The sequence below is a fragment of the Dipteris shenzhenensis genome, chromosome 11 (genome assembly GCF_047967505.1).
Source record: "Dipteris shenzhenensis isolate YYH24624 ecotype China chromosome 11, Dip_SZ_1.0, whole genome shotgun sequence".
Classification (NCBI taxonomy): Eukaryota; Viridiplantae; Streptophyta; class Polypodiopsida; order Gleicheniales; family Dipteridaceae; genus Dipteris; species Dipteris shenzhenensis.
In genome coordinates, this window is record NC_141606.1 from 1,923,778 (window position 1) to 1,995,866 (window position 72,089).

General features: G+C 40.6%; 1 protein-coding gene across 1 annotated transcript; it reads left to right on the forward strand.

Annotated features, from left to right (window-relative positions):
• Positions 1 to 31,767: 31,767 nt before the first annotated feature.
• Positions 31,768 to 51,092, forward strand: LOC147896472 (uncharacterized). Its single transcript, XM_087381634.1, has 5 exons — positions 31,768 to 32,637; positions 32,788 to 32,846; positions 32,994 to 33,122; positions 33,289 to 33,424; positions 50,638 to 51,092. Exons 1-5 carry the CDS (start codon positions 31,936 to 31,938, stop codon positions 50,809 to 50,811), a joined length of 1,200 nt encoding a protein of 399 aa, XP_087237760.1. The 5' UTR covers positions 31,768 to 31,935; the 3' UTR covers positions 50,812 to 51,092.
• The last annotated feature ends 20,997 nt before the right edge of the window (positions 51,093 to 72,089 follow it).

Consider the following 72,089-nt stretch of genomic DNA (forward strand, 5'->3'; position numbering starts at 1 on the left):
TCTGCCTTTCTGCCTGCTTTAGATTCAGCCCATTTTGTAAAGTAATCAGTGGCCACAATGATGCAGTGTGCCTGTGTCCCTTTTGCTGCTAGATGTATGGGACCCACATAGTCAATCCCCCATTTTTCAAATGGCTTTTATGCAACAACTGTTGTTAGGGGATTGAAGTCTTTGTGTTGTGGTTTAGTAGTGCGTTGGAATACATCACAACCTTTTACATATTCATAGGCATCTGCCCATAGTGTTGGCCACCAGTAGCCTGCGAGGAGAACTTTTCTTGCTGTGGCTTCTCCTTGGAAGTGTCCTCCTACAATGCCTTCATGGACTTCACTCAGGATTGGCATGATCTCATGAGGCATTACACATCTTCTTAATATCTGGTCCTTGCCCATCTTGTATAGTTGTCCTACAATGAGTTAATAGGGTGCAGCCTTTAGAATCAATTTTCTGGCATCTACTACTTTCATTTTAGGGGGTGGTCTTCTTGCCATCAAGTACCTAATCATGTCTCAACACCACTCTAGAACAACATCTATTTAAAATAGTGTGGCATATGGTAAGTCGTCTTCAACTCCAGTGGCTTCTTCTCCTGACTTGACTTGAGACATGTGATCAGCAATGTAGTGTTGGGTACCTTTGTGGACCACTATTTTGAAGTTGAATTCTTGAAGCAAGAGGAGCCACCTAGTTATTCTTCCTGTTGTACAGTGACAGTTCACAAGATAAAGCAATGCTTGATGATCACTGTAGAAGACAAAATCATTTGCCAGTAGATAGTGCCGAAATTTCTTTATACTATACACCATTGCTAGGGCTTCTCTTTTTGTGGTGGTATAGTTTATCTCTGCATCATTGAGTTGTCGACTGGTGAAGTAAAATGGATAGTCTTTCTTATGTTCACCAGGTTGACAAAGCACACTCCCAATTGCATACTTGAATCCATCAATATGAACATGAAAATCGATATCCCAATTGAGAGATATAAGGATGGGTGCTGTGATTAGGCGCCACTTTAAAAGCTCAAAAGCTTAGTCGCACTCTTCAATCCATAAATATTCCACTAATAATTTGTAAAGTGGTCTAGCTATCATGGCATACTGCAAGATAAATATTCTATAATAGCTGGCATGTCCCATAAAGACCTGTACACCTTTGGAATTTGTAGGAGGAGGCAATTCCATGATGATTTTGATTTTGTCCATGTCAGTTGCAATCCCATGTTAAGAGACGATGTGTCCCAAAACAACTCCGTGGGTGACCATGAACTGGCATTTTGTTGGATTTAGGGAGATGCCATACTCCTTGCATTTGATTAGTTCTTCTTCAAGACATTTGAAGTGGTCTTGTTTGTTTGAATGGATGCACAAATCATCCAAGAACACCTGTAAAAACTTATTCAGAAATGACTTAAAATCTATGAACATGGCTCGCTGGAATGTGGTTGGGGCATTACAAAGGCCGAATGGCATGACTCTATATGCAAAAATACCCTATTCTATAGTAAATGTTGTTTTTGATTGGTCTTGAAGAGCAATTTGCACTTGGTTATAGCCACTGAAGCCATCTAAGAAGCTATATATTTTTGAACCTACCACCTTTTCCAACACTATTTCTATTAAGGGTAGGGGATAGTGATCCCTAATTGTGGCGACATTCACATTTTTTAAGTTTACGTATATCTGAGCTTCTTGTTGCGTTTAGGCACAATGACAATGGGTGAAACCCAATCAATGTGCTCTATCTCATAGATGAAATTGGCATCTAGGAGTTTTTCTAGCTCCTCATAAACCATGGTGCCATATTTAGGATTTGTGCGATAAGGTCCACATACCTTAGGGTGAGCACCTTCCCTTATAGGTATCGTGTGTACTGCCACTTCTTGTGAAATTCCTTTCATCTCTTTATATGACCATGCTAGGCAGTCGTGGTATTCCATTAGGAGTGCTTTCAGTTTGGTTTCATCTTCTTGTCGAAGCTGTTTCCCAATGAAAACCAGTTTTTCTTCCTCCCCTTTAAGGGCGAGGTTTATTGTGCATGTTTTCGCCGGTCCCTCATAGATTGGAGTCTCTCTAATGCTATCGGTTTCCTAGACTTCATATTCCCTTAGTGGTCTTGGCATTGCTATTGGCACTACCACTTGTGTAATTCTTGAAGTATTCCGGCACTTGTCAAAGATCGGCCTCTGATGGTGTTGAACTAGCCTAACATGTGTAATGTGTACTGGGTGGCATAGTTGCATTTACTAATTTGTTAGGCTCATTTTGACTTTCTTTTTTTGAAGTCTCTTGATCAAGCTTCACTCGTGCATGTGGCTTATATTTCTGAAACTTCTTATGTTGGAAACTGTGGGGTAACTTTTCCGCTAGTAAGGTGTTTCCAAGTAAGGGTTCATTTGTTGCGCATACTCCTTTTAGTCCCTCAGGGAACCATTCAAGTGGCGATGGTTCTAATTTTGAGGGAGTTGACTTGGCAAGGTACAATTTGACGATCCTTGTTTGGACTCATTCGAATTCATTGAAGTGCTCGGCCTTGGCTTTTCTGCGATTTCCACCTTTAGCTTTCTTGTGGGATCTTCTGCTGTTATTCAACTTTGGAGGTTTAACTTTTGGGAGCTCGACTACCATTAGGGCATGCAGAATGGCTAAGTCATTATCAAAGATTTGACCTTCAATTTCAGCATTCTCAGCCTATGTTTCAAGGTCCCAAGGAAAATTTGAGTCATTGTTGGTATGGGTACCATCTTCAGGTTCATTATCCCACTCGAGGTCAGCCATAAAGAATGGCATCTCTAGATCGATTGGTTCTACATGTGGGAGTGGAGGATCTACCTATAGCGCCTTAATATCTATCTGTGAGAAGATGGGGTCTAATGAATGGCAGTTGTCGATGGCTACCAAGGTCTGTATCCAGTTATTGACATTGCTTTGTGAGCCACCTGCTATGGCATGCTGTTGCAAGGGAGCTGATTTGCTTGAGATTGTTGTTGAACATGTGTCATCCAATGCTCTAGGCACAATTGGTTTAATAGCTCCTGTCCCCACATTCACCCTGACTGCAGTGTTACGATTTTGGATTGTCAGTCTATTAGTTCCCCAGTCATGGAGGACTGATGCTTCCCGTAACCAAGGACGTCCCAATAAGATTTGATAGGATTTTTTGGGGAGATCCAAGATTGTGAATTGAAGGGAAAAGTGGACTCCTGTGATCTTTGTGGACACGCCCTTTACTATTCCCAAGGGTTTAGCTCATGAATCATCGACAAGGTGTATGTTGAAATTAGCCTTTTGCATTGGTGGGAGACCCCATTCTTCGTAGAGCTCCTTTGATAGGACATTTACACCTGCTCCACCATCCACTATGGCTTGGACTGAGAAAACATGAGTGCCTCAGGATCTGTGGAGCGCTCTAAGGTGGATGGAACCTGTGTGGAAACATGATGAAGAGAGTGCTCATGACATGTACCTCAAGTCAATTAGGTTCCAAGATAGATTAGCTTGGACTCATAAATTGAATCTTGAGTGAATGTGCATTTCTCCACTTATACTCAACAATACATGATAGGCCTCTTATATAGAGAGTGCCCTTTGAATAGTCAAACCATGTGGGATCCTCTCATCCACATCTCTCCTTGTGGATATCCTCAATCCACATCTCCACATCATGTAGTCCACATCTTAGGGTGGCTACTTTAATTCTTTCCTATACCATACCTTAGCCCTTTAATCTATGTGCTCATGGCATCATATCTCTCAACACCTCCCCTTGGTGCCATGATCCTTTGGCTACTGCAAGGTGGTCAGATGTAAGTTACATTCCATCACCTTCCCTTAGTGCATGCATTGCTACTTAAGGTGGTCAAGTGTGGCTTTTACATGTCAATACCTCCCCTGGGTGCTTTCATAGCTACTCTCAGGTGGTCAAGTTTGATTACAAACATATAGGCAAGGTTGGCAAGGTTTTTGTTTCTCAATACATTCCATTGATGTCACCTTTTGGCTCATGGCTTGATGACGATGGCGTTTGCTTCTTTGCTTGGTGTAGCTTCATGCATGATGCTTTGTTCTTCCATGTGCCTTCATGCTTTATGTGTGGATGCCATGCTTCATGCTATGGTCATCTCATGCACTTGTGCTTTTGGCATGCTTATTGCATTCATGCGTCACTTTTCCATTTGTTGCAAAGGTCTTACCAATTGATTTCTTTCAATATTGGCAGTGTCTAATTGCTGACAATGAATTTGACTTGACAGGCGTGTAGAGCTTGAAAAAATGATCACTTTTCCTTTTTCGAGTGTGTTCAAATTCCTCCTGGATTGCAAGTTACGCCTTGTCGAAGTTTTTGTGAAGAAGAGGGGGCCTTGATGATGTGGCAGAGGCTGTTCATATGGAGCTTGCAGGGCTGTGCTTGGCAAGGGGGCACTGCTTAGCTGGCACTATGCCATGTGGTAGAAACTTGACCAATCCTCAATAACCTAACCATGGTAATTTTAATCTAATTTTTAAAAAAAACTTAACCCAAGGTAGCAAATTTAACCATGGTCTACATTGATCTAACCATAGAGCTAACCCAAGGTCAATCTTGACCTAGCTTATCTGCCACATGTCATTTGTGGAGAAACCTTAGGAGACTTTGTAGAAAACTATGCAATCAGGATGGGCTTCCCCTGTTCTGTCAGTGCGTCGACGGAGATGCGGCGGGTTCGGTGGAGCTCGATGCGCTTGGGCGAATAGTCTACTAGGAGTGGATTGCTTTGCTATTGCATTGAGGCCTTGCACTGAGATGGCAATGGGGAGAGCTATCTGTTAGCTGCGTATAGACTACAGAGATGCGGGTGCTGCTCTGGAGAGCTGGAGATGGTGGAGCCTTGGACGTTGTTGTAGATGAAGGCGTCAGGAGCAGCTGTTGTTGGAGGGCTTTGGAGTTGTTACTGAGCTTTGTAGAAGGAGTCATGATTGGAGGTCGCATTACGTGCAGGTAGCCTGTGACCGATGGCAGTGACGGCTCGTCTAACTAGAGTCGCGGCTACTACTGCAGCCATTTAGCTCACCGTCGCCATGGACAGTTGCGGTTGTAGGGTGTTACTTGCTTGGTTTTTCTTTGCTGCGCAGGCTATAGTCGCTTCTGTGTTGAGTTGCCCATGTGCCGTCGCTTGTTTGCAGAAGTTTGCTATGGCGAGTTTGGGAGTCATGGTGGCTGGGTTAGTGTTGTGGATGCTCAGGTGCTGAAGCTTTGACTATTGCATGCCACTTGTGGGAGTTTGCAAGAGTCATGGAGCTCGTTCGTTGTAGAGGCTTGTTGCCTTGCATGTAGCTGCAGGTTGAAAGCTTAAGTCATTGCTTTGTGTAGGTGGAGTTGGAGGTAGTCCGTCAATGCAAATGGTCAGTCAACTGAGCATAAAGAGTCATTGGCTATAGATAGTGTTGATAGAGTCGGCAGCCACACTCAGAGAAGGGAGAGCCAAGCTCTCTGATAACTCACAATACTCACAACAGAATGCTCAAGAACCACTCACATTCTCTCATACTTCACCAAAATTAAACAAGGATAATCTCTCTCTCTCTCAAACACCCAATGGACCGAATTCTTCCACAAGAAGAATGAATCTAGATCTCTCTCACAACTCAAGAAACACTCTAAAGAACTCTCTAGATCTAAAACTAATCTTACATTCTAAAACTAATCTAGGAATGGGAGCAATCCTAGTGAACTACTAATGAGCTAAACTAGGAGAGCTAAACCTATGCTCTGATACCATGAGAAAACATGAGTGCCTCAGGATCTGTGGAGCGCTCTAAGGTGGATGGAACCTGTGTGGAAACATGATGAAGAGAGTGCTCATGACATGTACCTCAAGTTAATTAGGTTCCAAGATAGATTAGCTTGGACTCATAAATTGAATCTTGAGTGAATGTGCATTTCTCCACTTATACTCAACAATACATGATAGGCCTCTTATATAGAGAGTGCCCTTTGAATAGTCAAACCATGTGGGATCCTCTCATCCACATCTCTCCTTGTGGATATCCTCAATCCACATCTCCACATCATGTAGTCCACATCTTAGGGTGGCTACTTTAATTCTTTCCTATGGACCTTAGCCCTTTAATCTATGTGCTCATGGCATCATATCTCTCAACATGGACTTCATTATATGCCTTGTGGATCAAAGGCATAGTAATGTTGCATATGTCATCTCTCTCACCCATCTGCACAAGGATATCTTCGATGTCATTCATAGGTGGAGGGGGATTTACAAGTTCAATCCATCCTTTGAAACTCTCCCAAAGATGGGGACAATTTCATAGGAGGATTCCGATGGGAATTGACACAGGGCAACTCAAGATGCTAGAGAGTGCGGCTCCTTCAAGTTGACGTGGCAGTACATTATGTTGTGGAGCCTATTGTTGGAACAAAGGCTCAAGTACAGTATCAATACTTTGTGGGGCCGTGTCATGGATTGGGGCTTGAGCTTGTTTCTCAGCCTCAAATTGAGCTTGTTCGTCTTGTACCCATTGTTGAAGTGCCTGAAAACGAGCCTTCTCGACCTCTATATTTGGGTGTGCAGCTTCTTTTTTTTAAGGCTCGGAGATTATGTGGATGAGCTCGGCTGCTGGTTGCTTAGCGGAGGTGGAGGCACTTGTGCTTTCTTTTTTAGAAGTCGCTTTGGTTGGATTGGAATGTTAGGGTCCTTGGTGGCCTCTTTCTATTGGCATGTAATTACATTTACAAGTTGTGATTTTACACTTGTCGGACCCAGACTTTGATGGTCCACCCCAATGATGCCGATGGGGATGTTAGGCTTAACCTCTGTTTATTCTAGGATCTTATTTTTCATGGGACAATCCATACAGGCATGTCCTATGCCACAATCTTTGTAGAGTGGTTGGAAAGTAGCTGGCTACCACGATGAGGGCACTCTGTGATTTGTGATTTTCTCCACAACTGTAGCACTTAATTGGTGCACAATATGTGTTGGGACGTACTTGATTTACATAAACTGGTATTAGACCCTCTGCACCTTCTACATAGTACATTGGCTACTCTGCTTCATACTCAAATGGCGAGTCTACTTCCTCAGCTTTTAATTGATGTATTGGAACTACTTGAGGAGCTAGATTTGGTGCTCTTGGATATGGTCGTGGATTCGGATTCCTGAGTAGTTGTGGGACTTGTGTCCGAACGAGAACAAGATTTAGCCTTGGAGCTAGGGGTGCTTGTGCAAGTGCTGGTTGCCTATATACTGGCATGGGTGCCGCTTGGTATTATTGAGGTTGAGCTGGGTTGTTGCGCATGTTCAAGATGCAATTGTTTTCATTATGGCCACCGACGACATAGATATGGCACCACAACCTTGGTAGCGGATTTGCTTGTGTAGTGATCTTGGCTCTTAGGACCGAGCACTCATTTGCTGTATGATTGGCTATGCAATGTGGACACCAAACATTTTCTCGCCGTGGATATGTCTGAGTTTGCGGCTGAGACAATTGAAGTTTTTGTTCCATGGCCTGCATCATGTCTTCTTTCAGCTTCAAGGTCATGGCCTCTAGGCGATCTTCATTTGATGTTTCGGTAGTGGCCTTTGATTTGTCCTTTTTTGAGCACTTATCGCGTGTACTAGATCTTTCATCATCACTGTTGGTGTTTGAGTCTGTCATGCCATCCTCGACATCAATGGCTGCCGCATGAGTAGCACTGAATGTTTCATAACTGCTTATCTTTTTCATATCCTTTCGGATTTTCTTTCTTAGTCCTACAATGAACCATGCTATGAGGTACTTTGCATCTGGGCGTGGGTCACATTTGGCGATTAATCTTTTCATCTTACCCAGGAACGTGCGTACATCTTTTCGACGGCCTTGTTCGATCTTGTTTAGTTGGAGAGCAGGATCATCTTGTAGCCTCTCTGTTTGAAAGCGTCTTTTACATTTTGTCTGAAGTAGGTCCCATGTGGCAGGCTCTTCCACTAGAAGGTCTAGGTACCATTCAGACGCTTCATCAGTTAAGGCCATGGGAAACCAAGCCACCTTGGTTTCATGGGATTGATCTCCACCTGTGCGGCATACGGCATCAAAATGCTAGAGGAATCGGGCTAGATCTCCCCTACCATTATATTTGGGAAGTTTCAATTTTCCCAAGGGGCATCTGCCTTGATTGTTATTATTTCTTTGATTAAAGAAATTGTCAGTCTCTCCATCAAGGTCGATATCCCCATCATTGTCATGATGGCATCCAGTCATGTTAAGGCGTGGAGGAGTTAGAGGGAGTGATTGAATTTCAAGGGGGGATTCAGGGTAGAGGATTGGCAGGGGCGATGGTTGCAGAAGAGTTATATATGGATGTGGCAAGCATTGGAGTCGGAGGCATTGGCCGAAACGTAGCTGCATGCAGATTGGGTGAGATTTGCCAAGGTTGTCTCTGCCACAAGTGTGGGTGTGGATGTAGTTTTGTTGGGAGGGTTAGAGTGGTGTTAGTTTGTGTAGAGACCATTGTGTTAATAATATGCCTAAGATTATCCTACGTGTGTAGGAAAAGGTGCCGCTACAGACGAGATAGGAATGACTAAATGTAAACGTGTGGAAACTTGAAAACAAAACTATGTACCTTGGTGTGTGATTTAGTCGAAACTTAAACAAACAAAACTATGAACCTTGGTGTGTAAAAAGACAAACCTGTGGAAACTTGAAAAGTGTGCAAATTGCAAAAGTTTTGTAGAATGCATGATTGTACAGACAATATTTCTTTAATAAGTCATAGCAATCATCACTTTTAATTTTTCTTTAATAAGTCATAACAAGCATAACTTTTATCAAAAAGGGGAGTCTGCATTACCTGCCACCATCCAACAAGAAAAACGTGGAGCTTAACCTTAGTTCATAAGACAAGGGGTCATAAGCACCCCTCCCTTGTCATTGGGGTCACATTAAAAAATAAAAACTTGACTGCAAACTTATAAAGTTGTAATGTAAATTTGTGTTGTGAAGTTGACTGGAGAAAGTTTTAAGGGAGGGGTGTTGTAAGAAGGTAATATGGGAAAATTAAAGGGGAATTGATAAATAAACAATGTTAAAAAAGGGGAAAGTTGATGGAAAAATTCACCAAGAAGTTCAACTAAATAGTTGTAACAAAGAAGAGAAATGCTAATGAAGACATTAAAAATCAATGTAGTATCAATACAGATTCAAGTTCATGAAATTAAACATAATGGGGAGAGGTGAGAGATATAAATGTAATGGGGGGAAGTGAGAGATATTGAATGTAATGGGGGATGTGAGAGATATAGATGTAGAATATGGCCTTAGGACTAAAGAGGTGGGGAGAGTGAAAGAGTGTAGAAAATTAAGGATGTAAGGAGGGTCAGAAGGGGTGGTAGCTAACATAAAGGTCAAAATGAAACCTAGTATTAAAGACACAAAACGTGGAACTTTAGTGATAGTAATTAGAACAGGCTTAGTAGGTTTAGAAGGAGTGACAACCTAAGGGATTAAGTATAATGAGCATGAAATACTAGCAAATGGACAGGAAATAAAGAAGGGAAAAGTAGCTAAAGGGTTAGTTAAGAGAAAGGTAAGGAAAAGTTAATTAGTAAAAATAATAGTAGAGAATAGGGGGGTGGGGAGGGAAATCATACGCTTGAAAAGGGAGATATAAAATAAAAGAGGAGGGAGTGGTATAAAGATTATAGAAGGTAGGGGAGAGAAAGAAGTAAAGGGGAAGGGGTGTATCGGGACTTCAAAAAGGGGGGGGGACAAAATGCAATAGATCTTGCATGTAAATGATGATGTGGTGGGTGAGGGAAAGGGGGCCAAAATCATACCTATGCATCCAGGGAGAAAAATTAAGAGAATAAGTAATTAATGCTAAACAATATACCTGCAAAAACCATGCAGCTGCCAATAAGTGGTAAGGCAGTAAAAACCATGGTGGTGACAGTGGTCACAAAAAAGGCACATTTCGCTGAGTAGGGGAAGGGAGCGGCTGATGGCAAGTCACAAGCAAAGATGGAGAGGGCTTAATAGTAGAGAAATTAGAAGAGAGCACAATGGTCATGGAATGTGGTAGGCACAATAGGGCTAGAGGGGGTGTGGAAGGTATCAGTGAGGAAGGGGTTTAATAGTAGGGCCAATAAGCAGTCAGGGGCAAGGGAGGAGGTAGTCGATCATCGTGAATTCGAGAGTCAGCATAATGAGAAGGTGCAAGGAACCAAAATGTCAAGGAGGGGGAGGGGGAAAAGCTTGGTTAGGCAGTAGTTACAGGTTAGTTAGGGAGTAGAGGTAGGTAGAAGTGTAGTTAGGTGAGTAGAGGTGTGGTTAAAGAGAGAGAGAGAGAGAGAGAGAGAGAGAGAGAGAGAGAGAGAGAGTAGGGGGGGCTAGCAAAAAATAGGGTAAAAATAAAAAAATAAAAAATTAGAGCTCTAAGAAAAGATAGAGAAAGTTAAGGGGGATTAGGGGAAATCAAGGAATGTTATTGAGAGAAAAAAGGAGGGGAATAGGAAAAGGAGAGAGATGAAAATTAGGGGGGCACAAAGAAGAGAGAACTAGGGGAGAAAATTAGGAAAAAAATTAGGGAGAACTAGGGGGAAGAAGAGTAAGACAACAAGGGAAAGGTGGAGGAAATTAGGGGGAAGGGTAAGATAAAAAATGTGGTGGGGATAGAGAAAAACTAGGGGGGTAAGGGAAAACATTAGAGAGAAATTAGGAAAGTATTAGGGAAAAATCAGGGAAATTTAGGGAATATAGCAAAATTTTAGTATGAAAATTTGGAAAATATTAGGAGAAAATTTTAGAAAAAGGGGGCTAGATTAGGTTTGGGAAAGGGAGAGGGTGAGGGAAACAAGGAAAAAGAGAGGGGAAAAGGTTAGAGAGGGAGTGGGGGGGATTTTATTTGGAGAGAGAGAGAGGGGGGAAGGGTAGTTTAAAAAAGGGGGTTTCCAAAGGGGTATAAAGGGAAGAAATGTAAGTTGCATGGATAAAAGATCAAAACGGTGTGTGTGTGTGTGTGTGTGTGTGTGTGTGTGTGTGTGTATGTGTACCCACATTTGCCCTAGTAGGATACAACACACTAGGTGAGACAATAGGTCATCACCTAGTCTGATGACCTATTGTCTAGCTGAAAGAGATTAAAGTATATGTAAATCCAATTTAAGGGTTGAGAGAGAGAAAGAAGTAAGGGAGAAGTTGGAGTGAGGGTTCCAAGATTAAAATCAAAGCTATTTGCTCAAGGAAAAACTGAGGTTTACCTTTGAAAGCTCTCAGTGCTTGGTTTTCCCTCGGTTTTTGTGGCTGAAATTCCCTCTTTTGAGCCTTGGGAAACTCCTTTTTCTCAGAGTGAGGTGTGGCTATCTTTTTCTTGTCTACTATCCTAGCAAAAGAAGAAGGCATTGTGGTGGGATCCTGCACATACATTAAGATTGCCACAATGGCTGCATGCATGATGTCTTGTATGCCCTTATGTTGCTGGATATTAACCATAGCCTATATCTTTAGAGTTAGACCAGATCTGTACTTTCTTACCTAGGTATTTTTTGAGACCTTCTTGAAGGGAGTAATTTGCAAGTATGCATCCCAAAATTTTTGGTTGTAGGTCTCTACTGTATCTCTTGCATCCATATGCAAACTGTCCCAGGCAACAAGGAAATTGTCTTTGAACTACTTGGGCATAAGCAGTTTGTAGAAGGCTTTCTTGAAACCCTTCCACTTCTTTGGAGAAGTACCAGGTGTGGTCTATGTGCTCCACCATGCACTAGCTGTTGCTATCAAGTGTAAACAAACCATGCGTAGCTTTGAGGACTCATAAAAATTCTCTATGCCAAAAGTTGCATCAAATTGTCTAATGAACTACATGGATTTTCTTTCTGACCATACTGACATTAAATGGAGCAAACATGATAGAATTTCCACCTTTTTTGAACTATTTAGTTTTTCTTTCTTAGATGACTTTTTCTTTTTATGCTTTGGCTTCGATGACCTAGAATATGATGAGGATGAAGAGGTAGAGTTGGAAGAAGAAGTAGAACTTGAAGAGCCATGATGATGCTTGGCCTTCTTCTTGGAAGATGTAATCCCTTCCTGGCTACCTACTTTGCTCTTTTTACTATCCTCATTTTGAGGTTTCTGGCTCTTCCTGGAAATATCATCTACACGAAGAACATGAATTGTGTCCAGGGATCTCTTTTTGGATATCACCTTCTTGGTTGCCCCAAAAGAAACTCTTTGTTGCTCTTCCTCTGCATGAGGATTTACGAGCCTACAAAACAATGGATCACTTTTGGCTTCGATGAGCTGTGCTAGTAAATGTTTTTAAATCACCTCAGTCTTTGGCTACACACTCTACTCTTGCATGGCTTGATCATTCCTGGCACTCTCCTCATGGGACGGCGTGGCATCCTGCTGTGCAGCCATTCTCTACAAACTTATCCTAGAATTTGCACATAGAGTATATGCAACCAATGCACTCGGCCTATCTTTTTTGAAATGAAAATACCTCAAAAAAAGGTGCAATGTATTCACAAACCTAGTCCAAAACCTTGCTGTCAAGGTCAAAGCATAACCTCAAAACTGTGTGCCCTTAATCTAATTACTGCAAAAGCATTGAGCATGCATCTAGCTTCTCTTTTCTCTGCTCAACAAGATGCAACTCCCTCTATCAAAACTCTGATTTTCTCTGTCTGTTTGCAGTTTTTTGACAGGTCACAAATTGTCTTTGACAAGTGAAAACTGGCAGGTAGCCCTCCCTTTTTCTTTTTAAAAAAAGGGGGGTAATTGGATGGCTAACTGGTTATAATTTGGTTACACTAATCAGACTGGTTTGGTTGGGCCAAATAACTGGACCTCTAACCAGGGTGCTAACTTTGGTCAAGGTAATTTAAACTCAAGTTTTCCACTTTAGCATCTAGTTGGCCATGCGACCTCCAGCTGTCTAACTGGCAAGGTCATGTCAACTGCCACGTGTCAGTCAGAACGCCATGTCAACACAGTAACCTACCATGTTACCACCATGTCGGGCTTGCATGCCATGTCATCTCTCATGCCACATTAACACACTTTTACCATGTCATCTGACTACCAAAGGGTATTTGCAAAGGATGATCACCATAAATAATTCTCTGTCAGGCGATGTGCGTCATCGCGAATTCTTCCTAGAGCTTCTATTCATGGCTCTACGCAATGATCACAATTTTGTCTGGATATTACCATGGGACTCTGCATCAATTTCCTTCATTAAAAACCTAACAAGAAGCGCTCCATCCATGTCACTAGGCCCTAAACATCTCATGCTCATCATGATTCTCTTGGGAATCCAATCAAGTAGATAGCTATGGGTGTAGGATTATTCGTAAGGCCATCTTTACATTATGTAAATCCTTCATTGGTCACAATGTCATGCGATGTATCACTTGGCAATCCACGACCCCTACGAGAAACCTCTATCAGATGTTAGAAGTCATGTGTGGCCTGTCTTCTTTGATGTATTCATGAGCCATGGAAGCTTTCCCATTGAAGGCACCCAACCCATCAGGTCATGTTTGAGATGACTTGGTGCCTCAAACGCCACTACTCTACCTAGATCATTCTTCTACTAGCACCATCAGATGGCCAATGATTCCTTCACGCCACTATCTGTCGCTTAGTTCCTTCACTCTAGAAACCTAGATGATCACTTTGATACCAATCGAAACCTCACACCGAATCAAACCTTCAAACAACGTCGATTTCTTCTTTCTATCTAGTTGAGCAAAGCTTTTTGCTGAGATCTCTCTCTCTCTCTCTCTCTCGCTCTCTCTCTCTCTCTCTCTCTCTCTCTTCCTCACACACATCACTAGTGCCCAGGACAACATGTCGGGCTAGACCCCCCCTAAAGGATTTTATTGATCAAAAAATGTTTACAAGCTTTAGCTCAAGATTGCTCGACAAACGTGCATACATATTTTTTTTACAAAGAGCTCACAAGCTCATACTCTCTTGGCAACATGCCACTTGTCCAAATTCTAGGTTAACTCTAATTACATGCCTCAAAGGGCAAATTCTGGGGTCTTCATAACACTGGGTCACGTGAACCAATCATGGTCACCTGCTAGGCTCCATAGCACTTTGGTAATCAACCCCTCTTAGAACTTGCGACCATTAATTAAATGCACATCACCATGGCACCCATTAATCGTTAGCGCTTTGGCATGCAAATAAATTATAGACTAATCCTAGTCTTTGTGGCATTCCCACCAAGCAAACATGTGCACATCACATAAAAACATTTCTTTGGTCAATCGAGGTCAACCCTCTTGATCATAATTAAGGGGCTTGACCGACAGTCAAAGCGCCTTAACTATGGTCTCTCCAATCGAGGTTGGCACGTCTTGGCTAGTTGAAGTTAACCCTCTTTGCATAAGCCAATTCTTGTCAGTCGAAATCAACACTCTCACTGAAGTTAGCGCTTTGGTTCTTTAGTTAATCATATTCAACCATCTTGGCTTAAGCCAACTCTTCCTAACCAAGATTAGGCTTACGTAATGAGGTTAAGTATCTTTGACCAAAGTCAATACTTTGACCAATTAAAAATTAATTTATTAACATAATTAAATAATGAAAGACTCATTAATTATGATCAAATAAATGGTCAATTGGAACTTTGACTTTGGAGTATTTACAACTTGGTGACACGTGGTAGGGTTGCCTGAGTATTTAGTTGATTGATCTCTCGAGTGTTGTGCAAAGTCAAGGCTTTTCTATATTTTGATCTCAATGAATACAATTAAAGAAATACTACAAGGGGCGCCAATGATTTTGGGGACAATCTGGTGCCTAGTGCAGACCAGGGGCATTCTAGCTTTTGGATTGTATGTTGGATGTTTATTTGATTGCTGTCTTAAATTTTTTAAGTGGTTGTAATTAAGTGATGTGCTCATTATTTCAGATTTACCGTCCTTTGGAGAACCCAAAGGCTAATGACAAGGATGGTCTCACATAGGCTGGGCACAGTGGGACAATGGCCCAACTAACTCTTTCGAGACTTAGAGTAGGTAGGCTCCCCGCAGAGGTAGAGGCATGACTACCTAGGTGCCATCTCTTAAAAGGATATGTGATGATATAGGTGAGAACAAACGGGGCGGTTCGTAAGGGACCAAGCACGAAATACTGGTATATGTCGCGAGCAAATTTCCCGACCTTGTGTAGCACACTACTTCTATTGATTGCCTTGTTGTCCAAATGCTCGCATAGCTTGGTGCTGATATTGAGAGCAGGTGCTCTCATCTCCAAAGGGAAAACCCACGGATGAGAGAGATTGATGCAGCCATTCTTGAGTCATGGCGGGCAAGTCTCCAGATGTGTGCAATCAATCGATGGGTGGTTCAATTCTCTAGGACCAGGGTACCCTTAAGGATTATGTTTAGGCACAGTGATAGAGCCAGATTCTTTAGAGTGGGTCCAAGAGGGCTTCTTCAACCAGTGGACTCAAAGACCAGGAGACAGATGGGGCCAAGATTCACTTCATTTGGTAGGTGAATAGGGTAAGGGGCCAACTAGGCAAGGAGCGATTCATGGACCCTTCTCACATTTCAATCAGGATGCACATTGGTGGAGCCTTTGGTTTTGGAAGGGCAATCCCCTTTGTGATGTCTAGTTGGATCTGTCTAGTTGGATCCGGGAGAGTGGTTTTGGTCAAGTAGATTAGGTCACTCCGAGTGTGTGAAGAAGGTGGCCTTTTTCTCTTACACAACACTTAATAGGACAATGTCTCCAACTGGAGGCATTGGCATGGATTTCTATGAGAGAGAGACACTGGCCCAAGCAACAGGTGTTGTGTGGATTAAAGGCCAATGTGCCTTAACCACAGTTATGTACACAATGCTCAACATACATACATACATACATATATATATATATATATATATATATGAATGACATAGAAGATAAGGGTGGTTCAACACCCACAAATATGTGTTTTCCTCGCTGGTTCTCTCTCTCTCTTGTTTTTAGCTTCCATTGTGAATCTTGACTGGTATTAGAGATTTGGGGTTCTCTGTCTCCTTCTTGAGCACGATGGAGAGATTGAGTGATCTTTTTGGTTAGGCATTCGTGAGGCAGCGAGCCAAGAGCAGCTCTCGAAGCGACACTGATATCTACAATTTGAGTCAAAATTTTGACCTGAAGTTATTAGAATGTTATAGCGGACTTCAAGAGCTACATTTTTGCTTTTTACTTTGTCTCGATCTGAGCTCTCTATCAAAAGATATAGCTTCTACAAAAGCAGGTGCTGGAGAGGAGAAACGATGCTTTTTTATGTGTGTTGGATTCGTACTTCTAGGCCACCATTTCGCGATTCATCTATTCCATCACATTCAAGACATATTAAAACCCTTTCTTGCAAGCTTTCACAGGATTTAGAGGAGGATTTAGAGAGCTCTGTCTCTCTATGTAGTAGCGATCATCTCGTTTCGTCATCATCCCCATGTGTTGGATCAAACTCCACAGGTCATGAAATCCAATTCCATCTATTCCGGTGGATCCGGGATGGTCTGAAATACTTACATGCAACTTTGCTCGTGATTTTGAGGAGAATTTAGATAGTTGTGAATCTTTTTTTTTTTTGTGTGTCTCCTTCTCTGTGCAAGTTTCTCCAAAGTTCCAAGACCTTCTCTATGAATGCCACATGGCAGATAAGGGTCAGCCCTTATGTTTAATTTGCCTAAGGTTCAATTTCAAGTCAATTTACAAGGGTTAACTAGCCTTTACTCCCTCATCGGATAGGATTTTGGAGTTGTATCAGAAAGGAAAAATGTGTAGATTGCATCACTGGGTCCGAGTATGCACTAATGTTCATGTTTTGAGGCATCTCACGATTTATTTTGCAGCATCGGTCATTGTTATGAGACCGTGATTTTGGGCATACCGTATGTAAATTACTTTGGTTACAGTTTGAGTCGTGTGCACTCATTCGTGGTTTGCATTGGGTCACAATGGATGCTTTATATGCCATTTGGATGCATTGCGATCCTTGTTGGATGCACTGGCAAGTCCAGATTTCCTTGTGGGATGCTATTTTGATGGACGCTTTGCACATGGATGCTATTTTATGTTGAGGGACAGCTTTGACACATTGCAGTTGATGCACTAATAGTGCTATGCTCTCTTTGATGAGATATTGTTGATGCATATGCCCATGGATGGTGTTTATGCTTGAGGCATTTGGCACTTATTAGCATTTGGATTGCCATTACAGTTGGCATTTCCTTTTGGGCTAGATTTGCTCATATGGATGCATAGTATATGCACATGAATCAGTTGCATTTTTTGGTGCTTTGAGCTCTGAGTTTTGGTGATATTACTCTCTATTGTGGCATACACATTTGGATGCACTTGGTATTTGGTGTGATTCTTTCTTGCAAGCACTAGCATTTGGGATTTTGCTTTTTTTGCATCATGGCATCCTCTTCCATGTTTAAAAAGGAGTTTTTCAATATTTAAAAGTTTGATGGGACAAACTTTTCTTGTGGAAAGAATATATAAGCGATTTGCTTGTTCAATAGAATCAAATGAAACCCTTAAAAAGGAATTGCAGCTAAGCCTGCAGCTATGTTTGTAGATGATTGGAATAAGTTGGATGCACTAGCAAATTCTATTGCTAGACTTCATCTTGCAGAGTCAGTTTATTTCACAGTAGTAGATGAGAAGACCACAGTAGTAGATGAGAAGACTACGAAAGATTTGTGGAAGAAATTATGTGCTACTTATGAGAAGGAAACTGCCTCTAATAAAGTTTACCTCATGAAGAGGTTGTTTGAGCTACAGATGAAGGAAGGGGTCTCCAATGCTTCTCATTTGAATGCATTCAATAGCTTCAAGCTCAAAAGCTAAATTTTAAGATGAAGACAGAGGCAAGATTCCTCTTATGGTCATTGCCATCCTCATGGAATACCTTCTGTACAACTGTCAGTAACTCTGCACCTAGTGAAGTACTGAAGTTTGATGATGTTGGGGTAGCTTGTTAGCCGAGGAGATTAGACGAAAGTCTATGAAAGGCAACAAGCAGAATGCAACATTAAATGTGCAAAGGGGCAAATCACAAGCAGAATGCAACATTACTATCAGTAACTCTGCACCTAGTGGAGTACTGAAGTTTGATGAAGTTTACCTCATGAAGAGGTTGTTTGAGCTACAGATGAAGGAAGGGGTCTCCAATGCTTCTCATTTGAATGCATTCAATAGCTTCAAGCTCAAAAGCTAAATTTTAAGATGAAGACAGAGGCAAGATTCCTCTTATGGTCATTGCCATCCTCATGGAATACCTTCTGTACAACTGTCAGTAACTCTGCACCTAGTGAAGTACTGAAGTTTGATGATGTTGGGGTAGCTTGTTAGCCGAGGAGATTAGACGAAAGTCTATGAAAGGCAATAAGCAGAATGCAACATTAAATGTGCAAAGGGGCAAATCACAAGTAGAATGCAACATTACTGTCAGTAACTCTGCATCTAGTGGAGTACTGAAGTTTGATGATGTTGGGGCAGCTTATTAGCCGAGGAGATTAGACAAAAGTCTATGGAAGGCAATAAACAGAATGCAATATTAAATGTGCAAAGGGGCAAATCACACTCTAGGGGAAAGTCCCAAGAAAGAGGGAAGTCTTGTCACAAAGCCAAGGCACTAAACATTGAGTCTTGCCATTGTGGCAAGAAGGGCCACATGAAAAATGATTGCTATAGGCTAAAAAGAGAGCAAAAGAATAAGAAAAAGAATGCAATTTGGGATTCAAATAAGAAGAAAGAGAGTCCAAGGGAGGACAAAGGAAAAGTAAAGATTGAGGAGATCAATGCAATCACTGATGATAGTGACAATGACATTCTCTTCATGTCTAGTCTACCTAGAGAGTTGCTTACCACTTCAGATGATGCATATTCCCAAGATTAGATTTTGGATTTTGGTGCTTCATTCCATGTTACTCCTCATAGGAAATGGTCCTCCACTTATGACAATGAAAAGATAGGTTGTGTGCATCTTGGAAATATCTATGCATGTAACATAGTGGGAGCCAGGTGACAAAATTTTCTTTTGCACATAGGTTTGCATTTGTTTTGAAAAATGTGAGACATGTGCCTAAGCTGACCAAGAGTCTCATTTCAATGGGCCAGATAGATGATGCTGGTTTTTAGACCATCTTTGGTTTTGGGAGTTGAAATTTTCAGAAGGACTCTATGCTTTTGGCTAAGGGTGCCAAGTGTGGGACTCTGTATCCCTTACATGTATCAGGGGTGGAACTCTATATCCCTTACATATATCAGGGATGTCTGATCATGTTGCAATAACCGACCAACCAAGTACTTCTTTGTGGCATTGTCGGTTGGACCGTATGAGCCAAAATGGAATGAAACTCTTATGCCATTTGAGTTATGTACTGCGTTTGATTTTTTTTTACTTTGAATTTTGTGAGCACTATGTCTATGGGAAACATACTAAATCAGCTTATAAAAAGAAGGGGAAAGTAAGAGCTTGAAAAATTGCATTTAGACATGTGGTCCCATGCCTACACGGTATTAGGCGGGACTGAATACTATGTGGCATTCATTGATTATGCAACTAGGAAAGTATGGGCTTATGCTATGGCTTGAAAGAGCGATGTGTTCCAGGTATTTCAAAAATGGCTGGCTTTGGTTGAAAATCAATCAGGTAGAATGATTTAGTGTCTACGGGCTGATAACGGTGGAGAGTATCTCTCTCATGGCTTACAGCATTTTTGTGTTACACGTGGGACCAAAAGGAAGCTTACATCCCCTCATACTCTAGAGTAAAATCCAATTGTAGAAAAGATGAACTACACCATTCAGGAAAGATTGCAATATATGCTTTCCAATGCAAGTCTTTCTGGTGGTTTTTGGGCTAAGGCAATGAAGACTGCAATGCATGTCATCAGTAAGAGTTTGGATTGTGATATTCCTCAAGAGGCATGGAGTGGCAAAAAGCTCTCATACAATCATTTGTGGATATTTGAGTGTGAGGCATATACACATATGCCAAAAGAGCTTCGGAAGAAGCTAAATCCAAAAATCTAAGAAATGCATCTTTCTAGGGTATGGTGAAAGTGAAGAGATGGGTTATCGTCTCTGGGATCGAGAAGGCAAGAAGATCATCCGCAGTCATGATGTGGTCTTCAATGAGAAAAAGATGCATACAACACCCATCAGAGATGTTGAAATAAGAAAAGTCACTTTCTAGTATGTGAATCCACCCACATATGTTGATAGAAAGCAAGTTGTCCATGTATCGAATATGCAAGAAATAGTGTCAATACATACTCCCACAAGTATACAATCAAGGGTAGATGATGAATCATCTATTAGTGAAAATGATGAGCTAAATCTGACTGATATACACGTAGGAAAACAAGCTGAAATGCCCTTTAGAATATTAGCTAGAGTATCTAGGCCGCCTCATAGGTTCGTTCCAAGGGCAAACTATGTGATGCTTATTGATTGCGAGGATCCTTCTTGCTATAAAGAGGCTATGATGCACAAGGATCGACACAAGTGGGAGTATGCTATGCAATTAGAGATGAGTTCATTCATGATGAATAAGACTTGGGACTTGGTTTCTTTGCCACATGGAAAGAAAGCATTGCCATGTAAATGAGTCTACAAGATGGTCACAAGTGATGATATCCCTAAGTACAAGGCTCATTTGGTTACTAAAGAGCTCAAACAAGAGAAGGGTGTGAACTTGATGAGATCTTCTCTCCGGTTGTGAAGATGAACACACTTATATGCGTACTTGGACGTGTGACAGAGCAGACTATATGGAGCTTATGCAATGGATGTCAAGTACAAGGCTCGTTTGGTTACTAAAGGGCTCAAACAAGAGAAGGCTGTGAACTTTGATGAGATCTTCTCTTCGATTATGAAGATGCACACACTTATATGCATACTTGGATGTGTGGCAGAGCAGGCTATATGAAGCTTATGCAATGGATGTCAAAACAGCTTTCTTGCATGGGGCTCTGCATGAGGAAATTTACATGGTGTAGTCATAAGGCTTTGAAGAAAAGAGCAAATAGCATTTGGTTTACAAGCTGAAAAAGAGTCTCTATGGCCTTAAGTAAGCACCTAGAGAATGGTATCATAAATTTGATGCAATAAACCCATCAGAAAACTATCCTGAAAATCAAATTTTGAAGGACTAGCATAAAAAACTCTATGAAGTTTCTCCACTAAATACACTCTAATATTAGTCACATTTCTATTTCTTATATTTATATTTGTCATACGTATTGCTACACAAAAATCCATTACCTTTACAATACCATTTGTTCAATTTAATGTGGCCATATATATGGTAGTCACTTTTAAGTGGAGAAAATTGATACAAGGTCCAATGCATTTGATCAAGGAGTCATGGCTCACTTTTTGCAAGATAGGAAAGCTAGTGAAAGGGATAGAAATGTCATTGTAGGCAAAAATGAATTATGTTCAAGCCATACAAGACATTTTATAAGTGATTTTATAGAATTCAAAGTATTAATATTAGATGTGAAATGGTTCAAGGTTATTTATAGAGGTGCCCAAGCTATAGTCAAAAAAATCCAAGTGGGGTTTTTGACATTTACCCAACAAAAATCTGGGATGACATTGTTGATAGATTGTTCTATCCTTACACTACAAGCAAGTACGTATTTTCCTTATATTTATGTCTTGGCCCCTGGATTGCATTAAATCTTGCAAGAACATATCATGAATTTTTTATCAATTATATCTTATATGTTTTTTCAACCCAATTGAGTGGACAGCCACAGTGGTAGTTTGTGGTTCAAGATGCATGTAAAAAGTGACATGTTTATGAAGATGTGGAAAAAGAGTTTGAATGTGAAAATAGTTTGAGTTTCTCAGAGGTTTTCTCAAACACTGATTCAGGAGAACACAATTTTCATGCTAAAGATGTGGGAGGTGTGGCCATGGATGATCTAGAGAATAGCATCAATCTCACGAGTATAACTTCAAAGATTCAAGTAATGATTCAATTGATTAGATAACGGAGGACAACATGGATAGGAATGTTTTTTATTGTGAAAATTTTTGCATTTAATTTCATTGTTGCAAGGTGAGGGTGAAACCCCACACTTTTTCAAAATTGTCACTAGTTAAATTTTGCAAATTATTGACCTTTTTTTTGACACGATGCTTTTTTAAAAGCCTTATCGATGCTTATATCAACTTCTTTTGGAGCTTTTGATGGTAGTATCGATGGTAATATTGACATTTTTAAGACCTAATATCGATGATAAAATCAACAAATGTAATCTCACACTAATATCAATGGTACAACCTTCGAATACAAAACTAGGAAAAAAGCATCAATGATAAGTGCCAATGCTAGTGTGAATGGTAGTAGTGCATGAAGGAGAAGTGCATGTAGATTGGGAGAGAAGGCCATGCTAACTCAAATGTGGATGGTTTAATGCACAATTGGGTCTATCCAATGGTGAAACCACTTTTGAGGCAAAGATTGATGTGCACTTGTGGTGGCAAGGATTACCAACATGGTTGGGTTATGATGACATGGAATATCCCACAATATCCCACACTTGCATGCTCCTTTTTTGCGATGTGAAAGGGAGGATCCCAATTCTCACCATAACAAAAATTTTAGCAGCCACCATCTTAATGTAAACTCATTTATTGCACCAAAGCTACTAGAATCATAAGATCTATTGTGTAGTGGTTGCATGCCACATGGAATTAAGGTGTTACTACAAGCACCCTGTTGATTCCTACACATGAAACTACTCACACATCTTTGAAGCCATGAACTGGATGGATTATTGGTGGAGGACAAAAGACCATGCCAGCCACTGCACTTGTTATAGCGAATACACTTACCTGGCCCAATTCAACCACTACAATGGCCACATCAACCCGTGCAAGTATGGAGGCTCTAATTATCTACTACAACTACCAGGCTAGTTGATGTGAAACATGTGGTGCTGCATGCAAAAAAGTGGCACACATTAACCACCGTTATACCAAAACCATAGTGTAGGCACGTGACCTACATCAACCACTATGATAGTTAAAACTAGCCATGATGGCTATACCCACCTCAAGCCGGACACATGACCCCCACCAATGCAATGGATATAAATAACTAGCCAACTGACACATCAAACCCCATGCAAAACATTCACAAAACAACATGCAACCACATATACAATCAAATCAAGAGATCAACCAGTTGATTGGGGAAAACCCCACTCTTTGTGCTAAATATGTCCACAAGCGCCAACACATGTTATCTCTAATTTTGGGGTCTGAGAGACCCCACATTAATTGGACATACTAAGGATTCTTTCTATGTAACGAAGATTCAAAGTCATGGTAGCCAACACGAACACCGTATATTGTGAGTTAAAAATGCTCGTTTGTATAGTTCTGCTAACATCCCCAAAACAATAGCTCTGATTTAATGAACATATTACATCTGAGAATTTTTTTGAAAGAAATTCAAACACATAAGCATACATCAACACATTGTACAAAAAAACAAAATAAAGTTTATTAATTCTAGTATCCTAAGCCACCATGAAACAAAACAATGATACACCTCCGCAAGGAAAACAAAGAGCTAAATATCTGTGTGAGAAATTTGAACATTGACTAAAATATGCCCTTTGATGAATGGCTAGCTCATTTACAAATGAACTTGCAATCATACATATTTTCAATAAAATCACATATAGCAAAACCAACCTTGTTTCTTAAATGACTTTATAACAACATTTTCACAAATGCATTCAATAAAAAATAATTTACTTATGGAATCAAACAATGGACAACACAATAACAGAAGCGTTAAAACAAATAATGGAAACATGTTTGCAAGAAAGCTCTTCTATGCAAGAATGAGCATGCAAAATGTGAAATGCATACCTACATGCTCAATAAAATGAGCGCCCAACTTGCATCATTCATCACTCTTTCTTTACTGTTGTATAGAACAATAGGAGATTTTCAATTTATTAACTTGAATTAGAAACAAAACAGGGTGTTTGTGCTAAAAAGAAAAGAGAAGCTCCAAAACCTTCCAAACGATTCCACACAAATATGATGTGGATCACCAATTGACAAATATACTAAAAGAAAAATGCAAAACATATGCTTAGCAACATTTGCATTAGAATACAATCATACAAACAACTCTTATAAAAAAAGGACAAAACCAAAAATCATTAGGTTCATTAAGTTTAATAAATTTAAAGTCCTTGACAATTATTATTGTGAACAATTGTTGCTATATTTCCCCTTCAATCTGATGAGAATCAAGAACTTCATGGAACATGTCAAAAATAAAAAATATCAGAGGACCCAAAAGCAACAAATGGACTACATACGAAGATAGAAATAAAGGGAGGCATGTTAATAGAGTTATGCTCTGGTAACATCAACCAATGAGATGGCTTGATTAATGGAGCTGATGGTGTCCTCATGACAACATAAACTTACATGCAAAAAGAAAAATTTTGGATACTATTACCTAACAAGGATATAGGATTGCAATACGCTAACACAAATGCATCCACACACAAAATTCAAAAGGAATGCACACCAATATTCAGAATCACAAAGGAGATTCAAATAGGACCTTCTAAGTAAGAAATATCAGAGGAAGTGCAGGTAGAATTCAATAGATTGATGCAACCATTCCAATGGATTGGATGGAAGCAGATGATATGCCTATTTAGTGTTCCACTTGGATGGGTGCTTTCACGGGAGAAGGCCTTCCTCTATAGGTTATTGCAATCTGTGGTGTAGATGAGTATGCCCTGGTCTTTGATGTCATTGCACGTGGTAGGCTGTCTAGATCGACCGATGATGTTTTATTACTAATTTTATTTCAACTGGTCAGGATTGTTTTATTATACTAATTTTATTTCAACTGGTCAAGATTGTTGGATTGGTGGAGCATGGCTTAGACTTAGAGTGATACTTAGACCCTCACCCACGTCCTATTACCTTGGGAGCATGAAGATTGTGGCTTTATGGGGGTGTTCCCATAAAGTACTTGCAGTGGGATCTTGGGGAATGGGAATGGATTGATGAAGGGCACCGAGAGAAGAGTCGTCCCTTCTTTTGTTGGACTGTGAGTAATGCTAGGAGATTCCAGTTGAGCTATAGAAGTTGGATGCCCTCCAAAGCCCCCATTGGGAGTGTTATGAGATTTCAAAACTGACATACATAAGAACTTCTAGAGGAGACTTTGGAAATCCCATAGGAATAGAAAAATCACTCTATTCTTTTGGCTTTTTGTTCACGGTGTGATTGCGGTGAACCTTCGGAGATCCAAGTTTGGACCTAACCACACTTGTCCTCATTGCCTTTCTACTATGGAGTCAGTTTAGCATTGCCTTTGGGATTGCAGCAGACAGGTCATGATTATTTGGAAGGGGATAGGCAGGATTTTTAGTAACTCTATTCATTGCCCCTCCTTCATGACTTGGGTCTCTCTCTCTCTCTCTCTCTCTCTCTCTCTCTCTTTCTCTCTGTGGGCCCCAAGTCTTCTATGAGAAACATGACTCATCTTGGGCTTTATAGATTTGATGCCATTTAGTTGAGCCATGCTCTGTGGATGATGTTCTTGCTTCACCCTTTAGAGGTGCACAGGTGTCTGTGGACTCTTCTTGGGAGATATTGGCGAGTATTGCAGTGTGGCATATTTGGAGAGCCAGATGCACAAAGGCATCAGATGGACCACCCTTCTTATATTTTGACCAATATATGGATAGGCATTATGCATACTCAGATGGCCATTTGGGCGATCATGCAAGGGTCCTCATGTGCAGCCAATGAACAAGGATTATAAATTACAATTGTTGACATAACCAAACATAATAACTCATACACAATTACAACATCTACATACCCCCATCTACAAAATACAATATGTTCATATCATACTTGGAGAACATACTAGCTATCAAAACGACTACCAACTCACTAATTATCTTAATAGGTGACTTCAACGTTGACATTGTAACACCACAATCAACAAATCTACAAAATATGATGCACTATTTCCATTTCAAATTGGAAGTCAAAGAACCAACAACAATATACAACTCTCAATTGGATCAAATGGAGCAATATTCAAAATTCCGACAAACAAGTGGGCACCTCCTTTGCATGCTTGACCAATCATCTCAATCACATACATACAAACATAATGATCAATAAACTAAACATATGAACCTCTTTCCGATGGGTAGGAAATACAACTTGAAAGCCTAACTTATACACAATACACAACATCTACAAAAGCTCATACACAAAATACAATATGTTTGTTTCGTACATACACTACACATTATCTATCAATACAAAAAAAAAATCACACGTTACATTAATAAGTCTCTTATATATGCATGTGTTGTACTTTCACTTTACATTGGAATTAAATGAACCAATAACAATATACGGCCCTCAATTTACAAAATTCGATCATAAGACTCATACAAAATTATTTCCCATGCAGAGCCTCACTGTACATATCTTTAACCTATTAACCATGGACATTTTAAAAAAAAGAGACACCTGGTACCTTGGAAATGAAGAGCATGCCACATGTCCTCATTTCCAGCTTTTTTGCTCTATGTTGGAAATTCTATTTAATTCTAAGGGAGTTGAGAGGCAGGTTTTGTCTCTCTATTTAGAGTTAAGAGGTCAGTCTACTTATCTCACGACCTTGTTTCTCTAAGTGTAGAGCTGCTGGAGGGTAAGGGTGCCCACGGAAGCTAAAATTGGAAAGGGGAGGGAAATGGGGAGGCAAAGGCAGGAGCGAGAGATGATGGAGGGAAAGGAGTTGGCGATGGTTGGCAAGGCAAGGAGGAGGTCTGTTGACATCTCCCACATCTGCGACGTCCAAGGAAAATTGAGCTTGCTATTTTGTACACTTCCAAAACTAAGGTTTATTGTCAACTAGAGATATCTTCAAGGTCATGATGATGGTTCTCAAAGAGCTGGAGCATGTCTATCTAAACCGGCAGTGAGGGTGCACTACATCAAGCATCTCAAGGCTTGCTTGACCACTTGAAAATGATGCTTGACTCAAGTTTCAAACTTATGTAAAAGTGTCAAAGGCCACCTTAATGCTAGTGGCAGGTCAAATGGTGATTCTTTTAGTATAGTTTTTTCATTCCATTTGTTTCTTTTTTGGACCTTAAATTGACTGATGCTCCATTCATATTGAAATATGAGAGTGGTTCCAACTTCCAAATTCCCATAAATGCCTCAACAAGAGATTTAGAGAGTTATCAAGACTTAGGGACTACTCAAAAGATTTAGACCAATTGCCTCAGAACATCTCATTGTCATTGCCTTCCATAACAATGAGCAGAGTGCTGGTGTTGGCTATGGCTACAAGTTTCCTCACAGGGGTGCTCTTAATTGTTTATGGACCTAGATGCTTACATGGGCTCACTGACCTCAGCAACACCATGATCAACACTTGGCATGGCCATGATCATGATCTATGGCTCCTCTATGCAAGCAGGTGTGGGTAAGGGGGACATTCAGGAGATTGATTAGATCCTGTCTGTCAATCTCTTTCTAAAATTTGATGTGAATCAATGGAAGATGTGGAAGGGGGCAGAGGTATGGGAAATCCATGCTGTTGTGCAAGATGTTGCAAGATTACTGCCATGGCTAGGAATCAATAGAATATGTGGGGGAGGGCAGAGGTATGGGAATAGTAGATCATACATGCGCAGAGGCAGAAATGTACCATGAATTTTTTGTACACGTTTTGGACCTATGAAGTAGAGCAGCTCTTTTGCACAGTGAGGACGGTATACAAATCAATATCCATCTTATTGTAGTTTGAATTGATCAAATACTATAGTGAGGTAAGGAGCGAGTTGTAGGACATGAATTTTTTGACAAATTGGAAGAGGGGAACCATGGAAGTTGCAAGTAATCAGATCTCAAAAGATGAGGCGAGGACAAAAGTGTATTTTTTATAGGTTGATCCAAAGATGAACAAGGAATTCAAAGGTCAAACTGGGAGAGAACATCACTATTGGGAGGTTTCTCAAGATGGACAAGGAATTTAAAGCTGAAGCTACATCACAAGAAGGGCTATTATAAAATTTGAAGCTGAAGCTACAACACTTGAAATTGATGTTAAGGAAATATTTCTTCTGTGTCGAGCAAAGATTTGGTCTCGGGGGCTTCAATAGATAAACTAGGGTGTTTACACACCAACGCCCCACTTGCCCAAGCCTGATCTCGACAGATAGGGATGCTTACACATTGCCATGGCAAATCTCGGGCATGTGGCAAAAGGTTGTGGGTACAAGCCCCACCACCTCAAAGTGCATTTAATGTTTTGGAGAAGAAACCCCTGGCCCAAGCCCTTGGGTAGGGGGTCTTGGCTGCCCAAGTTTGGGTATGGTGCATGATTTGGGGCCAATTGGGCCTCCCATGTGGCTAAATACCCTTGCATTTTTGGTTGGTGGACGAGCAAGCTGACGGTGTGTAAAGAGCCTTTTAGTGTTGGGTGCTCCAGCCTCCAATAGATGAAATCAAAGAATCTGATGTTAAGGAAATATTTCTGTAGGAGAGATTGGCTATCTCTTTATACTCTTCAACTTAAAAGAGAACACTCCAATTTGTTAGTAGGAATTTTCTCGTTCTGGGCAGAAAGTTCTTTATGGAAATATAGTGCCACCGGTGTCCTCGATTTATCTGTGTTTCTTCTTCATGATTCCATCCTAAACCTATCCTAGACCAATTGGTTTAGGATGGGAGTAATGCTGACAAATAGATTATCCATGCTAGCCCCAAGGCCCTAAGAGCACCTCCCTGTGCTTTCACAGCCCCATGGCTGGAAAATGCTGAGACTTACATTTTTCCTGGTAGTGGATTGCTAGTCTGGCTGCCTGGAATTTCCAAATTCTAGCCTAGCATTCCACTGCTGGATTGGTTGAACCTGCTGGTCTAAGCATTTATCTCTGCAATTGCCTAAGCTACAACCTCCATGGAAGCTAGAAACGACTCGTTCAGTAAGTTGCAATAAGAAAAATACCAAGGAAAAGGTAACAGGACTACACGGGGGGACACCAGCGAGCAACCAGCCTAGCCAGTAACCTCCCTAGCGCCACCTTGACGCAGGGAGTTGCTCTAAGTGGCAAGTTTCATGCATGTTTCCTTTCAGGATATGTCCGTGGCCCGCCAACAACTAATTTCGATCTGGTGTTCTTGATTGCTCCAACGTGTGACATAATGAGTACGTCCGGCACGGTGCCGGATTTCGATGAGTCCGATTGCCACAAGAGCAGGTGGCTACCAGAAGTGGCCAGAGTCGGAGGAAATTCATGGCATGTGCTGAGGGTGAGAGATGGAGGATAGATGAAAATGGGGTGGAAAGGATTGAAGAGTGAGGATTAAGGATAGGCCACCTTATCAACGTGTGTGCTTAGGTTAGATGGAGGATAGATGAAAATGGGGTGGAAAGGATTGAAGAGTGAGGATTAAGGATAGGCCACCTTATCAACGTGTGTGCTTAGGTTGGGGGTTTGGACTTGTCGAAGCAGTATGATTGGTGGGATCAATTACCCGGGTGGCATATGGCATGCTACCCGTGTACTTTTGGCTTGGCAGGTTGGGAAGGCTTCGGTGTGTGGTTACGGCCCAGAATAATATGGGACTAGTATACAACCTGCGCTACGCTGCGGATATAAAAAACTTCAGCATCGTCCGTCCATTTCATCAAGGTCTTGATTTTTGTTTGAGACATGCCACAAATCTCTGCACCCGTGATTCTTGCCTCCAATGCAATTTGTAGCTAGCATCTACTTGAAAGTGCCTCAGTAGATCTCATTGCTAAAGTAAGTATTCTTCAAGCCTTTACGTTCACTCCAAATTGTAGAACACTTGGTGTTGTGGAATGCACTCTTGTCACCTTCAATTCGGGCCCTCACAAAGTCTCTTTACTTTGCTTCAATTGGGTCTAGGTTCATCTTAGATCTTAATCCTATTCTTTTCTAGAGCTGTAGCCGTTAATGCAACGAATGAAACGATCATGGACAGAATCGAGTCTAAGCTACGAATGAGCCCTTGCATTGGTTTGATTTATGCGAGCAAGGTGGTAAGCGCACTCTTGTTGCCATTTCTTCTAATTGGTCATTGATTTGATGAAGAGCAACCAAATTGCACTCTCCATTGTTTTAGATTATTCTGTTCATCTCGCATTTCATTCATGTGGGCAAGCAAGCCGCGTTGCTCTTGTTTGAAAATCTTTGTTGAGCGTTGAACCTCTCAGATCTATCCTCGTTCGATTACTTTATTATGTGGTCGTTTCTATAAGTTGTCAGATGCATGTTTCCTATTGGGTGCCTCTGGGATCGAAGCTCTTTAACACTCTGTAGATTCTGGATCGTCCCAATTATCTTCGAGGTGTTTCCTGACGTATCTATAAGGACGGCAATCATGCATACTCTCTGTTCAAAAAGTATGATCCCACTTGGTCAAAGAACAGTCGGTCCTTACTCAGGCCATGAGTTTTTGTTGAGATCGCCATGTCATTGAATTATTGTTGAGATCGACGTGTGTAGTGTGAGAAGGGGCCTTGTAGACGTCTTTGAGGCTTGTTGTTTTAAATAGGTCTTCATCATTTTGAGTGGTGTCATGTATGGTTAGGCCTTGAGCCTACCCTGCACGGTGTAGGTCAGTGTTTCGGGGTATATTTGGTGCTGTAGTGTGTAGTTCGTATGTCTTTGTCGTAGGACCCCGCATTTGTGGACAGAGTTGTGTCTTCATCTTTGGGATGTTGTTGTGCCACTTTGAACAAACTGTTCAGCGAACATTCAAGCATGATCACCTTTTTGTTGTCGATCTTGCTTCGTTGTTAGCCTTCAAAATACTAAATTCTTGACTGCTTCCACGGCTCGCCTCTATCATCGCTCCACGGTTTTTTCAATTACAGCCTCAGCTGCACCTCGCTGCATCATTGACCTTGTGATATGACGAATTATTTCTTGCTTGCCAAGCTCTTCAGCTTTTAGTCGACTGTTGGCCGGGCTTACTCGAAATTTCTATCCCTGCAGAACGGTGCCATTTTGGAATACGGGGAAGCTTTACCACTTCTTTGAGCCTGGAGCTAGAATTCTGTGGTACTTGGTGAAAGGTGTAAATGACTCCGGAGTCAAGGCTCCTCAAAATTGTGTGTAGACAGTCTCACCACAGAGAGAAAGCTTGTTGAGCTCTATGTCACCAAGAGAGAGAGAGAGAGAGAGAGAGGGAGAGGGGAGAGCTTGCATGGCTGCTGTTCACCATAACCATTGCTTGCTTGCTGATCCGAGCAGGAAGTTGTTGTGATGCTTGCTGATCCGAGCAGGAAACTGTTCTGATGCTTGCTGATCCGAGCGATGGAGAGGAACTGGACAACCAAAGTGTACAAAACTACATGGCGAGTGGATGAAGCAGCTCTGTCCCGTGACCTTCCATGTCCTCAATTCGCATTTGTCTCTTCACCGCCCCTTGCAAATTAGTCGCGCAAATAGTGGGTCTGGTGCAGAAGGAAGCATCACGCAAAGAAGGAAGGAAGCGCTTCAAGAATCCACATATTTTGGACACGTGGCATCCTTTTGGCCTCCAAGCTGCCACGTGTCCTTGCTTCTTTTTGCGTGATGTGGTTAATAGGTTAATTAATGTGGTTAATAGGTTAATTAAAGATGACACTGTCCCAGCCAGCATAAAGTGTGGTGTAACGTGACAGCAAGAATACAAGACGACGCAAGGAAGCCGCTCGAATTGTGTCGGTGACAGGTGTAGCTCACACCGCTTTGGATTGGAGCTGGAATTCGCTCTTTGGAGTTCGGAGTCGGAGTTTGAAGCTCGAATCTATTGCATTTGTGTTGGAGGCATTCCAATTTCCCAGTAGGAAGCTGCTTTTCCAAGTAAATTCGAAATGTCCTTCGCTGGATTGCCCGTGCTGGAATGCATGTGTGCACTCGCTTGCGCGCCTTACATATGCAAGCGGTGTTGTCATGCTGGATATTGGGACAGTGACCAGTGGGCGAACGCTACAGCAGAAGACTTTGAGGACGTTCCGCGCACATGTCGGGTCGTGCTGGCTGTTTATGAGGAAGATTTGGCAAATCCCAGATGGCCGCCTGCTGGAGGTTACAGGATGGACGCTAATGCGGTGGTGAAGAGAGTGGGCTACGAAGAGACTCGAGGAATGGCCCCCAGTTATCTTATATACGTGGATCACGAGGCCGAGGACATAGTTCTGGCGATCCGAGGACTGAATCTCGTAAAGGAGAAGGATTATGCGGTACTATTGAACAACAAACTTGGGCAAGAGACGTACGATGGGGGCTATGTCCACCACGGTCTTCTCAAATCAGCTGGTTGGTTGCTCGACGCGGAATCCGAGACGTTAACACGCTTGATTCTGGAATACCCTTCCTATTCATTAACCTGTGCGGGACATTCCCTTGGTTCTGGTGTGGCGGCAATGCTTACCATGATCATTGCCAAAGATGGGAGCAAAGTTGGAAATATATCTAGGGAACGGATCCGCTGTTATGCGATTGCTCCTGCCCGCTGCATGTCGTTGAACTTAGCAATACGTTACGCGGACATTATCCATTCGATTATACTCCAGGTGATTCCTTCATTCGGATCTTTCTACTATAACGCTGTTTATGAACTCCTAGGCGCACACACTGAGGCACGCAAGGCAATGTGGTTTCTTTTATGTTGTCGTTGGTTACCTTAAGGGATCGAGACTCTAATAAAGTAACGGGACATACAGGATGATTTCTTACCTCGCACTGCAACACCCCTGCAAGACATTTTCGAGAGTATTTTCTGGTGAGGTATTATTTCTTGTTTGTGCACGATTGCACGAATGTGCGCGCTATTTCTAGCTTGGAAAGCTTGTGTATTCTTCAAAATGGTAGCCTGAGTTCGTTATCATACTTTTCCTCTCGGTGCAAAGCCTAATTGTTTGCTGGACAGTTTGCCATGTTTATTATGCAGCAGATGTACAAAGGACACATGCTTGTCAGAAGAGAAAATGTTAGAGGACCCAAGAAGATTGTACACACCTGGGCGTGTATATCACATCGTCGATAGGAAGTTTTGCGGGTACGTTTTATCTCATTATTCAGGACTAGTTATGTATGTCTTTCTGCATCAGCCATTATGTATAGCTACGGATCAAGTTGACATGCTATGTGACTAAGGATTGCCTGACATAGCGCACATAGGTTGATATTGATACAAAGTTCAAACGAGGTTATATGAAATGCAGGTGTGGGCGTTATCCTCCTGTAGTGAGAACTGCAGTTCCAGTCGAGGGTCGATTTGAGCATGTAGTACTCTCTTGCAATGCTACTGCAGATCATTCACTAGTTTGGATTGAAAAAGAGTCTCAGAACTCTTTAGAGGTATGCATCTTTCCATTGATTTACCATACAGTTGAGCTTTACCTTTGAAAACTTACTTTGGTAGACCTTTGTGTATGGTTCTTTGACCTTGTTATATTGAGCCCTCTTTGTGGTCCTTTTTTATTAAACACGCTCGTGGAATACGCGGTACCTTACGTTAAATGATGCCGGATTTAAAAAATAACCAATATTTGGTCCAGAACCTACATCTGAAACCTGCAGATACATATATCAGTAAAATATACTTATTCTTACTTTACTTCTTCTTTAGAGGCAAGCATGTTGATTCACCATTCGAGCTTCTCTCTGTTGAGAGGCTCTACAAAGATATATCAACCTGCTATTTGTGGTTGAAAGTACCATGCCCATATCTTTTGATGCCATAATTTCTTCACTATCAGCTAGATTGTCTAAGCAATTTTTGCTTAAAAATGCGGGTTTGGGCAAGACTAAAATGAATCGTATAGTCTTCACAAGCATTTGTAGCTTGAATGGAGATATGTGGATTACTGTTTGATTAGCCTTCTCCTCTAGAGTAACGGCCGAGTCTGCCCTTCACCTCCGGAGTGCTGACAGAAACTCAGTATGAAGACCGTTGTATAAATGGATGCTCAAATATGTGTGGGTGTGTGGATATCTTGTGTGAGAGCATATGTTTATACTATGGTTGCACCCACTGTTGGGTGCCGACGACATCGCTGAGGATGTCATAGTAGCTAGTCCCTGCTATGCACTATGGAGTTAAATGTTTACAACCTTGTGACCGTCATGAGATAGAAACATTATGTGTTGTGTTTTCAGAGTATATATAAGTTCTCCTCTAAATTGCTACTGCACTTCTATGTACTTTCTCTTGGCATTGAAGATTGGGTTTGGGTCAAGCATATAGAGTTTCTGCTGTCACAGTCTATTGCTGTAACATCAAATTGTTGCATGCAATACAAGGACCCTTAAGCAATTGGCTTCACAAACTCCCATGCTAGCTCCTTTTATTAAGGTTCAGTAGTTGACAAATTACAATGTAACAGTCTGGTGCTTCAAGAATCAAGTGATAGCATCAAAACCAAGAGAGAACATATATCTTGTTGATTTCTGTCATCCACTGAACATAGGGCATCAGTGTATCCGAACAACTCCATTGCATTAGATTTTTGTAGACAAATGCCCAAATGCATAGTCTCTTTCAGGTGTCTCAAAGTCTTCTTAGCTGTTCTCCAAGTAAGCTCTTTGAGCTGCTGCATAAAAATGACTCATATATGAAATGTCTGTGGTCTACTAGTGAATTTTAAGGCTTGCATAAGTTGCCTCTAAATTGTTGCATCAATCCTAGTCGAGTTATCATCTAGACTCACTCTCCATTGCTTCCTACCATCTTTTTATCGATTACGACTTTTTAAAAGGTCCAGGTTCCCAACGCCATCATATCTGTCCCATCAATGCAACATTGCAATAAAGAGGGGACCCTTAATTGACAAAAATGAAGGGTAAATCAATTGAAGGGCAAGGGGGGAGGGTTAAATTAACATAAGGGTGGGGGCAGCCTGAAGTAGAGTTCACGCCTAAATTAAAAAATTCAATACGGTAAGGGAGGTCTTGGGGGCGGGGGGGGGGGGGGCATTACTCAGGATACACTTGCCTCCCTTCTCTTTACTTATGAGAAGAGGTTTCCCCCTTCTCTTATGAGGGGAGGTTTCCTCCTTCTCCTCCCATTTTTTTACTGCTTTTTGCCCGCCACAAGCTTTATCATGGTTCAATTCCTGAGGTGCACATGTTCAAGCTGAGCTTTTGAAGCCATCCCTTTCGGGTGGATTGGCCTGCCCCAAAGCCTTAACTTATGGGCACCAATGCAAAGAAGATTGCATACATCGTTCTTGTCCTTTTCAAATGACTGTCCTGCATCACGCTTTGGCTGAAAACCAGCAAACTTTGACTTCCCTTTGTACTTAGCAGCAAATGCCTGCTCTCCATCACGCATATTAACTGACATTTTTTTTGCGTCCGTTCCTCTTGCAACAGAAGTCCCACAAGCTCCTGAAAGGTGACTAGCTTTGGAAGTTTGGATTGCCCCTTATGGACAGATTGAGCGACACATGAAAAGACAATTCCAACTCTAGCAAAGAGTTAAAAGTAGTGGAGACAGCTGAGCATCCAGGACTTCATCAATATTTAGGAGTTGCTACCCTGAGATCCTGCATTTTAGTCACATGGTCTGACATTGAGTTTCCTTCATGTATCCTTACTGAATCATATATATATATATGCCCTTGTCTCATTACGGGCTTAATACATTGCTTTTGAAGTGTCCCGTGGATTTTCAGAAGTTCTGCATATTGCAATTAAAGACAAGGCATGTGCATCTCGGGCAACCCATTTTTTTGATCTAGTTTTGGTTGAGAATGTGCTTGGCCCGGGGCTTGTTGCCCATCACATACAGCACATCGATTAGCTCCTTGTCGCGGAAACTACCAGCGCTATAGCACTAGGGTGAGCTTCTTCACTTGCTACAAAACCCTAGAATCCCTTTGAAACCAAAATATTTTTAATCATGAAGCTCCAAAGGCAATAGTTGGTGCCATCCAACTTATCCTCTTGAGCGAGGACTCCGAACAAATCACCGGGATTTTGAGCCTTATACATGCACAAATGTATGACCTCTGAAAATTTTACTTGCTGTGAATTAAACTGTACTAACAGAATTTACTGCTCCACAAGCCCATGCTTGGCCAAAGTTTGCACCATCTGACTGAAATCTGACTCATAATGGCGAAGGAAAATATGGAGACAAAAAACCCCAAATGAAAATGAGACAAAGATGAGCAGGAAAGCTGTAGCCTGTAAGGCATCCAAAAGCCAGCAGTATCCTGCTCGAGAACAGGTCAATACTGTCCAGGACAGTGATGTGACTTTCAGATGAGGGTTTGCTGCAGGAACTTCTAAACAAGAGCCTGTTTGAAACCCTAAGAAAACAGATCCAAAACCCTAAAAGCGAGTCTGTAATCACTCGACATCAGGTCACCCTGGTGAGGAATAGCTGCAGCAGCTCAAAATCAGCAATAAGACCTGCAGAAATATTTCGAATTGGTGTGCAATAGCCATAAAAATGACTGCATCAAGTGACAGGATAGGTCCTTACAGGGCCATACTACAGCAATTGCGACTGCAGGAAACAGCTCCAGGAGCTGAAAAACAGGCGTCAAGAGCAAAACCACCTTGAAAACAGCAAAGTTGAAGGCTGTTTTCACAAAATCATGGTTGGACTGATGTAGAGCAGCTCCAAGAGCTCTCCCAATATCAAAACTGAAGCTTGCTGATCTAAGCGAGGGAAAAAGTGCTTCAAATCTTATTACTAACCTAACATTTACTACTGCCTTAATATCTCCAACATTAGCACAATATCACTCTTGCATTATTGAGCAAGCATGTTCTTTTCTTTCATAAGTTCTCCTCATTTAGTATCAAAGGCACCCCTCTAGGGCAGACCTGCAAAAGCTGTGCACCCTCGAACCTCCATAGGCACCCTCAATGTGAAAGGATCTTGCAAAAGTAGGAAGTTCTATTGCGGAGACTTGCAAACGAGGGAATCAGCTTGAGCAGTCAGCAAGTGAGCAGCCTTCAAGCCACTTCAAGCAGCTTGGAAAGCAACCGTGACATGTTTTTCCATACAAGAGCATAACCATCGGGATGCATCCATAATGAGCCAATACATCGTTTGAAGAGCTGTATCGACAAGTGATGCCATGTAGGTTGTCGGGCCAATCTACAAAAGATGTGGCATGCTTTTTACGAAATCTAGAGTGAAACAGTAACATGACCTGCAGTTGCATGTTGAGCAGTACAACTTGTTTATGGGCATTTGGAGCTCACAATGCTAGTTGAGGTACGATTGTGAGTTTCATTTATTGCAGCAGTACAATTTGGGGTTGAGCTTGTATTTGCAAATATGGCATCACATTATATGTTTGACATCCCTTGTATGGAAGAGAAGCTCAATGGTTCAATGAACTATCCAATCTAGGAGCTCACAATGAAGATGATTGTGAAGGTCATGTCAAATGGTAACAAAGCGTTTTAGGTATGCAAGGTTGAAGAGTGAGAAATGAAGGACGACCATCATCACAAATAATCTGAGGCTTTTGTTGATCAATCTGCATAGAGGACAAGAGAAGAAAGTTGACTCTCCACTCAGCTAAGGGAAATAACTTAGCAGCTTCTTGTAACTGATGAGAAGATTGAGGGTGAAAGCTCATTCCCATTATTTTGAACACCACATGTACATCGGGAACTTCGTGGGAAGCTTCAACATGGTGGCAAGGTTTTCCATGCCAACTAGTAAGAGATGATTAGTATATTCCACCAAGAACAGCAGCACATGAATTAGAATATGGAGTACAATGGCAATACTGAAGCTTTTGTAGAACGTAAATTAGAATATGGACTAGAATATGGAGTACAATGGCTATGATCAAGCTTTTGTAGCCCTTGGACGTGGAAGAGGCAAAGGTAAGGTTTCAAGAATGCTTCAAACTTACTAACCTCTTAGAGGTGGTGGTGTTCACGCAAAGGCATCCAAGGTTCAAGTGGTGAGACCAAGGTTTAGAAGAAGAGAAAGGGTCATGATTGAGAGTAAAAATGAAGCATTTATCAGGTTGAATGCAAAAGGAAAAGGCTGATTACGGTAAAAAACAGCATAGACTTGTAGTGCAAGACTATTTAAAATTCTATCCTTAGTCACGCACTTATCTTGGCATAACAATTTTGTACAGCTCACTTGTGTGATCCTACAGACCCATGTAATGACTGATAAATATTCAATTTTCTCACTTGAGATTAATCATTTAAGGTCACAACAAAATTCAGAAATAAATGCATTGACATGAAAGCTTCAACATCACTTAACCATTATAAGTTCAAATGTGAATCTACGTACTTGCGCACAATTTCAGAGATGCACAAAAGCTAGAATAGCACCATTGGGCAAGACATCAATTGGGTGCTAATGATGCCTTGTCCCCACTAGGATTGGATCCAATCCTAATTCAATAAAGGTGAATCTTTGAAGACGCTATCTCCAAAAGAGAACTTGGCTGAGATACAATCGAAATATAAAGAGTTGGTACTTTAAATTTAAGTGTGAACTAGTAGGGGACCCGCGCATTGCTGCACAACATAACTATACCTAGTTCCTGAAAGCAACAGAACTAGAAGTAGCAAACTTGTGTGCAATGCACGTTCTTGTGTCACCATCGCACCTTATGTAGAATTCCTTAGAAGCTTCTCTAGAATTAAAAAATGGTCGGGAGTGGTGCGTGGGAGGTGGGAGCAGGTTGGGCAAGGTTGGAGGGGGTGCCATGTGGCAAGCCCATTGGGCCAATTCTTACGAACTGTCGACACTGTGCACATGTATAGCAGACCTAACAACCTGAGAGGCAACTCCAACCAATACCAAGACCTTGATGCTGTCCACATTGATAATGTAGGGCACTTCTGCAAGGCAAGGAAGAGGCTTGTGCTGTCCACCGGAATGCAGGGTTACTGCGTGAATGAGAGAGTGAAAGCTGAGAAGTAATATAAGCTGAGAGAGAGCTGAGATATGAGTAAGAGATAGAGCTGAGAAGTGAGCTGTGAAAACTGCAAAAGAGAACTTCAAAGAACTGATGAAACAATACCTAAACCTTACTCCGTTTGCTGGTCCAAATCCCCAAATATTGTGCTGTGTAGACACCTTTCAGAAAGGCTGAACTGAAGGCCAAGGGCTGAGTCTGATCAGGGCCAGATCTGGAAGTGTTCAGGGGCTGCACAAGGGGGCTAGAAGGGAGCTGTAGGAGTGGCTGAAGGCAGGGAAGCTGGATGAGAAATGAGGGCTGCATCCTCCCTTCATATAGGCAGCTGTGGGCTGAGCCAACCAGCCCTAAACTGGCCGACTTTTAGTCAACTGGTTTGGGCTGGCTGGTTGGGGCCCTTTGCCCCATAAAAGCCTGCCTAGGGAGGGGCACAGGGCAGCATATAAAGGCATCCCTTCCCCAGCTCATTCTTCCTCATTGTCCCAGCCGTGAGGGGGCCTTTCTGGGATCCTATCCTAGGCTAAGACCTAGACCTACCTAGAAACTTAAGACGGAAAGACTAACCTACCGTTCTCCAGTGGGTACTAGTGAACAAGGACTAACTGTCTGACTTGACCTAAGGTTGAGAGACTATACGTAGCTTGTGCCTGACTGTCATTGGACAAGGGGTCACGAAATTCCAGGGGCTAGAGCCTACAGAGCCAATATCAGAGGATCCACCAAAAGTGGATGCATTGGAGGAGGTCCTTCAGCCAGAATAGATTGTGTACCATATTGTACGCAAAGGCTCTCAAGGCAAGGAGTTTTACAGGTATCTTGTAAAATTCAAGAATTATACGGCATTGGATGCCAAGTGGATGGATGAAGACATGTTGTTCGATCGTCCACATCTTTTGGATGTTTACAAGGAAGCTTTTCAGTTGAGGTCAACTGAATAGAAGCCGAGGAGATGTCACCACAATGTAAATATCCTAAGTCAAAGTACAATTGACCATTTATCTGATCATAATTAAAGAGTTTTCATATGTGTTAATTATGGTCAAAGAGTTCTTTTAATGGTCAAAGAATTGACTACGGTAAAAAATACTTGACTCTGGTCAAGTAAGCGTGACTTTGGTCAGGGAGACTTGGTTTATTACCAAGAGGGTTAACTGCGGTTAACCAGAGAACCACAGAGCTGACTATGGTCAGAGAGTATTGACTTCGGTCAACGAAACTTGGCATGCGCCAAGAGGGTTAACTACGGGTGACCAAGATGTGCCAACTTCGGTCGGAGAGTTGTGCCAACTTCGGTTGGAGAGACTTGACTATAATTAAGGTGCCTCGACCCTTGGTCAAAGCCCCTTAATTATGATCAAGAGCGTTGACTTCGGTCAACCAGAGAATAAATATATATTTTTATATTTGTTTTGTGTGTTGAAGAAGTGAAAGGAAAGCATGAAGCTGAACACAAAACAAGAGAATGCTTGCTTATGGAATGAAGAAGGTTGAGGTCCATATGTAGGCACCTCTACATGAGCCACCAAGCTCCACAATCATCTCCTCAATCATCTCCTCAATCAGCTCCTAGAATCTCTCAATCATCCTATGTGGCATCTACCACCACCTAACAGTGCTTATGGGCACCTAATTGTGCCTCTAGCACACACACATAGAACCCAAAGTGTGCTTGGGTCATACACCTTGAGATATCCCATGAAACCCCCCCTTAAGGAAATGCCTCAGGCTATGTCAAGGATACATCTAGTCACATAGTGTCTCAAGCCATCTCATGGTGGTCAAGGATAAATCTATGGCTAGGATCTCATGCTAGCAAGGCTTCCCAAGGGTGTGAAGTCAAACAAAGGGATACATAAGACCCTCCAATGGTTATCTCCCCTGCATGTACATGCACACAATGTATGCATGAGATACCATGGAGCTAAACACATACACATGGCCTGCATCATATGGTGACCAGAGGTGTTTACAAAGAACAAAATAGTTTATTCTATTCATTTTGGAGGACTATCCAGGCAGAGTGCCTTGACTCAACATAAAAGAGAGATCTGGAGCATATGTGGAGCTGGTTCAAAAAGCATAATCATCATAGGAGGCCTCATCTTGTGGAGGCACATCAACTGAAAGTAAATTGGCAGTTTCTGGTTTTGCTTCCTTTTTGGCCTTACAAAACTTTTCATGGTGATTGTTTTGCCCACAATATTTGCAAGGATTGATCTTGAAGCAATCTTTTGAGAGGTGATTAGTCTTCCCACAATGTTTGCAAGGTGAAAACTTGCCCATTTGAGTTTTTATGACATAGGCTGTGTCATTGCCTCTCCGGAGTTCCTTGTGCCTTTCTTCTTCTTGAAGGGCAATAATAAGACTTTCAAGAGTAGGATCAGGAAGATTTTTCAATGTGGTGACAACATGATCATAATCTTCAGGCATACTTTTGAGCAATACTGCCATTGCATCATTCGTAGTGATTGGAGAGTTGATAGAAGCAAGTTGAGTCATGAGACTCCGCATGTGATTGACATGAGCAGCCAAGGGAGCACCACTAGCCATCTTCAATTCAAAGAAAGCAATCTCAAGTGACAATTTTGAGATGTGAGAGCTAGCATCAAAAAGAATATCAAGCTTTTGCCAAGCTTCAGAAGGAGACTCCATATCAGAAATGTGATGAATATAGTCATCTCCTAAGCCAAGAGCAATAATGCCATAGGCTTTCTCCTCTCTAGCAGGATCTCGTGCCGGGCGTGTAGGAGTTGAGGATTCTCCAGCATTAGAGGCTGTTGAAGAAGAAGTTGAAGCAGGTTTGACAAGCCCCCAGAGGTTTTCCCTCATCAATGCAAACTTAACTTTCATCTGCCATGTGTGAAAGCCTTTACCATTGAACTTATCAATATTCAAGAAGGTAGCCATGAGAGGGTCTAACCCAAAATGGGCAGTGTCTACTCTCTTACAAGGCTAGAAAAAGCTGAAAAGCTTCAAAGTACAAGCATTTGGTGTAGCAAAGACTTGTAACCAAATTCCATAATAAAATGGAAATGATACTTCAACTTGCATGCTTCATAGAGGTGGCTAAATGAAAGTATTCCAAGCAAATCTAGGTATAGCAACCTAAAGGAAAGTTGTATCCACAATTGTACTGATGCTATTCAACACTTTAAAACATCACAAATGCCAAAGTAGCATCTAATGTAGCACCAAACTCACAACACTGTCAAAACTGTCCAAAATAGAGGCCTGATCTTGGAGGGCTTGTATCTCACTCTTCAAGGCAAAGAAAAGAGGGCTTTCTAGGTAGAAATAAAGCTGGTATACCAGAGAAGAGCCACTGAAGAGGAAAGGCAAAATGCCGTGTCGCGTCGCCATAGCTAGGAGCTTGATTGTCGACTGGTTTTTTCGTGTTTTCTCCCTCCTCGGTGGACCATTTCACTTCAAATTTGGACAGGGGTTAGCTCATGTTGTTGTGCAAGCGTGGCTTAGAGGAATTTCGAAATGGTTGCTCCAGCAAGTCGTATTGCACGAAATGGCGTCAGGAAGAAGGCGGCTGTTGCGCGGGTTTGTGGGCACCATTTCCTAATTGCTTTGACGTGGAAGGTCGCCCATACGAAGGGTCTCTCCAGCCAGAAGGACTCTGGGAATGGTTGCTTGTAGGTAGAGAACAAGCTCACACAAAATTTTGGAAGGAAAGAGGAAAATGGCATAAGAAGAAGAAGAAGAAGAAGATGATGACATGGCATAAATGGGCTCAAGGAGGATCATAGTGCTCTGATACCATGTTGAAGAAGTGAAAGGAAAGCATGAAGCTGAACACAAAACAAGAGAATGCTTGCTTATGGAATGAAGAAGGTTGAGGTCCATATGTAGGCACCTCTACATGAGCCACCAGCTCCACAACCATCTCCTCAATCAGCTCCTAGAATCTCTCAATCATCCTATGTGGCATCTACCACCACCTAACAAAGCTTATGGGCACCTAACTGTGTCTCTAGCACACACACATAGAACCCAAAGTGTGCCTGGGGCATACACCTTGAGATATCCCATCAATGTGTGTACATGTGTTCAGTGGGGACGCCCACCATGACTAGAATTAGTCCACAGTGTGTTATTTGCATGCAAAGCGCTAACAATTAATGGGTGCCATGGTGGTGCGCTTTAATTAATTGTTGCAGGTACTAGGAAGAGATATTTTAATAAGCGCTACGAGAGCCTAACAACCATCTAGGAGGCGGTTCGTGTGACCAAGTGCTTCGAAGACTTCAGAATTGCCCTTAGTGGCATGTAAGGACTTAGTCTAGATTTTAAACAAGTGGCATGTTGCCAATTTGAAATGAGCTTGAAGCTCTTGTAATATGGATTCACGTTGGATTTTTGTATCAGGCAGCTCTACATTGAACCTTTGTAACAACTTTCTCTCTTCATGAATAAAAACCTTCGGGGGCGTCCAGGCCGACGTTTTGTCCTAGGCCCTAGTGCATCTGTAGAGAGAGAGGGAGTAAGAGAGAGCATAGAAGAGAATATTTGCAGTAATTATCTGGAGCGAGGTTTCAAAAGGTATTTTCCACCTAAGTTTAAAATGAATAAGAAAATGTCTTTTCTCAAATTGAACTTGAGAGGGACGTTCATAGAAGAATATTCGGATAGATTTCTGGAGCTTTAGAAATATGCTTTAGAATTCTCTTTGACTAGCAAATTTGTTGAGGAGTTGAACCCTCAGATTCGCTTTTGGTGAAACATGGATCACTACGGAACTTTATGGATGCCGTACGGAAAAGCCAAAAGCTATCAACGGATGAACACCCTTCAAAATATAAAAAACACCAATATTTTTAAAAAAAAGAAAGCACTAAAAAAGGGCCTGAGTTGTATATGGTATTTTTCAAGATTTTAGAAAAACTCCTTGAAGAAGAAGAAAGACTTGAGTATGTAAGGAAGGTTCTAGAGGAGTATGAAGGTGTATTATTGGAAGATCTCCCCAGAATGTCTTCTCCTAGACCTCTTGATCATACCATAAAGTTGATGCCGGGAGTAGACCCTTATGTAGAGTTCTAAATAGATTCACCCATCAAGAATATACTGAATTAAAGCTTCAACTAGAGGACTTGCTCAAGAAGGGCTTTATTAGGCCGACTTTGTCTGTGGAAATTAGCCTTTAAATTTAAAATAGAAACGTGCAAGTTTCAAGGCATTCTAGCTATATATTTGCCTAAGTGCGAAAATTTTAATTAAAAACTTTAAAATTTTCAACGTGAAGGCTTTTGTAGTAGGCGTGAACAATAATGGAATAAGGGTGACACAAATTTCTAATTTGCACACAAAAGGGCGACAAAATCAGCGCCGTCAGCTAAACATCCATCGAGTTCAAATATCAACTTCTATGCTCGGATTTTGTTCAATTGCTTGTCACCTGCCTTTTCCCATTCCCATCCTATTTTTTCCCATGTGCTAAGCCCCTAAGTAGCGGCAAAGAATGCAAACCTTTAAACTAGATCATTATTCACAAAAAGTCAAGGTTTAATGTGAACTCAATCGCAAATTTTGGAAATTAGCCTTTAAATTTGAAATAGAAACGTGCAAGTTTCAAGGCATTTTAGCTATATATTTGCCTAAGTGCGAAAATTTCAATTAAGGGAGCACGTGTCTTAAAGAAGAAATACGAAACATATCGCCTATGCATAGGACTGAATAAGTAGATCATAAATTATCAGAGCAATCATCTGGATGTAAAGTATTTTCTAAGATAGATCTTAGATCTAGATATCACCAGATTCAAATAAAAGAAGAGGATATATTTAAGGCTACATTTAGGACAAGCTATGGGCTTGACGAGTATGTGGTCCTACCTTTTGTTTGACTTATGCTCTTGCGACATTTATGCGCTTAATGGATAACATTGTTCATGATATTTAGATGATTCTGTTCTTGTTTTTCTAGATGATATCTTGATCTACTCAAAAAATGAAGAACACGAGATTCATCTTAGAAGAAGCTAAGAGATAACTTGATGTACGGAAAAGTAAGCAAATGCTTGTTTGCTAACTAGACGATGGAGTATGTATGTCCTGTCATTTCCACAAACGGAGTGCATATTGAAAACAAAAGCAATTGTTGAGTGGCTAATTCCAAAGAGTAGGATTAGCAAGCTATGAAAGTAGAGGTATGAAGGACTCCCCTAAGCTTCACCTCTTACGAACTTAACAAAAAAAGAAAATAAAGTTGTTTGGGATGGCCAATGTCAACAAGCTTTTGAGACAATAAGGAATGAAGTAGCTTAGAGTTGTATTTTGAAATTTTCAGAACTCAGTAAATCTTTCACAGTCACTTGTTATGTGAGTGGAGATCAAATAGGCTGCGTTTTATCACAAGATGGGAGGGTGGTTGAATATGAGTGAAGAAAGTTTAAGAAGCATGAAAAGAAATATATCACCAATGATCTAGAGTTAGTGTTGTAGGTCATGCGTTGAAACATTTGCGGCAGTTTCTTCTAGGTCCTAAGTTCGAGCTAAGGACTGATCATGAGAGTTTGAAGTACTTATTTACCCAACTGCAGTTGAACAATAGACAAAGGAAATGGATGAAGCTTCTTTGTGAGTATGAGATCTCGCAGAAATTAATAAACGACTATTGATGGATTGCCATTATGTTCCTTACAGTGGACATGTGGGATTTGATAAAACATATTGAAAAGTAAGGAAGTCATTCTTTTGTTCTAGGTTGAAAAGAGATGTGATTAAATATTTGAATGAGTTCTTGTACTGCCAAAGAGTAAAAGTGGAGCAGAGCAGAATTCCGGGTAAGATATAGCCATTAGATAAATCCCAGAGGAAATGGGAATCCATCTCTATGGGTTGCATCGCATGTCTACCTATTGCCAGAGGGGGATATAATACGATCTATGCTTTAGTAGATAGGCATACTAAGATAACTCATTTCATACCTATGAAGAAGACAGATGGAGCGGTTGATGTAGCCAAAGGGTTTGTGAAAAAAATCTTTAGGCTTCATGGAATGCCTAAGAGCATATTTTCCGATAGAGATTCGAATCCTAAGAGAGTGAATAGAGTGTTAGAGGATATGTTGTGGATGTATGTGAATGAGAGACAAAAGAATTAGGTCGAGTTGCTACCTCTAGTAGAGTTTGCCTATAACAGTTCATGGCAGTCATCTATTAAGATGTCTCCATCCAAAGCTGTATATGGACAAAATTTTAGTGTACGGTCAATTTCTATGATTCCACAAATGGAGCATAAGTTTCTATAGAAATGCTTGAGAGTATGGAAAAGGACTTAGCGATGATCAAAGAATACACGAGAAAAGCCCAGGATGGGCAAAAGAAACTATTATGACCAAAAGAGATGCCACGAGAGTTTAAAGAACGGGACGTGGTCTTTTTGAGGATCCGACATAAGAAGAGCAACCTAAGACTGCATCAAGATAAAAGACTTTTAACATAGATATGGGGGATCATTCAAGATTTCAAAAATATATGGAAATATGATGAACAAATTGGAATTTTCTAAAGAGAGTAAAGTTCACTTTGTATTGCATGTTAGCTTGTTGAAAAAGTATATAGCCAACCCTGGTCATGTGCTCTGTGTGCGCGCGCGCGCCCCCTGACTGTCTGTCGCTCATTACCTCAACCCTTCAGCCAATCGTCCAACCTTTCGTCACTACAGCAACCCATCTAGCCCTTAGCCCGTTAACGCCGTCAACCTTCTCAGTACAGCAGGTCACAGGAGTACTCTTTGTAGATCTATCAATTCGAGTTGTACGCAGGTGTTTGATTTAGGAACCCCTAGCTGAGCCAAAGCCCCAACTCAACTAGGGGGTTAGCTTAGCCAGGGGGTATAGTAGATATGGCCAGTAAAGAATGGACCAGCTTACTCTTTTCGTAAAAAACCCCCTCCACTGCAACAACCTCCAACAGCAAAGTCTGATACGCCTCAGTCAACACCTTTGCCATATGCACACATATATGAATGGGTGGTTTTTTGGACCGACCCATTATTGGGTATCATGAACAAATTTGCTTCCTACAGGATCAAGTGCGATAATCACGGATGCAACGGGCAGATGCTATAGCTCGAATCCAAGTTTTGGAAGGACCTGGTAAGAAGGAAGTCATTGAAGGGGTTGTAAAATCTTGCAATGCTTCTTCCCCTACCCCCTAATTAGTCTCTGCAGTCAAGAATCTAGTCCAAACTGAAGTGCAGACAGACAAGCACGAAGTGATTGTGGAGTTTGATACAAAGGTAAACAAAGCTGATATCCAAGAAGATTAAAGAACATGCAGCTAGAAAGGATAATGCTCTGAAAATCAGAATTGGGGGCTCACAAATGGATGGTATAAAGAAGAGGACTCATTCAATGATACTTTTACATATGTCAAAGCAGCCATGCCTACTATTGGTTAGACAACTGGCGCAGATGACAATCCTGATCATCTTAATGATGATGGTGAAGCTAGAGCAGTCCGGATTGGTCAGCGTAATGGTCATACTATCATTACGTTCAACTCACGAGATTTACGTATAAAGATTTTACGACAATCTCATAAGCTGAAGGAACTAAGACATGGATAGCCGAAGAACTCACAAGAGCTCAACTTAAGGATAAGGCAACAGAATTAGCTAAGGTCAAGGCTGCGAGGAAGGATGGTAAATGGGCAGATAGCACTCATTAAAGAGTTTAATTCAAACCGAAAAGACTCTTAGTCTTAAACTGATGTATGGCCAGCTATATGTATGTTTTCTCTACTAAGTAGGTACTCCAATTTTATAGTCTCCCTTCACACTCTCTAGGAGCTGCCATGTTCCCTCCCTAAGTAGATGTATTAGATGGTTTTTTGTTGTCACATAGACCTGTTGGTCTCTTGTGGACATTCATAGACTTTCTTTCTACAAGATTTACACAAATTATAGGAAGGTGGAAGTCTAAGAGTGGTTCCGCAGGCCATTCTGGCTAAATAGGTAATGGTTCTTTTTGCAATAGTGGGGAGCCTTCATGTCTAACCACTACTTGCAAATTTGAGGACAATTATTTTTGGTGGGGATGGTTTGTAACGGTCATCACTAGGCCAATTACTTGGGGTAAATCACTCAATCCCATTACACCTCACATTTTGATGATGACACTACCACTCAAATCTACAGCTCCCTCTTGCTTCTTGTCTCCGTCTGCTCCCTCAATCTCTCTCTACCCCATTCCTCTCTTTCTATACCCCCCCTCATTCCTTTTTGCCATTCTATCCCTGTTCTCTAAATTTGCCCGTTCCCTTTTCTACAGCATGCTTGTTTGCTTGAGTAAAACTTTGAGGGTCATCATTATCCAACACATGCATGACGAGGGCTGCATTTGCACTCTCCCTTGGCTGCTGTAGCCTGTAATCTGGCTAGTCACCCTGCTTCTGCTACTTTCACGAATGTCCCGTAGTTTTTCATCTCGCATTGTCTTCACATACCGTTTTGATAATTTGTCAGGAGTTTTCTCCGCTTGTATGGGTTTTTGCCATTGTTATTGCTGCTGTCTTTCCACATGAGGGGGCAATATCTGCTGCTGCAAATCGTCTTCTCATCCTAAGAGTATTTATTTTGAGTGACAAAGGTTGGGGTGGACATCCACTTTCTCCTCCATTTTCCCAAGGCTGGCTGCATTTTTGAAACAGCATAGTGACTTTCCTCTCTCTAAAGATGGAGTCTTTGCTAATGAATATGTTGAGGGATTCAAGTTGATACGGCTTGTACCATCTGCATTGCTAGAGTAACGCAATGAAAATGCATTTGTTTGCTTAGCTGTCCAACTTGTCTTTGTTGTTTTGGTAACATGCGCATAACAGATATGACAAAAAATTCTCAAATGCATGAGACTTGGCCTTCTTTTTGACCAAGCTTCGTAGGGTGTCATTGTCTTTGCATTTGTTTGGTTTGCTGTCCAACTTGTCTTTGTTGTTTTGGAACATGTGCATAACAGATACAACGAAAAATTCTCAAATGCATGAGACTTGGCCTCCTTTGTGACCAAGCTTTGTAGGGTGTCATTGTCTTTGCATTTGTTGCTTTGCTGTCCAACTTGTCTTTGTTGTTTTGGAACATGTGCATAACAGATATGACAAAAGATTCTAAAATGCATGAGACTTGGCCTCTTTTTTGACAAAGCTTCGTAGGGTGTCATGTTCTTCACCGCTTTGGTGGTTAATGCAGCTGGAAACACAGTTTCTACCCAAAAAATGCTCACCATGCCTTTATTAGATCTTGGTTCTTACTCTTTGCCGTCCCATTTTCTTGAGGAGTGTAGGCAGTGGTGAATTGTTGCTTGATGCCATTCTTCTTACAAAATCTTATGAACTCATTGCTTTAACACTCACCCCCTCTATTGGATCTCAAAAAGTTTCGTGAAGGCTAAAACTGAAAGCAAGTTCTCTTTGAGCCCTGGCACATGATTTCATACATTTTTCATGTGAAGCCAACACTTGAATGTTCCATGCCCTTTGATATTCAACTTGTAGGCATTTGTAACCTCCTCAATGCCAATTGTTGGACTGAATTATTGATCAAAACCACTCTCCTCTACCTGTTGGTGCTGTCTAGCACCTGAGTCTATCAAACTGTGAATCAGAGACGGTGATGTTTGCAAGTGGTCTACTCTCATCTACTAACATGAGATGCTCATGTAGACGTAGCTTATCCTCATTGAAAGCATTGAGAATGGAATCCCCATGAACGTGGAAAACCTGCATTTTTGTGGCTGCTCAGTTTTTCACCCTATAATAACGAGAACTGAACTGAATCGTACGTGAACTAAAGAAACATGAGCTCCACCTCTACTAGCTGGTAGATGTCTACCAAAATTGATTCAAGTGAAGAGCAGCAGCTGAGAAAGAGGAGCACACAAGTTACCTTCACTTAGCCCAAGAGGGAGCTCTAATACCACTTGTAACTTTAGATGGAGTAGGCCTACATAAATCAAATGCTATCTGAAAATAGAGGAGAGCTTCAAGTGAGGAAGAAACCCCCTCTTGGTCCCTGAACAAAGCTTTAGTTTGCAAAGGCAGAACTTTATGACAGATGATGTAAAAAATAAGCCCATGGTACTTGGGTATTACCAAACCTGGGCAAAAGCCCACTTCGGTTTATGGGATTATTCTTAGCATGACACATGGCACGCTAGCATGAAAATACATATTGGGTATGGGATTATGCAAGTTAATTGTGTATGTCGCGTTAAAATACCCTATATCTGAGGCTCCAGACAGATTCTAGAGCCATCTACTGGGTTTGTCCTAGCTATGTATGCATTGAAAAACTACTTATGTTAAACATACTTTCAGTGCAATGCAATTTTTCACCTTTTAATTGGTTTCTCCTAGAGCTAAATCTTGTGCACAACCTCCTTTGCTGCTGGTTACTCAGTGGGCAATAGACAGTCATATTTAAAAATTTGCTTCCAATGGATACCTATAATGATGAGAAGAGACAATATTTTTATTTCCTACACATTGGTAAATAATTTCTTTGGTGTTTAACCCAGCGTTGCTTGCAAGGGCACTTAATGCTATCATTACAAGGTTGGCTCATAAAAACAGGAAGTAGCAAGCTCTACAGAGGGTTTCATGCTAGTTAAATTGTTTTGAATTTGCTGATTTTAAAAAATAATGTGCAGCTTATGATGGAGAAGGACAAATTGACGGAGGTTCCTGCTGAACAAAAGATGGACAGACGAAAGACTTTCAAGGAAGAACACAAAGCAGCCCTTGAGCATGCAGTGACGCTGAAAGTACCAAATTCACTTCCACCCTCTGAAGAGAATTTCGTGTCTGATGGAAACCACCATTAAAGTAAGGAGGAAAAAGTTGCTTACAAAGGTAAAGTGAAAGTGATGGCAGGGAGTGTGTGCCAGAGGAAAAAGAACATGAATGGAGACCTTATGTAAGTGATTCTATTGCAAGGATGATTCAGGAAATGTAATTCTTGGAAGTGAGAAGGGTATATAAGAGATGTATGAACATCTTATGCACGTTCTAGTGCATGCATGACGTGTGTGTGTGTGTGTGTGTGAGAGAGAGAGAGAGAGAGAGAGAGAGAGAGAGCGACGTCCTCGGGAGGCCTCACGGGCCTATGGGACAAAACACACACCAAAAAGGTAAACACCAAACATCAGTTATAGACTGAGAGTCTTTTGGGAGTGTGTATAGCACTCAAAAAGTTATTATAGGTTAACTACGGTCTACTACAAAAGATAATCGGCCTGCATTACATCAGTTTAAGACTGAGAGTCTTTAGGTTTGGATTTGAAAGCTTTGATTGGTGCTTTTCCATCTCTGTAAACAGTCCATTGTCCTTCCTTTCGAGCATCCTTCACTTTAGTCAATTCAATGGTCTTCATTTTGAGCCGAATTGGAGTGAGCTCCTAAGCTATCCATATTTTAGTACCTTTCAAGCTTGAGTGCCTTTGCTTTTTGCATGCATATGGGGAGCATTATTTGCATGACTTGAGAAAAACGGTTGTAGATGCTATAGTTAACTGTCAAAAGTTGACAGAACTCGGCCATGTTAGGGATTTGATTCAGCCTAAGGTAGACTCCTTATGTCATGCTAAGCATTTATAACAGAGCAATGAAAATTGCCAAATGGAAGACCTGGGCCAGGCAGAAAGCTCTTTTGGATAAAGGTTGTTCTTCTAATGAGTTATTTAAATGTTTTTCTTTTTAAAAAGCACGCTCCTAACATATGTCGGATTTTGGCGTTTGATGGGCTTTGGACTTCCTCACAGGTATAACTTGCCCAAGCATGTGGACCATTTGCCTGACAGTTTGGAAATCTGGAGTCCTCTTCACAAGAGGTTCTGTTGGCAATACTGAAGTTATTACAGCATGTTTCTCCCATTATTGCTCTTGATCAGGCTCCGTAGCTTGAGACACCTTTTACGAAAGGGAACTTCTTGATGCTTTGATGTCATGTGGTAAATGGAAGGGCCCAGGTTAGAATGGTCTTACAGTGGAGTTCTTTTTGGCTTACTGGGATGCCCTTAAGCATGCTTTATTGCAAATGATTAATAGTGCCTGGCAAAATCAGCAAATGCTAGATGCTTGGAAGAAAGGGTTGGTTAAGTTGATTTCAAGAAACATCTTTGTGAATCATTTGCTGATTGGAGGCCTATTACACTCATGCGAGTTATTTATAAGATGATTCCCAAAATGGTGGTTGATAGAATAAAGGTTATGGCCTATATCCTACCCAATATGGCTTTATTCCTTGTAGACACATCATTGATAATATTGCAAATGCCTGTGTTGGGATAGAATATGTAAAGTATACCCAACAGGATGTACAAAGCTTTTGATAAAGTGTAGTGGGACTTCATCTCGTAGACAATGCAATCCTTAGGATTTGGGCATCGAATGCAACATGTTATTTACAGACTTTACAGTGATAGTAAAGCTGTGTGCATTTTATCGGGAGATATATCTGATTAGTGGACTTTATATCATTCAGTGAGATAGGGATGTCCTCTTAGTGCTTTGCTTTATGCAATTGCTACTCATCTGATGCTTTGTTATATTGATCATCTTGTAGTCACCGATGCCTTGCATGGTCCATAGATACACGAAAGAAAGCTCATGATTGCGCAAGCTTATGTTGATTCATTCATCACTCCCATGAACACATAAACTGATCTTTCGTAACTCATGGAGGCTTTATCCTTGTACGGAATAGCTATTGGTTTGCAGGTAAACTTTCAGAAGTCCAAGCTTCTACCTTTGCATGCTAAGGATTGGCATAGCTCTTTGTGGCTAGGGAAAATTGTTCTGCCCTACCAGCTTGTTCATCATCTTGGCTATCAGTTGGGATGGACTATCACTTGCTATCAAAAAATAGATTCGGTACTTGTAAAGCTCATGAAGAAACTATAATATTGAAGTTAGCCACTTGGTCTCTTTATGTTCGACTCGGAATTGTGCAATCAATTTTGGTGGCTTAGATTCAGTTTCTTATCTTTAATGATGTTCGATAAAAAAGACATCTCTTCTTTCATGTTTGCTATTATGGAGACTTTCTAGTGCTCGAAGCATGGCCTAGATTACTCTCTATGGAGCATCTATGTTCCCTAAAGATGCGTGTACATATTGAATATTCATTTTTATATTTTGGCATAAAAGAAAAAATGATGCTGCGATTTTTGCACGGTGAGTAGCCTTGGGTTGCCATGATGTCTCATTTACTTTTGCAATTGACCACTCTTGCTTTTGGGGACATGCATCCCACTCCATGGGACTTCATTCTGATGGTATGGTTAAAGGTCGTCCTTTTGTTTCTAAAATGTTCTCGGCTTGAAAGGAGATTCTCTTATCTCAAATGGCATGGTTGTGACTCTTTGGATGGGAATTCCTTGCACGCTGAGAACTTGCACTGGTCAAGGGCATTTGATTGTCCCCTTGCTTTGCAAGAACGTAGTTGCTCATATTTTATTCCATCCAAAGAAATTACGCTCATTGGTGATGTCCTTCATAATGATGACCCCTTTGGGATTATCTTTCTTAGATGCTTTATTCCTTTTTGCTAGTATCCAAGTTGAAGCTTATGTATCACCTTAGTGATTGGTCCTTGCATTGCCAGGGTTATTGTTCTCGCCCATTACTCCTGGTTGATATCTCAGCGGTTGGTTTATACATGGTTTTGATGCCTCCTCCTGGATATTGCATGTGAATCAGCTTTGGTCTTTAAATCGTAATGCCAAATGATGGCATAAAAGATTGCAACAGCTTTGGTTGTGCAAACTCCCACTTCGCCAACAAGTTTTTCTATGGCGAGTGATGCTTGGTGCTATTCCTTTTGGCCAACTCTCAGCACGTAGACGTATTGCTCTTGCTGTATGCCATAGATGTTTGGCTTCCAAGGAATCCTTGCTACATCTTTTTAGAATTGTCTTGTCACTCATGATTTCTTGCTATTTCTTCAGCAGCGCCTCCAGGGTCACTTTCCAATTGCTTCCTTTGGCAAGCTTTTTTGGATCTTTGGCATCCTCCCACGATAAGCGGAATTTGATTTATTTTTCATGTGGGTTTGATATTGGGCACTTTGGACTCTGTGGAAAGATGGGAACCGTAGAGTCTTTGGAGAGTACTTCTTTCGTGTTCTACTATTTTGGATGTCAATCAGGCAATCTTTTTATGATTGCTTGTTTGTTGTCAGATAGATTACACTGTCTACTTGTCCTACAATAATGAAATTTCCTGATCTTGTATTTGCTGACCCCCACTTTGGGAACCACCTCTTTTTAATATAAAGATACATGGATTTCTCCAAAAAAAGAAAAATTTGTTTGTGTATTTCACAAAAAGAAAAGTGTGCGTGTGTGTTTCACCCCACATATGCCACTATCCCGATTTCTTGTCATATAATGAAATCTTCTAATGTTGGAGGTCCCAGCTTTTGGGATTGATTCTTGTAATATAATCTTCAATGGATTTCACACAAAAAAAAGTGTACTTCACCCCAAAAAAAGTGTGTAAGTGGGGGGGTGTGTCGTCAGATAGATTACACTATCTACTTGTCCTAACAATGAAATCTTTGGATCTTGTATTTGTCAGTGTCCACTTTGGTCTTGTAATATAAAAATACATGGATTTTCAGCCAAAAAAAAAGTGTGTGTTTGGGTTCATGTGACTCGAATATGGAAGCTTATGTGGCCACGTATATGTCAATGATTTACACCCTCATATAGTAGCTTTGCAATCAACATATGTATGTAGGCAAGACATGACACCTTGTTGGCTATGACATTTTTAATGCAGGAGAGCATTCTTTTTCAAGTTTTCCTTCCTTGTGAAGCATGCATGCTCTTCAACCCATTGTCACTTTAAATGATAGGGAAGGCAAGTGGATCATTATGTAGTGTCATATTCAGGGTAAAATACTTGAATTTGCGTTGGTATATGCATCTTATTCTTCTCATAGAAGAGAACTAACTAAGGAGGCTATGCAAAAATATCCCTAGAGGTAACATGCATTTATCTGTGGGGATTTCAATGATGCACCCAGCAAGGGGATAATACCTTGGGTAACACCCACATGCTGACATTGGAATGCCAACATTGGCTTTAATTAATCTCTTAGCATAGTCTTGTGGATCTTTTGAAGGAGTTGAAGCCTATGTTTTCAAGATATACTTTTTAGCATAATGCCCAATCTGCATATCGTGCAAGATTTGACCGTTGGTACATGGCAAGTGTGTAGCAATATAATGCTCCTACTTGTCAAACATGGGTAGATATTGCCTTCTCCCATTTTGATCATGCTTTGTTTTGGTTGAGGTTGTCTTCTAATGAGATGCCACATGACAGGTTGCCAGATAAAAGACTCCTTATAGTTAATAACAATTATTTGGAGCATGAGCAGTATAAGCAAATGGTTAATAATGCACCTCTTTAGGACAGTGCCAGATTGATATTGACTATGCTTGGAATGATTTCCTCTCGTATGCAGGCAATAATTTATGACCATGGCAAGAATTACTTGCATGACTTATGATTGCTGATGCTAAAGCCAATGGTCAAAATTTGACAAAACTTAGTCATGTTTGGCATTTAACTCAATCTAAGCTTGTGTCCTTATGTCAAGCTTGCTAAGAATTTGTTACAAAGTAATGACCATAAGAAAATTGTCAAATGGGAAACTAAAGCTAGTCAAAAGGCTCTCTTAAATAAAGGTTTCTGCTCTAAAGCGTTTTAGGTACGATTTGCTTAGGCTTGTGTCACTCACTATGCAAACAATTGGAAATCTGGAGTCCCATTGGTAGGAGGTTTTGTTGGCGCCATGTAAGCTTTTATAGCATGTCTCTCCTATTATCACTCCTATCCAGGTTGTGCAGCTTGTTCACAAAAAGGGAGCTGATTGATTCATTAAAATCATGTGGCAAATGGAAGTCTCATAGTTGGGATAGTCTTATTAAGGAGTTCTTACTAGCATACTTAGATGCCCTTAAGCATGTTTTATTGCATAGGATCAAATCTACTAGGCAAAATTAGCAAATGTGTGATGCATGGAAGAAAGGTTTGGTCATGATGCTCTCAAAGAAGCATCTTTGTGAGTCATTTGCTGATTGGTGAGCTATTACACTCATGCCAATCATTTATAAGGTGGTTTCTAAAATGGTGGTCAATAGAATTAAGGGTTTTCTACACGATGGTTTATATCCCATTCCGTATGGCTTCATACCTCACAAACATATTACTGATAATCTCACATTAAATTTTGGACTTTGTATCGCTCAGTGAGATAGGGATGCCCTCTTGGTGCATTGCTCTATGCAAAGCTACCCATCCAATGCTTTAATATATGGATTATCTCATGGCTATTGATGCTTGTCCATGATTACACAAGCTTATGCTGATGATTCCTTCTTTATCCCAAAGAATACTAAGACAAATCTTTCGCAACTCATGAGTGCTTTATCCTGGAAAGGATTGGTGGTTGGCTTGTAGGTAAATTTTTAAAATCAAAGCTTTTGCCTTTGCATGCTAAAGACTGGCATTGCTCTTTGTGGCCTAGCAAAATTATGTTGCCCAATAAGCTTGTTCGTCATCTTGGTGTCTACTCGCCGCCAACAAATGGATTGGGTGCTTGCAAAGCTTAAAGAGAAATTGGAATATTGGAAGTTAGCCACTCGGCCATTGCATGTTCAACTTCGTATTATTGTGCAATCAATTTCAATTCTTCTTGCCTTTGATGATGGTTGATAAGAAGGATCGTACTTCTTTGATGTCCATTCTCGTGGAGACTCTTTGGTGCTTAAAGCAAGGCCGTAAGAGCATTAGATTACTCTCTATGGAGCACCCTATTCTCCAAAGATGCATGGTGGTTTAATTATATTGAATATTCACATTCATATTTTTGCACATAAGGGGAAGATGATGTTGGAATTTGTGTAGGGTGACTAGCCTTGGAGTGCTATAATGCATCACTTCCATTCACAATTGACTAGTCATTGTTTTGGGCACTAGCATCCCACTCAATGAGATTTCATTCTAGGATATATTGATGGCAGAGTTAAGAGCTGGCATTTTTCCTGCAGAATGTTTTCAGATTGGAAAGAGATTCTTTCTCATCTCAAATGGCATGGTCACAACGCTCTTGATGGAAATTCCTTGCGTGCTGAGAGTTTGAATTGGTCAAAGGTGTTTGATCATCCCCCTACCTTGAAAGAACCTATGCACTCTTATTTTATTTCATCCAAGGGGATTCGGTTGGTGGGTAATGTGTTTCATGCAAATGGTACATTATTATCCTTTCCTTAGGCAGCCAAGCAATAAGGTTTGGGCATGAACTATTGGATCCTTTGGCAGTGTCTTTCCCAAATGCTTCAATATCATTTACTGGTACCAAATCTAGATCTTACCTATTATCTTACAGATTGGGTTTATATTGCTAGGGTTCTGACACTCACCCATTACGGTTGGCTGATGTCTTAGTGGCCAGTTTGTAGAAGGTCTTGATGCCTCCACCTTGGACTTTAGATTGGGGAAATCCAACTTGGTCTATGAATCGTAATGCCAAATGGTAGTGTAAAATATTGCAAAATATTTGGTCTTGCAAACTTCCTCTTTGTCAACAGGTTTTTCTATGGTGGGTGATGCTTGGGGTTATTCCATTTGCCCAACCCTTAGCACATAGACATATTACTCTTTCTGTTTATCACAAATGTCTTGCTCAAAGGAAATCCTTGCTCCATCTTTTTTTGGCATCACGCTATGATTTGTGACTTTTTGCTTCTTTTACAATAGCTCTCTAAGCCTACTACTTGCTTTGGCAAGCTTTTTTGTCTATTTGGGATTTACCCACAAAGGAACGAGTTTGATATTTTTTCACTTGGGTAAGATAATGGCGACTTTGGACTCTGTGGAAAGACAAAAATCATGGAGTCTTTGGAGAGTCTACCTTTTCAAGGATTCACTACTTTTGAATGTCTATGTGTTCATAAGATAGATTACTCTATTTACTTGTCTTAGACTGAAATCTTTTGATATTGTAATTATGTATCCTTTGGATTCACGGGGAAAAAAAGTATGTATCTATTTAGACACACACACACACACACACACACACGTATATAAGCTTGTATGCATTGCATGCATGCATACATACATGCATGCACAACACACACACACGTGCACGTGCACACACACACAACACACTTACTATTCTTCTTTTTCTTTTGCATCCACTTCATTTCTTAATTTTCCCTTTTCCTATTTTTTCTAATTCCTTTTCCTTCTATCTCACAAACACTCCCTAATTTTTCCTGATTCCTCCTAATTTTTTCCCATTTCTTTCTTAAAGCTCTAAAATTCTCTCTCTCTCTCTCTCTCTCTCTCTCTCTCTCTCTCTCTCTCTCCCCCCCCCCCCGGGGTCTTTAACCAAATTTCTCATATTTTCTTCCCTATTTTTCCTCTTCTTCATAAATTTTCCTAATTTCACTTGATTTTTCTCTAATTATTTTTATTAATTATTTAAAACTAAAATTTTAAATCCTTTTTCCTTTTTTTCAAATTCTCTCTAGGTCCCTTTTTTTACACCTTTAAAGTCCACATCAATTTTATTGTAACCCTGATAACAAGGGAGGGGTGTTTATGACACCTGTCTTCCCAATTAAAGTTAATCTAGTTCTTACCATGTTTTCTTGTTGGATGGTGGTAGGTATGCAAACTCTCCTCTTTAATAAAAGAGATGCTTATCAAGACTTTACCAAGCTTCAATTTTTTTTGCAAAACATTATTGTCATTTCTTATCAAAGCTCTTATATACTTTTTATGCAATTTCGTAGGTGCTTTACCTACATACTCAAACTCTTCCTTAATTCTATAATGTTATGTTTCTATTCTTTACCCTGACTCTTTTGTCTTTTCACTATGCAAAGGGGGTTGTTGTCTTGCCTTCTACACACACACACATGCACGTGCTTATGCGTGCACGCACACACGAACACACACACATATATGTATGTATGTGTATATGTATCACACTCAAGCCAATCACCTTTTAACACATGGCATTCAAGAAGACACACACACACACACATGTATGTATGTATCTATGTATATATGTATCACGCTCAAGCCAACCACCACTTTGAATTATGACAAGGTTGGTGTTCAAGAAGATATAGCAAGAGACGATGTGACACTATTAGCATTGAAGCTATGCTAGAACTGAATATTAATGTATCGGGGTCAAATCTTCACCAAAATTAGTGGAATATCTTAGAATTGGTGTAAAAAATTTAATTCAGAACTTTGTCAAATTTTAATTCAAAACTTGTTAAGGTTTGCAAAATGAATAAGCACTAGTTGTGGCTATGAGTGAAGTAGTGAAATACTGCACAAATAATGATAGAGAATAAAATTGGGCAAGCAACAAACAATGTCCGACTTCTTAATAATACTTCAATGGAATAGAATTACAATCCAGGAAATTGAAAAGCACATTTGAAGATACTAAGCAAGAATACTTGAAGGCAATAACTAGGTTTGTGATAAACCTCTTGAACATATTTAGTAATCTACAAATGGAATTTAAACAAAAAAATGGCTTTGAATTGAAAGGACAAACCATAAGGACCTTGAGCATTTTAGCTAAAGTTTTAATTCTCATTACTTTTGCAAACTCTGATGTCCCAATAGAAGAGAAACTCCGACATCTAAAGGTGGAAGCATTAAGTGTGAAAAAAGTGGACCTATGTTTTACTACCAAACACTGATGTGACTTTGCTACTTCTGCATTTAATAACTCCTTGAACTTAAAGTTGTAGGCCTGCTACTATAGAAATAAGCTTGGTGACAAATCCAAGTCTTGATATGATTTGAATGTGACAATAATACTTTGCATCAAATTTCATCAAACTATTGAAGGATTGTGCCACCTATTCTATACAAGGTGGCTAAACAATATAGCTAGAGAGAATAAAAATCAAGTGGTATTAGGTTACCTTTCTATTCTTGTGATGAAAGAATTTTACAGAAAGGTAGAGCCTTGATGCCTATTGGTTAGTCACATGCACAATGACATTGATAAGATGTTTAGGAGACTCTCTAGCAGACTATGATGAAAGGAGCCATAGAATGGTGACTCCCTTTAATAAATTTTGAGGTTTACCTATGTTCTAGAACTAAGTGCTTTATAATTTCATGAGACTTAAATTTAGACATTTTGTGTTGGTGATAGAAATGATAGTGCATTGCATTGCAAAATTGAATATCAAACCTCCAAAATTAGTTTAATTAAGGTTGCAAATGGAAAAGCTTTGTTGTGGGGAAAACTATATTCATTTAATTCCAATGGTTTCCTACAGATGGCCTCCCATTCTTGAGGTTCATACCTATCAGGGTTTTAAAAAAATCGAATAATGTACATTTGGGGTCTCTTGCACAAGCATCTAGATCAAACAAAGAATCCAAGTAAACAAAATCTAGAGACTTGCATGGTTGAGATACAAGAGATGATATCATTAGTGCTACCAAGTGTTCTCCAAATATAGTGTAGACTTGGTGGTACCCATTCTTTGCAAAATAACAAATTATAGTGGCAAATATGGGAGAAGAAATAGACCCTTGGATTTTTTAGTGGTCATGTGACATGGATGGCATAAAAGGAGCTAATGATGTTGATCCCAATGCCTCTGTATCTATAATGCCTAGCAAAAGCAAGTATCTATAATGTGTAGTGAAAGTAATAGAAGAATCAATGGAGAGGAAAGTGAAATGTACCTTGGGACAATAAGGATGAATGAGAAAAGGCAAGAACTTTTGGGCTGGGGATTGGATCACTCAAGGATCTTAAGGTTGGAAATATGTTTTTGTGGTGTTTGCATCAAGTGACCCAAATGATTTGCCATTTGGGATTCCAAAAGTGTCAAAATTGAATAAGGAGAATGAAAGAACAATCATCATCAAGGTCCATTAGTACTTCACAAAGTCTAGTAGGGAGAGGCAAGATGGTTACAAAGAAACATCATGAGTTGATATTTTGGTATTCTAGTCTATGCATTTGAGTTGACTAGATCTAGAAGTTTACCAAAGAAGACACAGTATAGGATCTCAAAAGCTACGGTCCCTATAGGGTGCTTGTGATGAGGATGAAAGTAGTAGAACATGATTTCCACAAGGAGCCACAATCGATCATTTGGAGGAGTTGATTTAGAAGATTTAGATGTAAATAGCAAGGAAGAGGAGAGATCAAGAATTTTTTACTCGAGAGGGCACTAGCAGAAAGGATGTCGGTCCCTCAGATGAGGAGGATGATTTTACAAAGTTTGGAAAATCAAATTATAGTGGCACATTCAAACTATGGTTTTTTTGTGCTTCTCAAACATTTCTGATGTAAGAAATATGAGATTGTTAGTGTTATTTTTTAATTTTGAATGTAAAAAAACTATAGGTCTCTAAAATTCAATGGTTCCAAGGAGTCTTGATATGCAAATAATTGTAATTTCATAAAATAGTTTGTTTTTTTGACACTTTTTTGGGAATATTTTTAGAAGTTTCCTTTTAGTTGTAGCTTAATGTAATGTTGCCATTTTAGTGGTGGTACCATTTAGAACATGTTGGATGATGAGAACTCATGCATTTCATCCCAAGAAAAGGTTGTGCTAGGCCCAAAAAAATTCTTTGAAACCAATCAAATATGTACTTTAATATGAGCCCAACCTCAATAGAGTGCCCAGATATTAATGATAATCTGATGCATAAGCACAACTCCTTGACAATCAAGATTACCATCAATTTTTGTTCAAGTAGCAAATTGCAAAGAGGACTAGAGGTAGTATAGAGAATTGCATCATCTCAAATTGGCTCTTTACCTTGTCTTAAAGAGCTACTAGAAGGAACATAGTATGATCAACAAATATCTAAATATCTTGTTGCTTCTCAAAAGATAACCTTTAAGCTTCAATATTCCCTTCTTCCTTCCCATTTTTTATCAAGAGGGAAACAACGACAATGGCAAAGAGCAAGGGAGATAAAGAAATCCTTACCAAATAGATCTTTCTAGCCAAACCTCCCCAAGACCCCCCCATTTAGGAATAGAATTGCCAAAGAATTTGGAAAGAACACCTTAGTGATCCCCATGAACTCATTACCAAACCCCAAACAATCCAACACCCTACAAATGTATTCCCATATAATTAATTCTATCAAAGGCCTTTTATTAAAACTCAATGTAATATCATAGGATCTACCCCACTACATTAGGAGAGAGTACAACTATTTGATGGGAAAGTGACCCAAAAGACCTAAGACGAATAAGCACTTACAACCCATAGGATCACTCATCCACCAAGCTACCTTCGAGGCATAGGACTTGTCAGTTTGACCCACCTAAAACTCAAGCCCCTTACTCTAATTGTTCCAAGCGAACCTTAGGGTTCAATTTTTCCAAGTTAAAAGCTCACAATTTTGGACCAGATCCTCCTAGTCCTATAATTCAAAAGTTCTAGTATCCTCTTAGCATGAGACTTATCCGATTCCATCTCTTGCATGTTCTAGTCCCCACGTACTAGTCAACTCTCCCCCTAAATTCTTGTTTAATAGCTTCCATAATCCAATTCACTCTTTAGCCATGTTGGGTGCATATAAAGAGATCACCTTGAATAAGCATGCATCTTCTCTTTGATCGTTTGGTTCGAGAAAATTCTTCTGAGGATGTCCTATATTCTATTTAGGGAGACAAATTTGTTGTCATATTATAGATCCCTTTAGTCACAAAACCACCCCACAAAGATGCTATATTTTACCACCCATTTAACCACATTGAATATCTTGCCAAATTTGGCTTCCGATTTTGTAATGTTTTGTTGATTTTTGAGATCAAAATATTGTTTATAAGACCCCTTTTTCACAAAATACCCTACATATGTACCTAATTTTGGAATCCTCTTAACTAAAACATCCATCATTCATACTTACTTGGACATTATAGTTTACAATTGGTAGATGCTACACTCTATCACCACATAAGTTGGACATGACTAAGAGTCCCATGAAAAAACCTTGGACATGAAAAAAATTGAGTCCCAAGGACCCCTTTCTTTAATGAAAGGGGTTTTGGGCCTCTTTTTTTTTCATATGGCCCATGTAAAAAGAGCTAAGTTTACCTCAAGCTCCCCTTGTTGGACACTAAGGCCTTCTTCCTCCATTACTCCCTTAAGTGCTACAGTTGCATTATCCATTGGGCTCGTACTTGTGTCTCCCAACCTAGACAAAAGTTGAGTTTTGAAAGCTGGGACCAAATTCAAGATTTGATCCAAAGTCACCTCAATTTTAGCCTTTAATAGATTCTGAACTGTTCTCAGTTAGCTTCTTCTACACTATTCCTCTTTGCAATTATGTCTCCCACCGAGTGCTAACCCTCGTGTTTTTTCTCAGAAAACAGTGCCTTTGGTTGGTTGTGCTGCACTCCTTTGAACAGCATCCACTTGCCCTTTTTTTTTCTCTAGAACTAGCTTAGCCTCTTTAGGTTGTCTTTTTCCTTCATCACTTCTGGCTGCAGGCATTTTTGGAACCATCTTCCGGTCTTTGAAAATAACCTTTTTCTTTTGCTTTCCTTCTTCAACAACATTAACTTCTTCAATAACCTGTAATAGATCTTGCCGAACACGATCTTGCTCGACCCAATCAATTGGGTGCTTTGACTTCTCTGCCACAAGCAACTTTTTATTCCAAGGGATATTCCCCTTGGATCTCATGACCATGAGTGCCTCTAGACATCTTGGTCTCCTTCTCACAACCTGCACAGTCACAGGTCACTTGCAAAGCAGTACTTAGATTTACCTCCCCACTTGGGATAGGTTTAATAATTTCTTTAGCTTCTTTCTTAAACAATTTTCATCAATTTATATAATTACAACATTCGCCTGTGCCAACGGTTGTTGATTTTGATTTGGTGATTGTTGTTGTTGTGGAGGGCGATTTTGGTATGGTACAATCGGTATCCCATGATCATTGTGATGCTTGCACTAAAGCTCGCAACCAAGTCCTTCTCTATGTCCTACTTGTCCACAATAGGTACAATTTCCAGGAACATTATTTCTATTGTATGGACGAGGTTGATTCCCCCAATTCGGATTGGGCACACTCCTTTCTTGTTGTGGAGCATTCACCCCTACTTGATTTGTTGCTACAGGTGTTGGTGCTGCTATTGCATTACTTTGCAAATAAGGAGCTCCGAAGTCTCGCCCTATAATTGGGATTATACCTGCATCTAGCACTGTCATGATTTTTCCAATTACAATATTCACACCTGAGTTTCTCCACTAGGCTTGCTTCTAACAGCCCCATAGTCTTCAAGTGTTCCTTGACTTTCTTCTTGAGTGTATCTCCCTCGAAAGACAAAAACCTCTCTTTTTTCTTTTTAGTCTCCTTGGACTTCAGCTTCTTATCCTTCTTTATTTTTTGCTTACTCTTACTTCTCTTTTTATTGTCCTCATCATCAGAATCCTCCAATGCAGAGTTTTCTTCGAAAAATCATCCTCTTCCTCACTATCAGATTCAGGAATCGGAATCATCATCAAAATCACATTCGGAGTCTGAATGCCTCGAATCCTTTCTTTTTCTTGGCTTTGTTTTTTGCTTTGTCATTCCGAATCTTCTTTCGACACATTGTGCAGCTGCTACCATGTTGTCGAAGTCATCATCATCATTTAGGGTGTCTCTTCTTGCCACGGCGATTCGCAATGGTTTACTCAATCCTTTGTAGAAATAATCTCCAAGCTTGTTCCTGGACTCTGTCCTTCATCTAGCCTCTAGTTCAAATTTCAAAACTTTTGGGCATAGTCTTTTACAAGGAGGTCCTTCTGTTTCAATTCTCGGAGCTTTTTCAAAATCGCTTTTGGTGTCTTATCTTGTCTGAATCTTGCCAAAAAGGCATTCTCAATGCTGCATAATCAACAAAATGATCTAGGCCATATTAGATGAGCCAACTCATCCCCTTTCAGGTTTCCAACCAAAGTGGCAACTGCTCCTTCTTCACTTCAACAGCTACTAGTGGTCTGTATCCACTTGCTACCCATGGGTTTCGAATCAGGGTCTTGATTATTTTTGCCACTGAATTTTACCAAATGAACTTTTGAATTCTACATGATTACAATCGGGATTCTTTGAGCAGCAAGTCTTTTCCTTGATTGTGGTGGGAGAGGACCAAATAATTTCCTCTGGGCTGCTACGCACAATCCCAACGTAGCATGATGACCATACATTGCTCGGATAAAAGCATCAACTAGAGACCCTCGATTAAGTGCACCTTCATGTTTAGCATCTTGGTACTCAGAACTTCCTCCTGAACTTGAAGGTTCATCTCCTGATTTTGTAACACTCCGAATTCAATCATTTTCTTCCAAACTTGCATGATCTGCATTCAAAATTTCTTCCTAAACTGGTCCTTCAACTCCAGCCTCCGGAACTAACTGTGGTTGAACTTGAGGCTCTCCTTAAGTACCATGCTCCTGTCTAGCCCAAGATCTAGTAAAATATTGTCGTCCGACATAATGAGAATATCCTTCAGACTTCGGTTCCTCCGAGTCTCACATCCAATAACAATGGCTCAATGAAACTTTCAGATAGACTTAACCGCCTTTGGAATCACTAGTCGCGAGACAAACCACATATCTGCTTATTCAGATCACGAATAAGATCTTGAAAGTCCTGATTCGTGGATGACCAATGGGAACCTCCTTCCCTGGGTGCCGCAGTTGCCTAGGGTCCTCAATGTTTCGATGTCGCCTTGCATGATCCTTATGCGACTCTGAAGGCATTGGATCTCATATTGCTTGGACTTTGTTGATGCATAAAAGAGCTCACAAGGTGTTTGTCGGACCCACAATGCTTGCAGGAAGGCACATTGCCCGACTCAACATCTTTCATCACACGAAATCCTTGTGCCCAACTATTTCTCACAAAATATTCTTTAGAATCTAGTTTGATCTCTCTCCTTGCCCATTCCCTTTGTGGGTAGCAAGCACTGGGTTGGTTCGTCTTCGACATGATTGCTTTCTTCTTCACCTTCCAACCCTTTCATAGCGTGAAATCCATGTAACTCATACGGAAACTCATCAAATTACCGCACCCCTCGCGTGCAATAACCATCATCCACTTCTTGTGAACCCTAGCTCGATATGACTGACTGCTTCCTTCAACAGATGGTTGCACATCACCTCAGCTCCAACAAAGGCAAATAACCATCATCCACTTCTTGTGAACCCACCAATTCTCAATGAAATTCAAGTATTGATGCTACAAATCACGTATTATGACTTGACACTGAGAAATCAATTGTGGATTCTTTGATATCTTGCCCTAGTGAACTGCTTTAAGTTAAAGAGCTATCAAGTACCGGATTATGTCCTCCATAATCTGAATCTTCTTGCAAAGAGACAATGCACTCTCCCCTTTACCCGTCTTTGGCTCAGTGTGCCCTTTCGCACTATGGTGACATTGGCTGTGGTGCTCACACACAAACTCCATCAAAAGTCTCCTCGACTCATTTCCGATTCATTCTCTAGTGCACTACTACTTGACCCAACCTTTCGCTTCCTTCAGTGCCCAATACTTCGCAAAATTGCCAGTGTAATAGGTAGGGAATTAATTACAGTTTTGCCTAAATAGTAAATCAGATTCAGTGCTCTACATTTGAAAAAATAAGAATACTGCAAGATTGAGAAGTCATTTCTGAAATGATAGAAAAATAGCCAATGCTTCCATGTATTAAGTATATGATGGCTTGTGAATCATTCTCCAAAGCAAAGAGGACTATAGCAGGTCCAGAAGTACTAACGTCAAAATGGATGAACAGATAACTGTAGACATTCAGAACTTTGGAATACATGCAACGCTTCCAACATCATCCAGGTATGAATCAAAATAGTTGTGACTACATGCATAAGCATTGCCCTTGCACTTACTTTCATCTAAGTATTCAAACTTATCTATCCATATTATGATAAAAAATAAATAGTAATGTCGTAGTGTTTTGTTATCCTCTACTGGAATATGCTTCCAACACTATTCATAAGTGTCATAAAAGTTGCTGGAGCATTTGTTAAACCAAATGGCATTACTTTGAACTGATAATGCCCATACCTAGTACAAAATAATGTCTTAGGGACATCCTCTTCTCTAATTTGCACTTGGTGATATCTTGATCTGAAGCCCCAAGTTTCTAGTTTATTGAATTCTGAAAATGTAATTTTGTAATCATTGTAATCCACAACCTCCATTTCCATACTATCCTCTTGAATTTCATTATGCGCTTCTTCATGTGTTTCCTTTTCAACTATTGCTTTTCCTTTTCTAGCCCTTTCCTTGCTCTCCCTAATCATTTCATCCCTTTTTGGAGTTATCATTTTAAAATGAAAATTCTTCCAAAAATTACAAAGCAAAAAACTTTAAAGTTGTGATGCCCACTTTCTTGGTATTTGTTCGAGTTCTTGGAATTGAAATTCCAATGCGATTTGCTCATCTTTTGATCCCGCTCTTTCGTTTTCCTTGACCTTGTGGTGAATTTTGTAGTAAATTCCCTGCACCAGTGGGACAAACTATGCTGGATTTCTTTTGTGAAAGTCTTTTAAATGATTACTTTTTATCATCGTTGGTGAGTATTGCTTTTAATTCCCCAAGGTTTGGTTGAAGACGATGCAATATATCACAAAAAGATGTGACTGCAACCAATGAGAATATTACATATGCTCCCAGCAATTTTGTAGGAGTTTATAATGTCGGTTGATTCCTTTGTTTAGGTCAATCATCCCTTGTTTCATGCATGTTTCCTTTGTTTAGGTCAATCATGCCTTGGTTATCATTAACACATCTTCTTTGATGTGTGTGTGTGTGTGTGTGTGTGTGTGTGTGTGTGTGTGTGTAAAGAAATAAGTCTCTGTGCATGTGAAATACATTTACTAATCAAATTATTATGTATGTGTGTGCGCGTGTGCATGTGCATGTGCATGTGTGCATGTGCGTGTGTGTGTGTGTGCATGCATGCGTACATGTGTGTGTGTGTGTGTGTGTGTGTGTATGAAGGGTGCTAGAACCTTTGGGGATAATGTGTCTCTGAGATCTCTACATAGCGACATCACCTAGCTCCTTCTCTGTGATCTATAATCTCTTTATACAATCTGCCAGCTATAGATGAAGACCACAGCATGCATAAGATCCTCTCCTCATGTCAGGTTCACCAGTATTACGTCCTCATCCCATTGTGATTCAAGTAACCACATGCATAGAAATGCAATCAAGAGACCTTTGTGTAATTCGACTCTTTTAGTGTTGTGCTTCTTTATTGCAAGGTATGCCGCTTATCTTCCTTTGTCAGGTCCACCCATATCTTTCTCAAAGAGCCCATGGGTTCAACAAATCCAATCTAGGCAACCAACAATATAATCTGAATTTTGTCGTTACAGACTTTTCGTTGACAAACCCGAAAATTGAGCTGCAAGGCTGCAAGATATAGATTTTATCTGGAATATCATGACTTCAAAGCTACAAATCTCAAAGCTTGGGGTAATCAAAATTGTGGTGGACTGTGAGCATGAAACTATAGCAACATAATCTCAAATATTTCATGAACTAAAGACGCGTGATGTGAACTAGAAGGGTCACAAAAATGGCATAAACTAAGGCTCGCTCTATGCACAACTTTAGCAGTGGTAAATAGATTAATAAGGTCACCTATTGGGCATAAAAACATGATGAGCTTGAGCAAGCTGAAAGAGTGCATGAATGCTTTGAGAAATGAGGCAAATAATCACATGAATCTGAGCTTGAGGGGATGCTGAAGTGCCACAAACTAACCCAGTCACTAGATATGAACCTTGCTCTGATACTAATGAAACATTACTCCCACAAGAGGGCTCTATCCTTGAAATACCTCCCAACCATGAGCTCATTAGAGAAAATTTGTCTTTCCTTTGAGGGAGATCCCTCCTTCTCTCTCCTTTCTTGGAGACTCTCTAGAACTCTCCTCCTAGCCCAGTTCTTGATATGTGGCCTTTCCACTGGGTGCCATGTGTCCTACAGGGGCCCCCTTATTTTAATCCCTCCCTTGGGCTACCCTTTACACCTTCCACTAAATGTCTAGGCATGACCCTCAAATCTAGCCGTTTAGGCCCATGATTTGCCAAGCACCATCAAGCCCTCTGGTTTCCTGCCTGACCATAACCAAGCCATAGGCTTCCACAATTATGGCCGGTGTAATAGGTGGTGCCTGAGAAACCTCCTTCTTAGATTGCCCCTTTCTTTCTAGATTGGGAAATTTATTGAACCTTGGAACCAACCTATTTGTTCCAAAGTTCCAACTCTAGATTCCCCCATAATATCATCATATATCTTGTCACACTTGATGGCTTCTTCAAAGGTTTTAGGGAAATTTCTTCTCACCTCAATCTTGTAGGTGTCTTTTAAACCCCTCACAAAACCTTTATCTTTTGGAATTCATCAATCCCTTTTAAATGCTTCCTATGCCCTTTCCAACTCATCTTTAGGTAAAGATTCTTTGAGGAAAGCTTGCTCAAACTTAGCCCAATCCATTGGAATCCTATATCAATTTCTCAGGGCTCATCCACCATTTATATGCTTTGTTTATAAGGGAAAGACTTGCTTTCACGACTTGATTTTTAGGAGGGATATCCTAAGTTGATGGAAGTCTTGCCACTTTTGCAAGAACATGTTCATGGAATCCTTGTTTCTTTCTTTTTCTTTCCCTTTGCATATTGGTGGTTTTAAGTCCTTTAATTCTTTGAAGCAAGAAGTAGCCTCCTAAATTCAACTTAGATCAGTTATAGTGATTTCACTAGAGGAGTTACTGATTGACAATAGGATGACTTAGAATAACTTCAGTTAGAGTTTTTAATGAGTCATTAAGACTCTACTTGTGTTTCTATATTTCACATTTGATATTCTAGTTTTGTAAATATCGAGTATAGAATTCCGTAGTCACCATAATCCACATCTCCAAATCCATAGTCTCTTACAAAAGCCTTTCCTTTTATCGCCCTTTCCTCACTTTCAGTAATCATTCTATCTCCATCTCTCACAGGACTTATGATCATAAAACATTAATTTTTCAAAAAGCCTCAAGAAAAAGCTTTATCAAAGTGAGCCGACATTTATGGAAGTTAGGGAGTAAAATCCTATTGAAGCCATTCCCAAATTTAATTTCTGAGCAAACTCAAAAGAGCTCCAAGAGTGGGGCCTCCTCAAAACCCAGCCTGACATCACCTTCAGGTTGAAGATCATAATTTTTAGCATCTGATGCCCACTTACTTATGACCAACTTCGTCCCTGGGTTGACTGCAGACAGAGGGCTCGAAGGCCCCCCTAGGGCTACATGCAAGGATCAATGGTACCAGTGGTCTGTTCTTCAATCTCTTGGTGGCCCAAAAATGAAGGCTCCCTCGTTTCTCAGCTACAATGGCCCAAAGGTGAAGGCTCCTTTGTTTCTTGAAAAAGGTGGCTGAAGGCTATCATTTCTAGGCATAGGCGCTCATATGAGCATGGAACATGGTGCAAATGAGGGATGATGTTTTTTAAGGTATTGTGTACTTGTGGAGCACGGGCCTCACCTTTTTCACTTTCCTATTATTTGTTTGAAGTCTTGGAATTTGAATTCGAGACTGATCATACTCCTCCCCATGCACACATATTCAATTCTTCAATCCTACTCTTTCCCGATTCCTAATCCTTTTCTTTAAACAGGAGAGGCTAAGAATTTGGAAGGTTTTGAGGTAGATATATATAAAAGAGAGAGAGAAGGCTCTTTGGAGAGAAAGAGAGGTAAGGAAAGGGGTATAAAGGATTGATTACATGGCTTTTCCTACAAAGGTAGTAATGTTGGATAATGTGGCAACTTCCTTCTTCTTTGTAAGTTGATGAATCATTGCCACGATGATGTCCACTCAGAGGAGGCTCTTGCCAAACTTGTGCTCTTCCTACTGCAGCAAAGCTTTCTTTTAGTTCTTTTCAAACCTGCATTCTTTTCTTTTGAAGTATGATTCCTATAGAGAACATAGAACGGCATTGGTGAATTTTGTAGTAAATTCCCTCCGCCAGTGGGGCAAACTATGCTGGATTTCTTTTGTGAAAGTCTTTTAAATGATTACTTTTTATCGTCATTTGTGAGTATTGCTTTTAATTCCCCAAGGACGATGCACTATATCACAAAAAGACATGACTGCAACCAATGAGAATATTACATATGCTCCCAGGTTCATGATCAGACCATAGTTTTGCAATACGGCCGTGGTTGTCTCTTTGTAGCGAAACTGCATTTTGTGTCTCTCAACTCCGTTTGTTACATTATTTAATGTTGCACTGCTATGCTCAACTCAACATAGAGCATACATCGTCTGGATCATCGTATCTCTCCATCACTCTAGCAAAGTCTCAGATAAGATAACAAAGGTTATGAATGCCATTTCCCAAGGAGTGCGAACAACCACAACTACTAATCTCCGGCTCTAATACCAATCTAACAACCAATAAACTAAGAGGGCTCTCAACTTATGATCCACCCAGCCATGATTTTTGGAGTGCTCCCGCTCTAGTTTGTTGTGAACTCTCTCTTCAGTTCCTTCTCTCTCTCGTTTCTTCCCTATTGGAGCTCTCTCTAGAAATGCCCCTCCAAGCAGTGCTTATATGTGTTGCCATGTGTCCTAAGTTGGACCTTATTCTTTTAGCCCTCTCTTGGGTCTACTAATGCCCTTCACTTAATGCCTAAAATAGGGATCCCCTAGGTCTTAGCCTTCGATTCTGCAAGCATTGCCAAGCCCTCTGGTTTCGCCTCACCATAACCAAGCTACACGCTTCCGACAAAAATGCAAAATATGAATTGTGTGGCTCTCATAGATGGACTAAACCATCCATGTGCATGTGTGAAGGACACTTGGCAACCCAATTGTGACGGATGTTTAGGGTCTAAAAGGATGTTTACTTGGCCCCTTGGGTTAGAGTCAAGGGGGAGTGTTAGAACATAGGGGAAGACTAAAATGTCCAACTATAATAGGGATATTAGGACACCCAACCACATAAGAGCTAGGGTCTCTAGAGTACTTCATCCTCGCCAAGGCTTTTGGAG

Excerpts from the sequence above, each read along its gene's own strand:
- LOC147896472 (XM_087381634.1), top strand. The coding sequence starts at position 31,936 with ATGTCCTTCGCTGGATTGCCCGTGCTGGAATGCATGTGTGCACTCGCT. Across the intron at positions 32,638-32,787 it reads TCCATTCGATTATACTCCAG|GATGATTTCTTACCTCGCAC; the intron begins GTGATTCCTTCA and ends CGGGACATACAG. Across the intron at positions 33,425-50,637 it reads AGTCTCAGAACTCTTTAGAG|CTTATGATGGAGAAGGACAA; the intron begins GTATGCATCTTT and ends AATAATGTGCAG.